Below are 72,089 nucleotides of genomic sequence, written 5' to 3'. Positions count from 1 at the left end.
AAAACCAAGAGGACAGGTGTCTAGATGATAGAGACACACCGGTTCGGTAGCAGAAGGACCTTCCAAACAGGCTCCGATTTGTCCCTCGGTGAGACGGATCTTTGCAGGAGGGAGCAGGGTCTTTTAACCAGTGGCCGAGCACAGAGTCACGTAAGCAACAGGGGGACCCCCGTGTCCGGCTAGGGGCTGCCTCGTGAGGAGCAAAGCGGTCGCGTGTGCACCGGGTTAGCTGGTCAGCACCATCTGACCGTAAGGTTAAAGCAGGTATTGGAGGTCCCATTTCCAGATTAGAACACAAAGGTTCAGGGGCACCTGGGTTACTCAGTCGGTCAGGCATCTGACTTTGGCTCAGGTCTCGATCTCACGGTCAGTGAACTCGAGTCTGGAGTCAGGCTCTGCTGTGACCATGCAGCGCCTGCTTAGGATTCCCTCCCCCTACTCACGTGTTTGTTTGTTTGTTTGTTTTTCTTTCTCTCTCTCAAAATAAATATATAAAAAATAAACTTAAAAAAGAAAGAAAGAAAGAAAGCAAAGATCCAGAGGGCTGAAGTCACTTCTCCATCATCTTATTCTGGAAGCAGGAGGCACTTGGGCTGGAGTCTTGACTGCCTGCTCCTCGCCTTGCCCTCTGCCCTCTGTGGACCTGCCCTCCACCTGCCAGCTGCCTGATGCCCAAATGCAGGCAGCACGGTCTTTGTTCAGCTGAAAGTTTGTTCTCAGCGTGGGGGTGAGGGAGAACGTGAGTGTACGTGCGGGTGTGGGCCCAGTGGATCTTTGGAGGCGGACACACTGCTTCACGATTCTAAGCTCTGTTGTTTGTGTTCTGTGTCCTTGAGCGGGTTCCTTACCAACGTGGTGGTGGGGCCCCTTTATCTCGCAGCTGTGGAGGACCGAGGAAGGTCTGGCAAGTAAGTACTGGGAACAACTCCAGGACGCGTTGTTTATCTGCACCGTGAGACTGCACGGTCTCCTTCTGGAAGGAGCGCCTCTGCGCTATGCGTCCGTGGTTGGAGGGCTCCAAATAAAGCACGAGAGGAGGGGCGGCCAGAGAAGACAACAAACATTTGGAACTTTGGCAAACGTCAAGGTGGTATGGAGAAATGGCGAGCGGCCTGGGATCCTTGTGTCGAACGTGGTCATTCCTTCATTCGGGCATTCATCCGTCAGTCAGTATTTCTGAGCGGCTGGCGTGGACCTGAACTAGGTGGAAGAGAAGAAAGACAAGGGCAAGTCGTGGCTTAGGCCCTCAAAAACTGCCTGATTTTTGTGCAGACCAAGCTCTTCACTAAAAATGCAAGTAAGGAGCATCTGGGTGGCTCAGTCAGTTAAATCTCTGATTCTCGACTTCAGCTCAGGTCACGATCTTATGGTTCACGAGATCGAGCCACATCAGGCTCTGCACTGACAGTGTGGAGTTTGCTTGGGATTCTCTCTCCCTGTCTCTCTGATCCTTCCCCGTTCATTCTCTCTCTCTTTCTCAAAATATATCAACTTAGAAAAATGCCAAATAAATCCCCACAGCAGGCCAGTCTGCTTGCGGGGGCTGTCAGAACAAAATGCCACAGATGGGCAGGTAAAACAACAGAAATGTATTATTTCTGTATGTATTGTTCTGGAAGCTAGGAGTCCAAGATCAAAGTGTCACAGGGCTGATTTCTTCGGACACCTCTTTCCTTGGCTTGCAGATGGCCTCTTCCCTTGTGTCCTCACCGGATCTGTCCTCTGTGTTCATGCCCTAATCTCTATTATAAGGACACCAGTCATATTGGATTAAGGCCCAACTTAATGATTTCATTTTAACTTCATTACTTTTTTTTTAATGTTTATTTTTGAGAGAGACAGAGAGACAGAGCACGGATGGGGGGAGGGGCAGAGAGAGAGAGAGGGAGACAGAATCCAAAGCAGGCTCCAGGCTCTGAGCTGTCAGCACAGAGCCCGATCTGGGGCTTGAACTCACAAGACATGAGATTGTGACCTGAATCAAAGTCAGATGCTTAACCAACTGAGCTACCCAGGTGCCCCAACTTCATTACTTCTTTAAAGACCCTGTCTCCAAGCACAGTCGCATTCTGATATCCTGGGGGCCAGGACTTCAATATATGAGACGGGGGGACACAACTCAGCCCATCACAGGATTTGTGATTTCTGATCTTTTTGCCTGGAACAGTCATGCCTCAGATATTTACATGCCTTGCCCCTCACTTCATTTTAAGCCTCTGCTCAAATATTCCACTTGGAGGAATTATATGATCATCATTGTTAAAATAGCAGTTCTGGTCTTTTTTCCTCTCTCTCTCTTTGCTTTATCTTGATTTTTCATCATTGATCTCATGGATACATGCACATTCGTTGTTTTATTTCTGTCTCCCACACCATAAGGTAAATTCCCAGAGGGCAAGGATTTTGTCCATCTTCTTCACTGATGCATCCTAAGGGCTTTGAGCAAAGCTTGGCCCATGCTGGGAGGTCAGCATGTATTTTGTGAATGACTGAATGACTGAAGAAATGTACCATCCTCTGTGGACTCTTCCCCTCCCTCCTCTGCACTTACTGTTCTAGAATTGGTCAGTTTCCAATCCTTCTCACTGATGAATCTCATGGAGGCCAGGAACCCCTTTTCACTTTGGATCCCTAGAAACCAGCAGCTTGTCAGGCGCTCAATACAAGTCCAGGAAATGTGTGTGCATGTAATTGTTAATATTCCAACAACGATGTCTATTATGCTATGAGTTTTCCAAAGGGCTCACATGAGAAATCTCTTTTAGAATTTAGTAGCAGGCGAAAAAACATATAATTTTGTCCCAGGAGGAATTTGTTCATTTCTATTTTTCTTATAAAGAGGACGATGTTAGATTTTCTTTCGTGTCCTGACTGCAAGGAATTGCAAAGCCAAATCTGACACATACTTAAAGCAACATTTTTGGCACTCGTGGTTCAAATGTTTCCCTTCTCCATCTTCCTTAATCTTGAGTTTGCTTTTCTATGCTCAGAATATATTTAGAATTTTCTCAAATCTTTAAAGTCACTCCCAATATGTTTCTGACAGACAGAGGTAAGAAATAAGTAAGATGAGTAAGTTTTAAGAATGAGATAATACCTGCTTAGCAGACATTGAATGGCAGTGACGATGGGGAGAAGGGAAGGTGGGTGACGGTGAGGTCTGGAGAGCTTAGGAGGAAATGGGCCAGGTCTGCCTGTCCTGTACCTCCCACAGCTGCCCCCCACCCCTGCACTATAGAAGCTGGAGCAGGGAGGGGCTGCTGGAGAGCAGACAGGACGTTACAACGAGCTACGGAGAAGGACGGGCAGACACTGGGAAGATTACTATCCATCAAGTCACTCAGAATTGATACTGGGGAACATATTTGGAAATTGAACGCAAATGAAAGCCAATCGTTCTGCTCAGAAATCAAGAGACTTTTGAAACATGGGCTTGTGTTGCAGCTTTCCCGGCATTTTGTTAATTGTTGTTATTGCTTAACTCTGCAATCTCGCCCTTCTCCTTAGGGCCAGTGAGTTTTCCTGCCAGATGGGGATGCTGTGCCAGGATCCCAGGGGTAGCCATGGGACTGATGTCTAGGTTTAGGAAATCTGTTCCCCAGTGGTACGGCACGCAAAATGGGCATTTCTTTTTACATTTATTTATTTTTGAGAGACAGAGTGAGACAAAGTGAGAGTGGGGAGGGGCAGAGAGGGAGGGAGACACAGGATCGGAAGCAGGCTCCAGGCTCTGAGGTGTCAGCACACAGCCCGACACAGGGCTTGAACCCACAGACTGATATCATGACCTGAGCCGAAGTCGGATGCTCAACCGACTGAGCCACCCGGGCACCCCGCAGAGTAGGCATTTCTTGAGTGTACGGTTTTCTCTGATGCTCAGACAAGTCTGTGATACAGTACTCGCCCGCAACCTCCCTCTAATGAAAGTGCTGGCTGGCATTGAGTATACACCTTGCCATTTAGAGGTGAGGAAGATAAAGCCCAGGGGAAGAAAGTGACTTGCCCCAGGCCGAATGGATGTCACAGCTGTGCCCTGAAGGCAGACCCATCTCCTGGCTCCGACACGATTGGAGTGCAAGACGGCTTGTAGGCTGGAGAGCTGGTGCCGTAGGTGATGAGGTGACTTTGCCACTCCACGCGTGCCCAGACACCTGAGGTGATCGGGCAGTTCCCTGAGTCTCTAGACAGCCTGGAGAATCTCTGGCATCCAGAGCTGTCTAAGTCAGCTCAGGATGCTGTAAGAAAAGTACAACAGAGATTTATTTCTCCCAGTTCTGGAGGCTGCAAGTCTGAGATCAAGGCGTCGGCCTGGGCCGGTTCTGATGAGGGCCCTTTTTGAGGTTGCAGACTGCCAACTTCAAGTCGAATCCTCACATGGGGGGAAGTAGACAGAGTTCTCTGGGGTCCCTTTATAAGGCACCAATCTTATTCATGAGGGGTCTACCCTCAGGACCTAAACTCCTCCCAAAGGCCCCACCTCCAAATACCGGGGGTTAGGATTTCAACGTACGAATTTGGGGGGGACACAAACATTTAGTCTATAGCAAGAACCTTCTCTGGCGATGCCTTGGCTGCAGGTATTTGGGGACTTTTCTGGCTTCCAAAGAAGCAAATCTCATCTGCACAGCTGCTTGAGAAGCAACATACGTTCTCTCTCTAATTTCAAAGCCCATATTACCTGTGTAAGAAAATCATCTTCCCAGGGAGGCAAGGGGAAGCTGGATTATCAGGGTAACTGCGTTGCACTGGCTGCAAAAGGGAGACCTCACACTTTTATGGTCATAATGTAGACATGTTCAACAGAGGCGAATTTTAATAGTACATTTCTGTCTAAAAGGGCGACTTTCCTTCTTAGAGCTCAGAGTTTCACAAAGAGGGAGAGAACAAGGCCTCCATCCAAAATGCATTTGGGTCGCAAATTTCCACCTCATTTCTCAGGTGAGTCCAAGCCGAAGCTCAGGAAATAGCGGTGATGTCTGGGTAAAAGGTAGACTGAGGTGTGGGGCTTCTCCAGAATCCGTACCAACTGTCAAGGGAGGCCAATTGCAAGAAGAGAGTGTTGCGTGTCCTTCTCTGTCTTTTCAACATAATTCCACGGTTGGCAAAATCCAGAGACATTAGTTGAGCTTAATTTACACGCTTACCTTGGGGAATGATGAACTACCTTGAGTTGTTCCTAAGACCTGATTTGCATTTGTGCTCCTGAGCCAAAAGATATGACAAATGAGGAAGGATTTGGGACTATTGCCAGGTTCCTTGCAAATCTTGGTGGGAAGACTGTTGAGAAGGCGTGATGGTGTCCAGCCCAGTATCCCCTGTGTTTGTGGGCCGGAGACGTGGGGTGAGGGCTGCAAACCCAGGAGCTTGGTTCAGCGTTGGCTGCTTTGGTTAAGTGATTCTCCTGAGCACTGGGACTTCAACAGTGACTCTTCCAGCTTCTGTTCTTGAGAAGCTCGTGATGTTGTCATGAAGATGGATACACAACAGGGAAATACGATCGACTCTAGTGACTAAATGATAGAGATATGAATAAGGGGTCATGGTGGCAGACAGGACCTAACCTGGTATGGGAGGGGCCAGGGAAGGCCTCCTTGAGAGATGATGCCAAACTGGGTTCAAGGCTGACAAGGAGATAAGCAGAAGCATCACGAGCAAGAGAAGCAAGGGAAGCAAGACTGGAGTTGAGCAAACCTAGGGTGGAGTAATGATGTGAGAAGTTCCTGACCGTGGGCGTGGGAGTGAGCTGTGAGGGATGGGGTGGGTCCAGGTAGGGAGGTAATAATCCTCACCTCCTCAACTACCTGGGGAAGTGAGCACTATCAGATGTGGGAATCACATGGAGAGATTTGAGTTGTAAACCAATTATTCTGATGACCCGAGGGAATGGTGGGTTGGATGGGAGGAGACTGTGGGAGAGGTCAGCTGGAAGTCACCCAGAGAGGAAGGTCTAATGAAATCAGAGGCCACAGGGTTGGAAAAGAAAGGAACATCCTGACATACGTTTCTGGAGTAGTGTCATCTCATCTTGAGCTAAGGGACACCTGGAGGAACCGTTTGCTGCTCTAAGATATGGGAAAAGGAGACTGAGCACAGCAGCAGACACATGACTCAGAAGTGACAGAGGAAAAACATAAAAAGCCTGAGTCTGGAATGCAAATATGAGACCTTCTGTGTGAGTTGTTTGAAAGGCTCCAAGGGGCTGTTCTCTAGGCGTGATGTTGCTGAGACAATTAGATGAGCTATCTGTTCCCCAGAGGACCTGATTTCCCCCCCCCCCCAGAAGGAGAGCGTAAGCACAGAAAAGGCATACCCAGTTCTACCACAGAACACTCTGGGAGATTAGCCCAGCAGGAGCTTCTGCAATGAGGCCTAGGGAGAGCAGTGGTGGAGTAGCAATTAGAGCTTGGGGCGACGTCTCAGGAAAAACTGCATAGAGGGGTATAGGGTGCCAAGGATGGAGGGGTGGAGTCCCTATTGGGAGCACCCACGGACTGGACCAGTGAGCTGTCCTGCCGAAGAGCATGGGCTTTCATCAGAGTCTTGGACCCAAAGCTAGGCAGTGATACACCCTTTGTAACCCCAGGTGCTTTCTCTGTCTGTTATGGGCTGAAATGTGTTCCCATCAAGTTCATATGTTAAAGCCTTTACCTCTAGCACCTTAGAATGTCACTGTATTTGGAGATAGGGCCCTTAAAGAGAAGATTAACTTAAAAATGAGCACTTCAGGGTGGATTTACCAGGGAAAGCATCCTCTAATAGGTGGGATTTGAGTTATATTATATCTTGATCCCTCTAGATACCTAACAGAATCCTAAGGTGAAGGGTGTTCTCCTGAGTAGATACAGCATTTCTTGTTTACTTTTATTCCTTCAACAAGCATCTGCTGAGCACCTTGTAAGTTTCAGAGACTGCTGCCCCAAAGGATGACGTGGTCGGTGGCCTGGGAAGGCTTACCGTTCAGTGAAGGGGTTGGCAATCCATATTGCCTATCACCAGAGTTGAGTATTTGCAACAGAGACTTCATGGCCATGTGGTCTGGCCCTCTGCCGAAAAAGGTTGCCAATCGTGGATCTACTGGAAGGTGGATTGTTTTGGAAGAGCTTGGAGTGCTCTCCCAAATCCTTCCTCTCCTTCCAGTAAAGTCTCGCTCGACTGGCTCTCTCCCTTCCAATGTCACCACTTTTAAATAATCTTTGATTCTCCCTCTCCTGGATTCATCCGGGTCTCATTTACCCACATGCCTTTCTTTCATAACACACATCAGTTTCTATAATTATCCATTTTCTTGGTGATTATTTGATTAATGTCTGTTTTCTCCACCAATGCAGCCCTGATTATGTGCCTAGCACTCTTCTAAGCACTTTACATATATTACCTCACCTTAATCCTCTCAACGGCCCTATGAAGTAGGTTTTGTTATTACCTCCGTTTTACCAACGAGGGCCTGAGATAACCTGCCCAGGTCCCTGGGAATTACCACTCTTCATATGCACTGTTGGTGCTCCAGGTGCTGGCTTTTGAACGTGACTCTTTGAGGCTCACATCCTGACCCCATCCCTGACTTCTGCATATGGACCCACCATGGTGGATCTTAAACATATGTTTGTTGAGTGGATTCAGCATCATAAGCCAATACTATTCTAGACAAATCCACTCAGTACTGTGCAGGCAGAAATGATGAGCGCATTTAGAGCTGATGTGGGCGGATCAAAGGAAACTACACACTTGACCTTCGTCTTTCTAAGCCAACTCGAGACCTCAGAATAAGAAACAAGGGAGCAGACACCGTTTCATTCCCACTGTCCCTTCGTGCCACCGAGGGCTTGTCCTCCTGGTACCCCCCACGTGCCATGTCTGGGCTGAGATCACGCCTCCCCAGCTGTCCTTCCTGTTTTTCTGATCTGTGCATTTGCAATCAGCCGCTCAAAGCAATTCCCTTTTTCCAACCTCTTCCTTCCTCCCCCAGACTCTATTAAGCTTCTGGAAACATAAAAGCAGCTCAGCTGTTACCCGAACTGAACTTGAACTCTAAACCTCGGGAGATTCACCCATCACTGAGCTGCAAGGCTCCCCGGGCTTCCAGCTGCAGCAATCTTGTGAAGTCAGCACAGTGTGCCCACGGGAGACACCATATTTTATTTTTCAATCAAGCATGGGGCCGTCAAGTATTGCTTAAGTGGCTCGGTATCAGCACTTTTTTTTTTTTCCTTCAAATAACTTGAGCTCGATGTGCGTGAAGCTTCCCTGTTTGAAAATGTGTTGGTTATGAAGATTTTCCGAAGTCCTGGCTTTCTCGTTCTGAGCCACTGCAGGCATTTATTTCCTCCAGCTGTATCCCTCGGGCTCTGCTCTGCTGGTAGGCCAGCCTCCCTCTTCGAGGGGGGAATACACTCTTAGGACTCAAGGTGGAAGCAGTCAGAATCAACCCCAGGGACGCAGGTCAAGGGGGGGCCCCCAGGCATCTGGTTCCTAGTATTCAGGGCTCCTTCTGTGCAGGTTGACAGTGCAATTCCGTGCTGCTTTCAGACCGAGCAGCCTGTCAGGAGCTGGCTCACAGGTGAGATTTCCCTTCCGGCTCTTCAAAAGTGGCTGTTCCCCCACTCTGGCTGGCTGTTCAAAAGATGCTGCTTCTCGCAGAAGTTTCATATTGTCACCGTGAATCCTTGATCTGTAAAGGAATTTGATTTTGCAAGTGAGAAGTTCTCACCTTCCAGGACCCCGATTTTCACAAGATAGCCGCTGCAGCACCCGGATTTTGCCAGTTCCCCTCCCTGGAGCAAAACTGGTTCTGGACTGCGTGGGGTGTAACATCCCCAAGGTCATAGCAGGTGAGGGAGAAAGAGATGCTGCATGGCTGTAGGTGTCACTGAACTCATTTTCAGAAGCATCTAAACCAGGAGGTCACTCTTTGTCATCTACTAATTCAACAACAGCAACAGGGCAACCCCCACCCCCACCCCAAACCCCAGTCATTCCGTATTTGGAGTCAGAGGCACTCAGAGCCTTGGCTCTACCCAGCTCTGGGTTGATTCTCTCTGATCTGAGCACCAAGCTTTTAGGGGAGGGCCAGAAGGAAGCACCTTGGAGACGAACATTCCACACGCGTAGTGATTAATATATGTGAGTAGGTTGTAAATTGTAAGGTACTGTACACATTTGAGGCATTATCCTTTATTACTTTTCTAATGTTTATTTATTTTGAGAGAGAGAGACAGAGAATGTGAGAAGGGCAGAGAGAGAGACAGAGAGGGAGAGAGAGAATCCCAAGCAGGCTCCACAGTGTCGGTACGTGGGGCCCGATGTGGGGCTCGATCCCATGAACTGTGAGATCACAACTTGAGCCAAAATCAAGAATTGCTTGCTTAACTGACTGAGTACCCCAGGTGCCCAAGGCATTATCATTTAGAATATGTCTAGGTTAGTATTACTTAGGTCACTGTGATATTATTTATATAAGTATTATGATCATCGAAATAGTAGGAAAGTATGGGATAAATAGGAAATTGGTCTATCTAAAGTAGAAGAATTAATTTTAAGCAATTATTTTTTCCCCTTCCCTCCAAAAGTAGGCTGATAGGAAGTTGCATCGTCATATACAATATGTATTTCATGTCCACAGTGTGTATCATGGCTGTAGCTTTGTTCCTGTTCGATATCTTTTATCTATAAGATTAAGTTCCATGAGGGCAGAAATGATACCTGATTTGCTCACCACTTTTGCAGGTCGCAGGTGCTTCATGGATGTCCGCAGAATGAGTGAGATGAAAAATGATCATGCACACTTCTCCCAGAATCTGCTTCTCTGGAGGTTTGCAAGGAAAGACTTTGGGTGTCAACCATTGGCCCAACGTGTGGCAGCTTTAGTCACCCTCAAAATGCCCTCAGATCTTAACATCGGTACATGAGTCTTTTCCAGCATTGATTGAACCACCAAATCGTGCAGGCCCATCTCGCCTAGTGCCACATGAGCAGCTTTATCTCACAAACCTTGGGAGGTAGGGGTTTTAAATACAGGCTTTGTTATTATTCAGTTAGGATGAGGCTCACGGGCCAGGAGACGATTGCCATTGGAAAGGTAGTTACTCACGTTTCCCAAGAAGAGGGGGACATCACACCACAGGGACCCACGCAGGGCAGCATTCGGGTTAGTCAGGAAGCAGAGGGACTGAGGGGAAAAGGTGTGCAGGAGCCTTTACAGTGGTTTCCTTGCGAAGGAACAGGCAAGGCAAGCTGATTTAGGATTGGTGAGTTGGAGTAATGTCAGGGCACTCTGGGACATTGGAGCTATTCCTAGCCATCTGGCACTTGGCCTTGGGGTGAATAGAGCAGGACATAGTGGCCTAGCGTGTGAGGTCTTGAGAGCAGAGGAAGTTGGGTGCACACATTCTGGATGGGTTGGCCTGCATATCAAAAGCATGCTCCCAGGAAAGCCCTTTACTGTCTCTAGGAACTGGCCGGCCCTGGGAAGGGTGGTCGTTGTAGAGTCAGCAAGGCCCTGAAATGTTAGATCATTGAAAATGCAGAAAACGAAAAGGCATGAACAATAAATACAGGGTGGTGCTTATTTATATTTTTCTGCCCAGGAAGACGCGGTTCTGAGAGGTTAAATGGCTTGATGAGGCTCCAACAGCAAGAAAGAGGAAAAGCAGTGGAATTCAGACTTCCGGATTCCTCTCTAACCCACTGTGGGCAGTCTCTGTCAGCAACAGTTATACCCTTTGCTTTGTATCGAAAACATCTCTTGTCCAAGAATCGTGCTATTCAGGACTCTCTTCAGTAGCCAGAGAGAGAACCCAAACTTAAATTAGTTGAAATGAATAGGGTCATTTATTGACCTCTGTAGTGGGAAGGACCTGGTTATGACTGAAGGTTATGATGGGGGATTTCTCCTCTACACTTACCTTTGCTTTTCTCTCATCTAGCTTCAATCTTTCCTCTTGCAAACTTTCTCTGTAAAGCTGGACCCCCAACTTCCAGAAGTTTCCGAAAATGTCTCCCGCCTTCACCACCTGAGAGGAAAGAACTCCTTTCCTACTGGGGGAGGATTGGGGTTGGCCTGACTCCACAGACTGATTCTTGTTACCTGACAAGTGAAGTACAACCATTACCCCATTTTAGACCATGAGTCCATTTGGGGGGAAGAGGGAAAAACGGAAAGAGATCTCTCACCAGAAAAAGGAGGTGGTGGTTATCTCAAATTATTGGATATCCGCCATAGGAAGATTTAGTAAAATTCAAAGTGCGATTCTCCGCTTCTCATCGATCAAAATTGGATGCTTCCTTATCAATTCGTCTGAGGCATATTTGCCAAAACAAGTTCCAGGGGTATCCCAGACGTCAGAAAATTGATGGGAAGAAAAAAAATCATAATGTCTTTCATCACACAGAAGAAAAGCAAATTTCAAGAAAATCAGCACAGTTGTGAATGGAGGCTGAATTCTGTTTCAAATAACCATGAATGGCAAGGAAAATAGAAGCAGTCAACAGTTTTAAGGAGCAAGTTTCTCTGGGCAGTGCGGCACCTGAGTTTGGCTTCTGAGAAGACCAGGCTGACCCTCACAGAGTCACATCTCGAATGAGGAGAATCAGGCTCCTGCAGCTATCTCCAGAGGTCAGTCAGTACAGGACAGGGACAAACCAGTTCCCTTTGCAAACCGGAGCCTCATCCACATCGGCGTTTCTTGGGAATCAAACCAACTTTCGACTTTTGTGGGCAATCGGGAAAAGTGCAGTCTCTGCTTGATTTAGTATCCAAGAGTGATTCCCTCCATGGGGCAAAAATTACACGGAGCGTTTTGTCTTTCTTGGTCTCTATCAATGACGAGTTCTTGCCCCATCCAGTGACCCCTCCCCACTCTCTTCCACACCTGCCTGTGATTTGCTTTAGTGGTTTAAGTCCAAGCCTTCATAAGACAAAGTTAGTATAAGGTTGGAACTCAAAGTGGGGTATGGAGGGCTTTGCACAGGAGCTCCCCATCTGGGGTCCTCAGTTCCTGGACCATCTGCAAAGGAACACCTGAAGGCTTGCTAAGCATTAAATGCATCAAAAAGTGCTACAGAAATCAGACATGAGCCAACGCCAAAGTAAAAAATGGTCATTGCACATAATGAATGGTTGCCTCAGCTTGTGGTTGAAATTGTAGCCGTTTCCAGGTGTGTGCATCCTTCGGGCAGATCAGAATTTCCAAGGAGCAGTGACATGGGCCATTGATTAATACAAATAGTAATCCAGAAATTAAGTATTATTATCTAAAATGCATATTTTTGCATTTTGTGTAGTAAGCAGAGTATTTTTCAATGTAAAGCTCACGGAAGGATCAATCTTTGCAAGGGACTCTGATAAGAATTTGGAACTATTTGTGAAAGTTGCAGGCCCAGGCTGGTGGCTGTGATGTGATACAGTTGACTGCAATGGTGATGTAATGGTGATAATATGTATTTAGGGTTTAGCACATTTCTAAATGCTGTATCTTTGTGGGAGGAGAGGAGATTTCATTGTCTCAGATCCTTGAGGTCAGATAGTGAGAACCAAATGGGAAGGCATTTCTAGAAAGATCTTTGGGTTATATGGGAAAAATATACCAGCACTGAACTCCTTCACCCACAGAAAGTCCCCCAGTGAAATTCTGGGAGACCAGTTCGAGCAGGACATAGAATAACTATCAGTGTTTATTCTGAGGGCTCAGAAAATCACTTAGAATCCAAGGTGCAGGAAGTTTTAGAAACTCATCACATACAAGTTACTCATTTTTCAGAGGGGAGCGTGAACTGTACAGTGGAGGGTTTGGGAGGTGAAATAACCCAACCTCGATCAAGTGCTCAAAGCACAAGTGAGAAGCAGAACTAAGAGTGGACGTGTGACTCCTGGTGACACTGTCACCATCTTCACTGTCACACACCAAGGGGATACATTACAGGCTTGTGTGAATTTGTTCTGCTTGACTCAAAATGACAAAGAGAACCAAAACGTGGAAGCTATAAAAGAGACAATTGATGTCCATGGAAACATTTTCTGGGAGTTAGAGCTGTACAAAGATGGAATGGGTCACCATTGTTCAAAATTTAGTAGGCAGTTTTGGAGAAGTGGTGAGTCCTCTCTCACTGCAAAGATTCCAGAAACGCATGAGCACTTGTGGGAAAAATCAGACAAGTTTCCCTCTCATTGGCTGTGTAGGTGGCAGGGAGGAGTTTAAGAATCACAGAATCTTACTGAATCTCAGTGGAAGTTTGGAAGAGTGGACAACTTTTGGTATAAGGACTAGGAAGTCAGGCGGTCTTCCATGATAAGCTCTCCATCCGCAGGGTTCATAAAACCTTGTGACAATTCTCAATGGTTACATCTACCCCATTGGGTTAGTATAGGGTACTGAGGAGGGATGTGTTCCCTAAGACCTCATGTAGTTCAAGTACCGCTTCATCCAAGACTATTCTTGACAAAATACGGCAGACATTAAGAACTCAGCAAATAGTCACTATTCAATGTGTTGTTACCAGCTGGCCTTTCTTTGGCCATGAGACAAGTCATGAGAACATAAATTTAGTATGAGAACATACTTCACGAACATGCACTGTGATACAGTGATACACGTGGGCTTTGGAATCAGCCAAAATGCATTTCAAGTCTTGGTTCAAACATGTAACCGCTCAATGGCCCAATGACAATAGTTTACCTTTCTTGAACCCCCTGCCTTTTCATTTGTGTGATGAAGTAATAAGATGTGTCTCAGAGGGTACTCAGGGTGTAGGAAGGTGGTAGGCAATGCATCCAGCCCAGAGCAGGACCTCTCGGGTTAATACCCTTTTGTCAGCTCCATTGTTGAACGGCTCCAGTGGTTCAAAACATGTTTTTCTTTGTCCTGTTGAATAGCATCTGTTTACTTACCTTCCACTGCTACCAATGGATCCTGGATGCAGCACTTATATTTTTCACACTATGCAATACTTCTGATATTTCTGCCTTACGCTCCCATATGGATCTTTGACGTCAGTGGGGCATAACAACCGATAGTTGACCGTGCCTGAGAATTCACAGTGAAGCCCTTTTACTTTGTATTTCTAGTGGTGACAGATCCTTAATAAATACAAAGGAGTGTTGCATTCTATTACAGAAATAAATACCAGCCGGTGGTATAAATGAATATCTTCTATATTGCGTTTCTCCAATTTGAGGATAGCGGTGCGATGCGTTATAAAAAGATCAATCATTTTGTCATTATGGTCTTCTTTGGCTCCAAACCAGTTTATTGGATTCTTTAGTTTCAAGTAACAATAAAATAAATTGCTTCTTATATTGAAAGGGAAAATATCATGTTTGAAACAGGATTGAGATTTTATGGCTGAGATAAAAATGAACCCATGGAAAATACAGGTTCTTATCAAGGGGCCAGTGAATTATATGTGGATAAGGTCTATTCCTCCTCTTTCTACTGAGCCCTGATGAAGAGCCATTTGGGGCTTGATCTTCGAGGATGAAGGCTCAGCATTTGATTCAGATACTTCTTGCATTTTAGAGAGAAATAGAATGAAGACTATCATCTATTCTAATGTCCTTGATTTGCACGAGAGAAACTGAGATCCAAGTCCAGGCTTTGAAACAACTTCTACATACACATCATCGAGCCCCAGAGTTTCTCCCCTAACTTGATCCAACAGTCACGAGTATGGACTCACAAAGTTTTAAAGCCAGTCTGCAGCTTGGTGATTATCCGGTCATACTTATTTTACAGCTGAACAAAATGGGAGGTAAGTGAATCTTCAAGGTCACATGGAGATTTACCTGCAGATTTGGGGACAGGAGTCTGCTGGTTCTGGACCTTTCTAGATGATCCCATTTCCTCTCACAGAGTGCTAAGTACCTTGTTATGAAACGTGGGCAAATGCAGCAGAAAAATCAAACGTCGGCCTTCCCCCAGAAGAAGTCACAATCTCAGGAGACAAGATGTCTCAGGGGACCAGCACGGAAGAACTAAGAGCGATGATGATGTTCTGCGTTCTTTCCTGCTTCCATCCCCATTCGGCGTGGCCCTGTACCCCGGGTTCTCAGAGACCCTCCTGTCATCTCAGCTTTCATCTCGACGCAATGCGCTTGTTGAGTTAACTTTTCTGTTTATCGCTTGTTTTTATATCCTTGCCACTTGGCAAGGCAATGCCTCACGCTTTTCAACCCATAAACTTCAGGACTGGAAGCTACTAAAAATACAGAAATGTCAGAAATTCAGAGCACTTGGAGGACAAGGAAATGGAGAAACTGCTTATGGAGCTTGATTCGTCCTAGCACACCTCTGTCATCCTGGCCTCTCCCTTGCCCTTTCTTTCTCTCTTAAATTTGTGGTGACATTTCAATTAAAACGTTGACAGAAATCAAACATACACAATAAGCCCAGGAACACTGAACATTTGTGGATGGAAGCTGCATTTTTACTCACATGGAAACTCCCAGCTTGTGTGATTCATTTGTGGGAGTCATATGTGAGAAGGCTGGAAAAAAAGACTCTTAGAAGAAAACGGTGGGTGAAATCACGATCTTCAGAGAATAAGAGCAGAAGATGAGGTGGGGGAGAACCTGCCCCCTCACCTCAGCAAGGGCCCCACGAGTGACCACCGAAGGGCGAGGCCATACTCAGTGATATCTGCAGCAATCAACCTTCCCTGGGGGTAACGGGGACCATTAGGTCACCAGGTTGACCTTGTTGGCATAAACCAGCAGGATTGGTCCTGAGCACTTGGTAGCAAGACCTGCTTATGTTAGCACAGCCAGACCCACAGGAGCAGAAATGGTGGGGAAAGGGCTCTGAATTGGCACCATCAGGAGGGGCTGGACCTTGGCACACAGGGCCGCAGCAGGAAACCGATTAGACCCAGCCAAAAGAGCTTTCCCGTAAACATCCAGTATCTAGTAGAAAAAGAAAATGTGTGGGGGACGGGTGGCAACATCAGTCTCTGTGATTTTGCCGCAGGGGTTGAGGAGGGACACAGGGGAACGTATGTTCGTTACCTTTGATCATCACCCACTCCCTTGACCATCTCCGTGAGTATATGTGTCCAGGAGATTCCGGACTCTTGGAAGAGGGGGAGGCAGCAAGAAAAGAAGATGAGAAGAGGAAGAAAGAGTAGATCACTGTGGGGAACGTGCTATCTACAGAACGCTGTCACTGCTTGAAACAAAACAGCAACAACAAGAGGTGTCTTCAGAGCTCACTGTTCTAGATACCGTGTTGGACACAGGGGCGCAGGCACATGGCTCCGTGCATTCCTTTGTCCTAGCTTTGTGTCTTATTTTAACTGTCTGTTTGCCTGCCTTTCAGGAGGCTGAGTTCCTCCAAGGCGAGGACCCTGCTCTTTGCATCGTGGCGTCTGCCTGGTTTAGTCTTGTTGCAGTGGAATGGCTGGGACACGAACCTGCAAGCAGAAACGACCTTGAGAGTGAAACAGGTGTTGTCACCATTTGCCCCTGGACCGTATGCCTCATCCGGGCCCGCAATTCGAGGAAGCCTTGCTCAATAAATGAGTGTTCACAAAATGAATGGAATTTAGGCCCATTCTTTGAGCTCAGGGCAGACCCTGAGACGGTCACTGAGTCCGCCCACTGGTGTTGATGGCTGAGGGCATTGTGACTCTATTCTGTGTCAGTTGGAACACCTTATTATTGTGCTATGCAGAAACCCAGCAGGAGACAGACGGGTGTGAGACTAGGCGTTCTGCAGCCTGCCAGAGAACAGCAAGCCTCCACCTCAGGAGGAGCGTGATAAGAGGGTGAGTTGGTGGGATCTTTCTTGGCATCCGGGGCCTTTCTGGGGTGGATGTATATACTGAACTCACATCAGAATAACTGCAGAGAGGAAAAATAAAAGAAGGAGAAGAAGAAAAAGAAGCCAGACAAGAAAAGTGAGAGGGAATGAATACCCCTGCTAGAGACAATGACTAATTTAAGCAGGCTAAGAGATTTTTTTTTTTTTTTTTTTTTTTGCCTGTTCCTTTTGCAAGGCTTCAGAACATTTTATGACAGCTCAGCAGGCAGCTTGGCAATGTCAGAAGAGACCTGGGGAGCAGTGAAGAAGTGGAACCAGAATATCACTGCTGAGAGCCTGGAGATGCTTTCTGGAATTTTCTACCCTAGAGATAAATAGGAGAGAAGAAAAACCTTCCAGGGAGGGTAACTTTCTTCCCTACTCCCATTCACTTTTACCAGAGGCAGAAAAGACAGGAGTAGACAGTCCCATTTGGTTGGGATTCTTCCTACATAAAAGAATCGGTTAGAAAAAACAAAAACACTTTTTCAGTCTGCTCATGGCGGGATCACTTGAGCGCAAAATGAAGGTGCCTGTTGAGAGAGAAAACCTTGCTCTTTCTAGCTCAGGTCGGCCCATTCTCTGAGCTCCTCTTTCCCACCAGCAGAACTAAGCTCCCTCAGTCTCCCCTGCCTTTTCTCTGCCATCAGCATTTCAAAGAGTCGCTCTGAGGCCCAAAGTGTGTGAGTTTCAAAGAAAGAGGCCACTCATTCATCGCCAGGCAGGGAGGAAAAAAGGGGTGGCGGTGGAGGTTCTGTCCTTCAAAGCCTCCCCGGAGGCACCTGCTCAGACTCAGGGGCTGGACGTCCGCAGCCGCGGTCAGTGGATCACAGTTTCTGCTTGCAAAGGAGCCGTGGGGTTTGCATCCGCGGAGTGGAGGAGGGCACATCTTGCGCCCCTGCCCTTTTCCCTTGGTTTCCTTTTCTTCTCCTCTCTACTTGGTTAAATATTTGATCTTGTGGCCCTTTGAGGACTGGCACACCTGCTTCCCTTCCCCCATCCCAATGCGATTCACAGGCCTGTGGTGTATACAGCCTTGGGTTGCCAGGCGACCCGACCGCGGTGCGCATGTGTGCGTTTACAGGCGTGCGCTGTCCGTGTGGCAGGTGTGAATACAGACCGTGCTGGGCGCCTAAAGCACGTGCTGTGTGCCAGTGCATGTGTATCGCACGTCTGTAGGTGCGACGAGCATTTATACGCTTTGCGTGCTGTGCAAGCGACGTGTGCGCTGTTCTTTGCGTGGCGCGTGTGATGTGCTTTTGATGCGTGTCATCTATGTGCTTATTGTGTTTTAAGCGTGGTGTGCGTGCCTGCGTGGAGGCTGTGTTAGCACACGTGTGTGCCACGCGTGTATTGTCTGCCAAGTGTGGGGGGTGTTAGGTGCAGGACCCGTGTTGTACGTTTTGTGCGTGTGATGTGCCGGGCACGTGGGCTACGTGAGTGGGTCGCGTGCTGTGTGCGCGTGTCATCCGGAATGTGGCATCTGCGCTTTCTTCCGCTGCTCACCAGGGGTGAGTGAGCTCGAGCTTCTCTGTGTATCTCTTCAGCCTCGGGGCCTGGTGGGACGACATTCCTGCAGAGATCTCTGAGCAGCGCAGAAGATGGCAGGAGCCCTGGCTGAATGAGGGAATCGCTGATCCTTCTGGTTTCGGCCAGTTTATGGGCCCTTTCGTGGCCCGAATCCCCTCCCTGAAGCTGCGGTCCGCCCTCCCCCGTCGTCACTCCTCTGCCTTTGCTTTCCCACCGAGCTGTCAGCGCTCGCTGTCTGCACCCTCCTCGCTGCCCTGTCACCCTGCCACAAGAGAGGGAGGCGTCCCCACCCCTTCCCTCCGGACACCACCGAAAATGGCCTCCCTGTGACTTACAAAGAACTGTTTGGCCAAGTTCACCGGGCCCTCTCCCGTCCTTGGGTTACAGACATTAAACAACTGTAAGCATTGCTGAGCGTTTGCTCCCAATGGCAACCCTCTCCTCTTCTGAATCCTGCAGCAGTGTGCCGTCCCTCCTGCCCGCCTCCTGGCCCCTCGGGGGTCGCCCCCACCCTGCCTTCTTTTTCAGCCCGTGTTTGAAACGCGAGCTCCCAGCTTTCCATCACGGTTCCCACATTTCAGCCTATTCATTTCTCCTGGCTGATCACAGTTCACACGTCCGACCTCCCTTCCCTCCTCGCAGATGAGCCAGGAGTCCAGACACAGCCAAGACCTGAAGTTCCACGTCTGTCACGGGCATGACTATACTAACTGCCACACCGGCCAGAAACCCAGGAGAGCGGCTTGTCATCTGTGAGGGGATGGGGATATGCTCCCCAGGGGGCTGTGGTGGGAATAAAATGGGGTAAGCGCGCACAGATTCAGCCAACGCATCGCCTGGCTTTCACTAGGCCCTGAGAAAATCGTTCTCTCTTTCATCTGTCTTTAAAAAGCAGCGTGAAGGTTCACTGAGTCAGAGATCATTTGCACATGGGAATTTTTAGGTAGGATTTTAATAACAAGTGAACTAAAATGATGATTTTGAAATAATGAGAGTGAGAACTATCTCTCCAGCTCTGCAGAGATAATCACTTTGCAACCTCTCCTTTCTCGATGTTGGGAAATCTGTGGGGTTGAAGGGCAGAGATTGTTTTCTCAACTTTGCAGATGAGCAAACTGTGGATTCTGGGAGTTCTTCAGAGTCATCCAGCTGAGCTGGGATGTCAAGTTAGCTGCACCAGTTCTGTGTTCTTTCTGCCCCTATGTCCCGCCAAGGACAAGTAGTGCCCAACTAGCCAGACTGAGGAAGGGCCAGCCATTTCTGAGCTCAGAGCAGGGGTCAGTGGCTGAGTTAGGAGAGTGTAATCCCGGAAGGGTCCTTGATGAGGTAGAAGGTTGTGACAGCTTTTAAGAAATGGACACAGGTTTGGGACGAAGAGTGACACGGGCGTGCAAAGCAGGTGCTGTGACACCCAGAAAGTCCTAGATGGAGAGACAGCCTCGGAATGTGCAGCTGCTCCAAGGGTTATGGAGAATATGTTGCCTCTTTGTCAGTGATCATGCGTGGGTGAGTGAGTAGTACCTCAGCTCAGGTGCCGGAACAACTCAACACAACCAACCAAAAACACCTTTCGTGGTTTATTAAGTGAAGTCATATACGTGATCCGCCGTGGGCCCCGCAAACCATTCTCTGACATTTGAATCATCGTTATCATTGTTACTCCTTTTTTATGTGTCAGGAGAGTGTAAAGTTCAGAGCGGAGAATCTGTTAATGACCGTGTTCCAAGGTCAGAAGGACAACAGACATAAATCTGTAGACCTGAAATCGTTTTAATTCGTTTACCATGCCATATCTGGTTGTAGACCTTGCTTTCTCATTTGGGGCAGAGCCTGAACCTAACAGCCCTTTTACAAACGTAGATAAAAATAACCGCCCTGCCTACCCATGATATTGTTTCTGAAATCCACATTGACAACGAACCCGGAAACACTTTATAAAATTCAATGTAATATACAGACCTACAGAGTATTGATGTGAGTTTCCATTTCTGCAGCCTTTCTGTCCCTTGATGTTCAGCCTTATCTCCCGGAGGCTCCATATTCCTCTGCTGGCAGCCCCAGGCCAGTCAAGTGAACGAGCTGAGTCTGCTTCAGCCGTCAGCACTGTGTGTCCTTGGTTCCTGCACAGGAGGCTCTGGCTGATTGCAGTGCTGTACTCGGATCAGAAATGTCAGAATGTCAGCGAGGGAAATCAGATCTCCCGGGCCAAGCTACTCTTTTTGCAAGGAGGGCACACAGGTTTGCGGTGGTGAAATGCAACGTGCCCAAGGTCACGCAGATGGTTAATGGAAAAGCCATTTCTAATAAGCCATCTGTGTTTTGCTTTGCTAGACCTTTAGCCTGTCTTTAGGACTCTTCCATCCACATCACTGTATTCAAACAGAGGGCGAAAAAAAAAAGGATACTCAGACCCCTTGTTTTAAACTCTCAACTTCCTGCCCTCCAGCCATTGTCCAGGCCTAGGCAAGAGGTGGCAGGGAGGGAACGATAATGCTATCACCTCTTGGGAGGAGGGTATTATCAGTTAAGGGTGTTTTCTGTGTTGCTGTTGTCAGTACTTTGGCAAAGGAAACAGCCTTCTGGCTGCTTCTCTGAAAGGAGAACACTAGAGAGAGGGAAATGGGAAAGTAGAGAGAAAGATGTCCATGGCATAAAGGATCAGGTGAAGGCAATGACAACAACAATAATCGACACTGGCTGAAGAATTGGTGTGTGCCTAGGTGTGTGCTTTACATATGTTGGTTAATCCTTGTGAAAACCTTGTGAGGCACTATTATTGTTCTCTTTACAGAAGGAGGCTTAGCTTGGCTGAGGCATGAGTAAAATGGCAACGCAGTAAAAGGAGAAGGGGAGACTTGAACCTGGGCCATCTGGTTTACCTGGGGCGGCTTTTGTTGGCCATGCATGACGCTATTCTGAGGACAAAGAAAGACACTATTCTGAGGACACTCTTCGGCTTTGGGGCTGCTTCGGATAATCAATTCATCCATGATGGTAGTACCAGTTAGCCATAGTGACAGGTGTGTAGAAGATGATCCAGTGGCCTCTGTGATTCACCCATTTTTTCATTTGACAGACATTAGCCTACAGGATTAGAAGTGTTAAGCAAGTAAGAAATGGTTCCCACTTGTAGTTGGCCTTCCTTGATCTTTGGCTCCTTGTTAGCAGGGGCGGACAGGATTGTAAGATGATCCCAGTGACCCTTGCCCTTGTGAGCCTCCTTCCCTTTGAGTGTGGGCAGAACCTATACATCTGATGAAGGTGAGGTTGGGGGGGGGGGTAGGGGGGAGCGGACACTGACCACTCTTGAGATTCTTGGTTGTGAAAAGATGGAGAGAAGAGGGGTGCCTAGGTGACTCAGTCAGTTAAGTGTCCAACTCTTGATTTTAGCTCAGGTTATGACCTCATGGTTCATGAGATCAAGCCCGATGTCGGGCTTTGTGTTGATAGCACACAGCCTACTTGGGATTCTTTCTCCCCTCTGTCCCTCCCCTCCTTATGTGCATTCTCTCTCTCTCTCTCTCTCTCTCTCTCTCTCTCACACACACACACACACACACACACACACAAATAAAAAAAACATGGAGAGAAGGAGTGAACCCGCATATGGGATGTATCTAGAGACACAGAAGGCAGAGGACACTTGATGAAACCTAGGTCCTGATGGAGGTGGGATAAGAGGCTGGGCTGAGAGGACAGAAGAGATCACCCATGAACTGAAACCTTACTGCTTTGCTTGCATTCTCGCCGCTAAGTGTGGTTGAGACTGGAGAGAATCTCATTCGATCAAAAAGAATGGGAATGTGCAGGCTACCAAGCCTTGGTATAAAATCTGCAGTTTTTTGTGTTGACGTGTCATGTCATATACTTTCCCACTCATTAGCCTCTAATATAACCGTACCTTGAGAGTATGTGTCTGATGTTCACTCAGACTGCTGTAAGCGTCGTAGCTCTCTTCCTCCTGAGCATGAGCTACGATTGCACTTCTGTCTCCCCTGGCAGTCAGGAATGGCTGTGTGGCTTGCTCCGGCCAATGAAATGTTAGTGTTTCACTTCTGGGAAAACACTTTAGAAGCAGTTCAAAATTGCCACGCCGCCTTTCCCTCTGCCACCGGTAATCCTCAACGGTTTAGAAAAGGCTCCTTTGACAGCCTGGGCTCTGGAGGGAGAACAAGCCAGAGCCATCTCCAGCTAATCCGTGGTGGGAATTTAATGTGAACAAGAGATACATTTTCGTTGTTTTCACCTGTTGGGATCTGGGGAGTGTTTGTTACTGCCGCATAATCGGGATCATCCTGACGCATGCAACCCGCGAGTAGAGAGCACTGGGCTCCCCATTATTGAGAGACTTCCAACCTGGTTGAGGGACACCACGCCAAGGGCACAGGGACACTAAAGGAACAACAACAAAAACAGCAACGCAGCAAGAAGCGTGGGAGCAACAAAAACATTGGAAGCTCTACGCCCCTGCTCTCTGGGCATCCATGGCAATTATAGCCACGGCGAGGGACGCATGAGCTTTTCCAGCTCACTGTTCTCTAAAAGCCGGGACTGTCTATCCACATTTACTGTATCATTTCTCTGCAGCTTGTCCTTAGGGTGGAAGAAGAACAAGGGCTTTTATTAACACATTCCATTGGCTGGGTTTATGATGCTCTGCCTCACTCCCTCTGCCCTGGAGTGAAGTTGAATTATAAAATAGGGCCAGCCTTATCTTGGGCAGCCATGCAACAATGGTATCTGGAGGTGAGTGTTGAAATATGTCTTGGGGCTTTGGGAAATGTTTTCAATTCGACATTCTGGGATCATTGTCCAAAGATTCTTGATAGTGTCCTTTAGGAGTCACTGAATACAAACAGGAAAAAAAAAAGAAAAAAAAATAAAATGGAACAACCTTGCCTGCAGATGCCTTGAACTAACAAGTAAGCCAGCAAAGGTTTAGAAAACAATTTTGTGGACCCGGTAAGGATAATGACTATGATTATATGTATATACCATATAAAATATTAATACTTCTTGTAATAATGCATATGCAAATAGATTTACATATTTTGGAGCTCAGAGTCATTTAGTAGAACACTACCTGGGTATTGAAAGACCTGGAGTTCCAGCTCAGCTGAGGAAGTTCAGCTTCTCAGCTCAGGAAGACTTGGGCAAATAGTTGAGCTTCCTTTCCATTCCTCTGACCCGGAGATCTTTACGTTCTAGAGAGCTGAAGTCTGAAGGTTTACTCTTTTTTTTTTTTTTTTTTCAATATATGAAATTTATTGCCAAATGGGTTTCCATGAAGGTTTACTCTTATAGTGGAAGAGCCTTCCACGGGCTTTCACCTCATTAAAGGTTGTTGTTCTTTCTGAGGATGTTTCAGAGATATTTCCACCAACTACTGCTAAAGGCAGAGAGGTAAGAGAGAGACTCCTTTGGCAGGTATTTCCGGTTACAGCCCAAAGCCATATTTTGTGCATTAGTTACTCTTTGCTGCATTACAAATTATGTCAACAACAAACTTTTATCATCTCATCGTTTCTGTGGGCCTGAAATCTAGGTTCGTCTCAGCTGGGGTCATCCGATCTCTCGTAATTAAGGGGTCAGTTAGGGTTTCAGTCACGTCCAGACTCTACTGTGCTTCCAGACTCATTCGCCTTTCCCTCTGCCCCTCATTCCTCCATCCCTTGTGGCTGGTATGACTGAGCGCTTCAGCTCCCTGCTGGCTGCTGCTTGCCAAGTGCACATCTCTGGACGGCAGCTGACCACGGCAACAGGCTTCACCGGGGTGATTACGTGAGGAGAGAGAGAAGGAAAGTCACAGTGTCTTATCCTCTAACCTCAGAAATTTTTATCCCATTGCCTCTGCTGCATTCTGTTCTTTAAAGGAAAGTCACGAGGTCTAGGAGGGGATTACACAAGATGTAAACACCAGGAGGTGGGGATCATCGAGAACCATCTCAGAAGTCTACCAATCATGCACTGCAAGCCAGATGTGCTTTGGAAGCTTTGTGTTTTATCTTTAAAATCTATGCCTATGTGCAGTTTATGGTAAATCATGTCTTGTTTATTTTAACAGAAGGGTAATGTTTTTGAATTATTTATGATCAGGAAAAAAGGCTTTTCTGGGAAGAGGCACCTTGTTTATCCAACACTTTCAGTATGCCAGGTTGCAGGCATAAGCTTCCATTGGAGGATCATGGCCTTGGGTCATTTCCTGATATCATCAATTCCAATCTCATCATTTATACAGAGAAGAAAACTAAGGCCAGAAAGAGGGAGTGATTTTCTCATGATCACACCTGTGAAGGTAATGTATCTTAACTCTTCTGAATATCCTCGTAGAGTGATTTGGGGGTTTTGGGTTTGGAGTCAGGAGAGGTTTCCTCAAGACCTTGCTTTACTATGTAAAGCACCCACACCCTCCAGCATTTATACTGTATTCCTCAACGCCCTCCAGCAGGGTCCCACACATCGTGACATTCTTCCTGTGATGCTATGAGGTCTCAGACTCCTGGCACACCCCTGGTCACATTAAGATGTGCTCAAAGGGTCCGCTCCATGTATCCTTTTTTCTTAACATGGAAAGTATTGGCCACGAGGATCCCATTATCACTATAAACACACTTTTTTTTTTTTTTTTTTTTTTTTTTTACTGCAATCTCATAGAGTGAGCTCTCTCTCTCCTTGAATGGCCTCATCCAAGCCCTCATCTGTGTTCTCCTGATTTATGGTCATAAGCTCCGAACAAATCCCTTGACTCCAAATTATTTTCCAATTCAATACATTCTCCTCCCTGTAGTTTGGGTAGGTTTATTATTATTATTATTATTATTATTATTATTAAATTTTAAAGATCTTACTGACTTTGTACAACAACTCATGCATCAGGCAGCATCCAGTCTAGCAGATAGAAAGGAGCTCCAGGAAACTATACAAAGCGAAATACTTTTCTGGGTAGAAGGGAGTGGGAACAAGGAAGTTATACTAGACAAAAAAGCAGATTGGTTATTGCAAGGTTACTTTCCTGTGGAGGATGGCAGTGGTCTACCAGGCAGTTAGCTAACTAGTGGTGATCAAGCAATTCCTGACTGGTTTAAGATTCCATTCTTGGGAGAGCTGAAACTAATTAAGTTTGGTGATGTGAGGATTAGCATAAGCCACTCCATTTTGGGTCTGCTGTCTTGTTTTCAAAAGTGGGTATAAAATAGTACTTGATATTTGATTCCTTTTCCTTTTTTTTTTTTTTTATTTCCTAGTGAAATTGAGACTCATTGCTCTACTTTTTTAAGTTTTTTTTTTTTTTTGAAGTCATCTCTATACCCGGCATAGGACTCGAACTCATGACCCTGAAATGAAGAGTTGCATGCTCCACCAACGAAGCCAGCCAGGTGCCCCTCTTTGCTCTACTATTTTTCAAAATTTTGATTCAAGTTTGTTAACATATGATGTAACATTGATTTCAGGAGACGAATTTATTTATTTATTTATTTACATTTTATTTTTTAAAATTTACATCCAAATTAGTTAGCATATAGTGAAACAATGATTTCAGGAGTAGATTCCTTAATGCCCCTGACCCATTTAGCCCATCCCTCGTCCCACAACCCCTCTAGTAACCCTCAGTTTGTTCTCCACATTTATGAATCTCTTCTGTTTTGTCCCCCTCCCTGTTTTTATATTATTTTTGTTTCCCTTCCCTTATGTTCATCTGTTTTGTCTCTTACAGTCCTCATATGAGGGAAGTCATATGATTTTTGTCTTTCTCTGACTGACTAATTTCACTTAGCATAATACCCTCCAGTTCCATCCTCGTCATTGCAAATGGCAAGATTTCATTCTTTTTGATTGCCAAGTATCACTTACATACAACACCCAGTGCTCATCACAACAAGTGCCCTCCTTAATGCCCATCACTGGGTAGGTTTTGTTTTTTTAATGTCTTTATTTATTTTGAAGGAAAGAGAGAGAGAGAGAGAGTTGCAAGTGGGGGGTGGAGAAGAGAGAAAGGTAGAGAGAGAGAACCGCAAGCAAGCTCAGTGCTGGCAGCATGGAGCTCGATGCAGGGCTCAATTCCATGAACCGTGAGGTCATGACCTGAGCCGACCGAGCCACCCAGGTGCCACGGGGTTGTGTTTTTCCAGTAGGTCTCACTCCCCTCTGAAAGCCCATCAATCTCTTCCCATTGTCTCCAAAGATGCCCATTTCTCAGGTAGGCCAAATAGGGTCTCCATGGTAGGGTCTCTGTCTTTTTTGCAGCTTTATCTCATCCCTCATTTGGGCATGAACCCTACTCCTCAGCCGAGCCGCAATTCTTGAACATTCCTGAAAAGGCAGAGCTGTCTTCAGCCTTCATCCACGCGTGCCCTCCGCTCTGAGGCCCCTTTCCTCATCCTTCTTCTCTCTCTCACTCATGTGTCGATATTGACCTCAAACATCATGTTCTTGGAAGCCTTTTTGCGGTCCTTCTTTCCCACGCTGTCTCTCTTACCCATTCTCTGTGCTCCCCCTTCACCCATTGCCATCAACACCCAGAGTAGGAACGAACCTCCACAAGATGCTCAACAAAAACCACACGGCAATGAGTTATTAGGGTATCGTTATCCGAGTTGTTAGGACACCTCAAATATGTGCTAAGTGTAGTATATTTATCCTGTTTTTCTCCCAGTAACTGTAAGAGCTTTACGAGGAGAATGCCATTCATAGTGGTTGAGATGCACCAGGCCCCACAGCTTGCCAAGGGCAGAGCTGGGATGCCAGCCTCAGTCCATCTCATATTCTCCTACTGTCGTAAATGTCTGAGCTTTGAATGTTGGAGTAAATAATCAGGTTAGCCTGAATCAGCATGAACTTTGGAACATTGTCTCTGCAATACTCTCGTGAATGCCCTTGTGGTTGATCAAATTTGTGCTACATTTGCTGAAAACCAGAAACTTCCACTCTCCTAATTCAATTTGAGGATTCATTTGAAATGGCTCCAGGAGGGTGGCTACTAGAAACATGGTGTGGGCATCATACAGAGCTCTCCTCCTGCTTATCTCTATAAAATCTTTATAATTGCCTTTGAAATGTTCAATGGTCTGGTCCCTTCATCTAGACTTGGGCTGTCAGCTGTTTACAACGGTGGTTCTCAGACATTAGTGGCCACCCGTGGTGTTTGTTAGAATACAAATTGCCCGACTCCCAGGGTGTCTAATTCAGGAGTCTGAGATGGGGGTGCGAGACTTGGCTTGTCTAACGTGTTCCCAGGTGATGCCGATGCTACTGGTCCACGGGCCATGGATCATCTATTGAAAACCACTGGTTTGCAGAAATTGGCTGGGAATGCTAGGGGAAGGGGGCCAATTGCTACACACCAGTGGCTTTCAATAGATGATCCATGGCCCGTGGACCAGTACGTCAGCATCCCTACAGGGTGCTTAGCTTAGATAATGCTTCTCCCACATCGAGAAGCTAGCAACCGCTCCTCATTTGCTCATCCCAGCCAGCCTGTGTGCCTAGCAGTTCAGAGTGAGGGTTTAGGGTTGTCTCCACACAATTCTGTTCACTGCCTCACGTTATTATTATTATTATTATCCAAATCTGGATATATTTTTAAGTTTACTTATTTATTTTGAGAGAGAGAAAGAGAGAGAGAGGGGAAGGGGCGGAGAGAGGGAGAGACAGAATCCCAAGCAGGCTCCATACTGTCAGTGCAGAGCCCGGCCCAGGGACTTGAACTCACGAACTGGGAGGTCATGACCTGAGCTGAGATCAAGAGTCAGACGCTTAATAGACTGAGCCACCTAGGCACCCCCCCACCACCACCACCCCCCCCCCCGGCCAAATCTGGGTATTTTTTTTCTTAAATCAGATTATATATATCTTCATTGTGTAACTCAGATTTACCTGGGACATCTGTTAGAAGTATCTGAAGTAACACAGGCCTGTCTATGAGCTTCTAGAAAGTCTTATTTCTCCCTCCATTCCACACTTAACATAGCCACAACTACACTTTTTTCTGTCCTCTTATTAACTGTGAGAGAGTCCCTCCATCTGTCTAATATGAGTATTTTGCATACCTTCCCTCTAGAACCTTGTTAAGGTTCTTATTCCCTCAACTAGCACTTTCTGTCTCTTTCTATGAGCCGCTCCTTCCTTACCTTGCCCTCATCAGGATATAAACGTGCTCAAGCCTTTCCCACGCTAGAAACGAAATCCTAAAGACACTCTTCTCCACTGCTTCAGCTGCAAGACTGAAGACAAATTTTGGTAACTGGGTAATCCACAGCCCAGAAATTGTTGACACTTTTGAAGGGAGGTACGGTTATCTGGGGGAGCCCTACTGGTTTTAGATACAGCAATAGTGACCTTTTTTTTCTCCCAGGAAGAAAGAATAAACGTGCCAGATTGGAAAATGGTGGAGAAATGGAAAGGAACGGGCTACTGTTTGCGTGATCTGTGGTTGTACACAGAACATGCTTGAAGGTGCTAGTGGGAATTTCAAGAGAAGGCCGATGGATGTTTCCCTCAGAACTTGTGCAAGAAAAAGTCTCCCTTGTTTCAATCTGAAGTGTCGGTGCCTGAGTGGCTCAGTTGCTTAAGAATCTGACTCTTAGGGGGACGCCCGGGTGGCTCAGTCGGTTGGGCGTCCAACTTCAGCTCAGGTCATGATCTCACGGTCCGTGAGTTCGAGCCTCACATCGGACTCTGTGCTGACAGCCCAGAGCCTGGAGCCCGCTTCAAATTCTGTGTCTCCCTCTCTCTCTGCCCCTCCTCTGCTCATGCTGTGTCTCTCTCGGTCTCAAAAATAAATAAAAACATTAAAAAAATTAAAAAAAAAATCTGATTCTTGGTTTGGCTCAGCTCATGATCTCACACTTCGTGAGATCTAGCCCAGTGTCAGGCTCTGTGTTGGCAGCACAGAGCCTGCTTGGGATCCTCTCCCTCTCTCTGACCCTCCACTGCTCATTCTCTCTCTCTCTCTCTCTCTCTCTCAAAATAACTAAATAAACAAACAAATAAAAAATGCCATTAGTTTTAAAAACAAACAAACCCAAATGGATCCTCTGGGTTTTCTTGGCCTGTACATTTTATACAAACATGGAAAAGTACAGTATTCTGGAAGGAAATGTGGAGGGGTGTGAGTTAAAACCCAGGTGCTTCCATCCATGGGCCATGTCAGTCGTTATTCCCCATCTCGCTCCCCTCTCATTGAGGCTATCAGAAAGAGTTGGCAACATTACTGACCCCGGTTCTCAGTGTCCAGTTTTAAGTTGGCTGCAATAGAGTCTCTACCCACAAAGGCAGCCCTGATGGCTTTGGAGGTAATTCAGAAATGACCCCTTAATTTTCAAATTCACTTGACTTACGTCAGCCCCCCATTTTGCCGAATTTTCCTACTCCGTCCGACCCTGTTGAGGGTTCTCTTCTTCAGGAAACTGTATTTTCTCTTTTCTTTCACGCTCCTCTTGTGCCCATAGTCATGGTCCTCCTTCTGCCCGTTCCCCGTCCTTGTGGCCTGCTTCTCATGCTTTCCTGTCATTAACTGTATTGCTCTGGGTTTTGTCCCTGGTCCCTTAATGATTGGTCTGAATTCCCTGGAAAAAATGCTTGTGGCTTTCACTCCACCAATAAACTGCCTCCCGGTCTGGTCACTCACCAGGTCAATGGTTTACCCTGTGAGGCATTTTGAAACTGTGTGAGGATATTTTTGAATTTCATGATGAGTGAGGGAAGAGAGCTACTGGTATTTAGAAGGCAAGACCCAGGAAGGCTAGGCATCCTGCAACGCACTAGATGGTTTCGCCCACATAATAAAGAATCATTCTAAGTTCTGCATGATTTGGATGTCCATTCTGCCATTCATGTAAGTAAAAAAACAAAACAAAACAAAACAAAACAAAACAAAAAAAACGTATTGTCATTGTGTGGACCCAGGATATATGCTTGTTTTCCATAAAATCCCAAGGGATTTTGTGTTCCCTTTTGGTATACTTTGGATTCCCAGGAATGCGATGAGTGTGTAAATCCATAAGTAACTGTATTTTTCTTTTTTTCTGGACTTTACTCTGAGTAGCCAGTCTGATCACAGTTTGAAAAATCACATTAATGATGACAGTGTTGTTCATATGATTTGTCTCTAGCATACCTGTATCCGCCTGCATTAAAAAGGATTCTACCTATTTATACCAATGTGCCTCATTATCCCTTTTTTCAAAATGCCACATATTAAAAAAGAAAACCCATCGGTATTCATCTGGAAATTATATTAACTTAAAAAAAAATCGCAGCCTGTTATTCTTGCCTTCCCTCAGAAGGCTAACCCCAGACAACTAGAGGAGGGGAAGGGAAGGGAAGATTCATCATGAAAAATGATCAGTATTAGAGAGCATTCATTAGGTACCGGGCACTGTTTTAAGGACCTGGCATATTTTTACTCAGTCCTTATACTAACTCTAAAGATTTTTATTATCGCTATTCCCATATCATAATTGTACACTTCGGAAAGGCTGAGGAAGTCTCCCAAGGAAGATAACTAGTAAGTGTAGGTCTGTGATTTGAACCAAGAGTCCATGTTCTTAAAGCACCGTCGATACTAATGTTGAGAGAGGCAGCATCCTCAGGAAGGAGCTCAGAGTATGGGAGATCAGGGCAAATCTGGAGGAGGGCAAATATCAGCATTCCAGAAAGTCCTAGAGAGAGAACACCTCACATCAAAGAAGGGCTTATAAAACCACTCCCGTATATTGAGACGCCAAGGTATTATTGATGATTATTACATAAAGCTAAAGTCCACATCTGAGGCTTCCTGCCACATATCCAAGGGTTCAATCTAGTATAAATTGTGCCTAGTGCTGTGTTTCACCTGCTCAAGTGATCCAAAGCCTTCCACCCATTCTTTGTGCAGAATCCTTTTGTGCTGGTGCATTATCCTCAATTCTTTCCATGACCTTGCTTCTCCTTCCTGGCTCCAAAGGGTTAATAACGTGGTGACAAGTTTATCAAAGTTGGTTTTTCCTTTGGGCTCCGCCCTCCTTCTTCCCCCAGACTTCTAGTACCATGGCCGAGGTGCTAACCTCTGGATTTTTCGTTTAGCTAGGATGAGGCAAAGAATACTGCCACAATTTCTTCTGTATCCAATGGAATGAGAACTGGTCGAGTGGGTGTCTCTTAAGATTCTTTCTTGCTTTAATGACGAACAATTTATTTTTTTTCAGCTTGCAAATGGTCCCATAATTTAACTTAATAGTGTTTATGACAATATGTAATAAATACCATAAAAAAGTAGAAGTCATTCTGGGTGTGTTAGCTCATTAAAATGAGTACTTGCTAGATTCTGTAGCAAGCTTTGGAAACATGGTGCTAACTCATGTAAATTGCCATGACAAATGTGCTTTAAGACCAATAAAGTGTGTCCTGATTCATTAATAGTCAGATCCAACATCTCCCTGTTGGTTCCCAAGAAAAGTCGAGTGGAGATCGGCAGAAGAGAAATTGCTGTCCGCATTCTGCCACCCTTCAGGCATTCTGATTAGCACGTGTGATTTGGCGACTGTCTTTTGTGACGTTAGGCACCTGCAATGCCGTCCTCCTGTTTTTGATCTTGCAAGCTCTGAAAAGGCCTCAGAGCTCAGCACGTTCATCCTGCCGATGCCTGATGTGGAGTCTTTGGATTTATGCAGACTCCCCAGTCTCCTGGCTCAGAAAAAAAAAAAAAAAAAAGATGCTTTCTGGGCTCAGAAGGGGGCTGCCAGATTAAGCACAGCACAGGTGAGGGGCAATGGAGCCCGTCCAAACAGCAAACTAGCGTATCTCCTGTCTCAGAAGCACACTGAAGCCACAGGCATAAATATGCAATAAAGCTGCACTGAGGGGAGGCAAGCTCATGTTTTATAATGTATTTATGTCTTACACAGCATCTGAGATTGCAGGCACAGTCCAGACTGTGGTTGTAGTGTTGTTGTTGTTGCTGTTGTTGTTGTTCTAGGAAAAAAAAAAAATCACCTCCCCCTTTACCTCCTGAAAATACAATTTTGGATTGTACGAATGACTTCGCAAGACGTTAGATATGTTGAAATATACCTTTGTTCTGACTTGTGCTCTCAAGCTTTGCTGCTGAATTTTACTTTATACAAACTGCTTCAAGAACAAAAGATCGGAAGATTTGTTCAGCAGGACCGTTGTCTCTAGACCTCAGCTATCTGTGGAAGGTCTCACCTCTCATCCTTTTACAGTTTACAAAGTTGACCTTCCCTACTGCATCCGATATGGATGCTGAGTCAATCTGTGGAGGATTTTAAGGTTTAACGCACAAGCATTTTTTTTTTTATTAAATCCTGATGAAAACCTTCTGAGGGGGCATGTTGCCCAGTTTCCGAGCAAGAAAGATGAGACGCAGGGTAGCTAAGGTCACAGACATCACAGCTAAGGTCACCTAACATCACAGGTGATAGACATGGACACTCAGCTCATGTCTTCTCATTTCAAATCCCATATTCGTCTTAACTCCTTTAACGTGTCTTTGGCATAAAGGGAGAACTTCCTCTTTCTTTTGGTACTTCTGTCTCCTTCTTTTCAGTTCTTCTTGGGAGTTGACCTTGATGAGCAGAAGCTGTCCACACTGACACTGGCTCCTGTCATCCTGTCTTCACAGAAGACAGATCTATGCCAGACCCTACTCAACAAGCAGCCAACTTTGCCTATTTGGTGCAGAATTGGCTATGCGTCTGGGAAGATAAAAGGACCTCTAAGACTGAGTCAGTCAAAATATTTTATGGAGTGCCTACTATGTGCTGGGCATCTGGTGATTGCCTTTAAGAGTATTTGGAGCAATCAGACTTTTATCAATACGTCTGTCCACCACCTACCCAGATCCCATCCGATCGTCCATTTAGCCATCCACTCATCCAATCATCAATCAGTTTAAGTCATTTAAGTGCTAAATCATATGCAATAAAGCCCCCCTTCAAAGAAAGAAAATAAAGGAGAAAAAAACCCAGAAACCTCAACAACAAACAAGTAAAACCTGTCTGGGCTTAATATATTCAAATAAGACTAAGAATTATCTTCTTGAGAGCTTATTTCTCCCATTTATGCTTTCTTCATCTGAGTAGAAGACAGCTACTCGTTCAACAAATTTATATCCATAATATATGTTGAGTTTGAATAGTGACCACAACTGGAATTACCTTGGCATATTGGACTGCTTTTCTTTTTGGCATTCTTATATCCTATATTTCATGCCAATGAATACAGCTGCCCTCCAATATACTCCTCAGAGTTTTTATTCCCTTTCTTCCTGAGATGCAAAATCCCAGTCAAGAAGGAAATGCTTCGACAGTCACTTTGAAAGCTTTCTTAAATGTAGATTTACTGCGATCTCTAGTCATGACACAGCTATCAGCCTATACTAGCACACCTATTCCGTGTAATTGAATACTTAAAAAATGAAATATGCTTCATAAAATGCAGGTGTAGGATCAATTGCCATAAGCCAGGTTTTTTAAAGAAGCACTCCACCAAGATTTACTGGCATTGATTTGATGTGATTTATTTTATTTTTCATTACATTTATACTTCAATTTCACCACTTCAATTTCTTATTAAGAGATCGCATAAAAATAAGTCTTTATGCAAAGGTCTCAGTTTAAACAACAAATAGACACAAATCTGTGAATGCATCATTGTAAAAATGAAATATTTACCCCAAATAGAGGCAACGAATAAGAAGAGCTAATGTTTACTGGGTCCTTATTAAGTATTTATTAAGTATCAGGCATAAGGTACATGTGCATTATTAATTCATTTATCTTCACAACTGTGTTTTTTTGTTTGTTTGTTTTGTTTTGTTTTGTTTTTAATTTCAACAATACTTTGACCCCATCTTACAGGCAGTCAGGACGTGTGGAAGTTACGTAATCCATCCAAGGATACTGAGCTCGTCAGTGCAGAGCAGGGATTCAAAGCCAGGCTGTCTGAGTTCTACTGTTGTTCTCATTAAGGAGTCTTGGGCTCATCAAAGCTCAGTCCATACCTAATATGTGAAGAAGCTTCCTTTTCCCCTTTCTTTTAGTTTCTTTCCTCAGCAAGGACAGAAATATCCAGGGATTGTTTAAAACACATTAGATATCAAAGAAAGCCAACGGTTGGCTTCCCTGTGTCTAGAAAATATTGAAAGAGGCATTTCTAGGAGGGAGTGGAATATGAGAGTTGGGACCCTGGACATGACATTTGGAAGGACGAATAGAGGGGCACCTGGGTGTCTCAGTCGGTTAAGTGTTCAACGCTTGATTTTGGCTCAAGTCCTGATCTCACAGTTTGTGAGCTCGAACCCCAAGACAGGCTCCATGCTGACCTCGCAGAGCCTGCTTGGGATTCTCTCTCTCTCTCTCTCTGCCCCTCACTCATGCTCTCATTTTCTCTCTCTCAAAATAAATAAATAAATAAGCTTTAAAAAGGTAATTTTAAAAAGGGAAGGACAAAGAGAAAAGAATAAAATGAATTTTCACTACAGCAGTAGCCCATTTGTGATCAAGTGAAAGTGACGAGGCATAGTATGAAATAGACAAAGTTTGGTTGAGAGTGCAGCTGGATTTAAAGTGATAGTTATAAAGGTAAAAAGAAAACTCTGAGAAAGAGTCAGTGAGTACAGACATCTGTGCATATTGACAAAGCCGGGATCACTGGGCTAGTGGGTGTGAGGGCTGCGTTCCTCTGGTAAGCGATGAATTATATGGAAGGATGGTGGTGGCGCAGGATCTAATATCCCCACTAAATCCTGGACTTCAGTGTACTAGGACTTGGCTTCTGTTACGTGACGTGGGTGCTCTCTGTCTGCTCATGGAATGTTAGACTCCCTAGAGAATTATTCCCCAACTTTGTCACTTGGCAGATGCGTTTCTTTCCTCGGGCTGCTGTAGCAAAACCGCAAACCTGATGGCTTACAAAACAGAAGCACCGTCTCACGCTTGTGTCACCTCGCAGCCTCCAGTCGAGACGTTGGTGAGGTTGGAGCCTTCTGGAGGCTGTGAGGGATAATCTGTTCCAGCCTCTCTCCTCGCCTTCACCTGCTGTGCTTCGTAGACGTATCGCTCCAATGACTCCCTCCATCGTCACGTGGCTGGCTTCCCTCTGTGTGTCCCATGTCTTCACGTGGTGTTTTCCCTATATGTCCCTGCCTAAATTTCCCTCCTCGTATAAGGTCACCAGTCATATTTGATTAAGGCTCACTCTAATGACCTTATCAACTTGCTTAAATCTGAAAGACCCTATTTTCTTTTTTTTAATATACAGTTTATTGTCAAGTTAGCTAACATCCAGCGTAGTGGCTTTGGGGATAGATTCCCATGATTCATCACTTACATACAACACCCAGTGCTCATCCCAACATGTGTCCTCCTCAATGCCCATCACCCATTTTCCCCGTCCCCTCACTCCCCCACCTCCATCAACCCTCAGTTTTTTCTCTGTATTTAAGAGTCTCTAATGGTTTGCCTCCCTCTCTGTTTGTAACTATTTTTTTTTCTTTCCCTTCCCCCATGGTCTTCTGTTAAGTTTCTCAAATTCCACATATGAGTGAAAATATATGATATCTGTGAAAGACCCTATTTTCCAAGAAGGTTACCTTAGAGGTACTGAGTGTTAGGCCTTCAACATATCTTTTTTTTGGAGAACACACTTCAGTTCCTAACAGCCCAGTTCATAGATGTGATGATCACTGCTTCCCCGTATGGAAGTTGTCTAGATTTTATAACTAAGAACCAAGGCTTAGGGTTTTCAATATCAGGTTTCACTGGTCGATCTGCTGCCAGACCCAGATACAAATGAATTTCTTCCCACCCTATCATTCTAACTAATACTGATGGGCTTCACTGAAAGGCCATGATAAAGGATGTGTTTCAGAGAGTGGGGCCAGTGAGAGTGAGGGTCGGGACCACAGTTATTCCTGTTTGTATCCTTAGCACCTTATACTCTCTGGTACCAAGTACACACTCAATAACTGCTCTACAATTGCATGAAATTGCACATAACCTCAAGTCTACTGAATATCAAAGATTATTCTGAGGAATCAGGGATCGTACCATTCGTTTTTCAACTCCTTTCTCAGTCCACTCTAAAGCACAATAATCTGAGCGCTGGTTTTCAAACACAATTCTTGTCAGTGATCTGCCATTTTCAGGTGTCCCACCTAAAACAGAAGTCTTCCGGATGTCCAATCCTTCTGTTCTGAAGAGTCATCTTTAGAGCATAACAAATGAAACCAAGGGATCTCGTTTCAAAGACCAACCTCCTCCCTTACTGGCTTCATGATCTTGGGAAGCTCAACCTCCCTGAACATCAGTCTCTTCATCTATTAAATGCAGATAAAAATAGAACCCCTGAGCATTAAATGAGACAATTTAAATAAACTTTTAGAGAATAGAGAGCCTGGTCAATGGTTACACAAGGAATGTGGTGGGTATCTGTGGACAAAATTATTTCAGGCTTGAGGTTCTGTACGTCGTTTCACCATTAATGCTCATAAGTAAGATTTTTTTTATCCCTGTTTTACAGCTGAGAAAATGGACACGGGGGGCCTAGAAACTTTCTCAAGTGTTCATGGCTTCAGAAGAATAGGAGAAGGGACGAGGGCCCATTTGGGCAAGGCCTGTCTCACTCCAAAGCCTCGTTGCCCATCTCCTCATCTCGTTTAACATGTTGTATTAGTTTAGATAAAAGAAGACAATCTATTTTCGCTTAATATCAGATGGAAAAAGTGAATATCACTTCAGAGTGTTTATTTCAATGTGACCCTTCAGAGAGTAGTAAAATAGAAGCTAATAAACAAGCAAAGAAACAACAAAACTGAGTTTCCATAGCAAGCAGCGAACCGAGCCTGGATCTCACGTATTTTTTCCCTCCAGCTCATTCTCTTCTCCGTGATGCGACTGTGACAATCACAGCTTCTTCTGGGTGGAAGAACGGGCCACTGACCAGCCGTGTGCATGTGGGAACAACAAAGTTCCAAATGGGGTACAGCTTGTTTCAGTCACAAGGGCATTTGAAGCAATTCGCCAAGAACAACCTACATTCAGTGACCAAAAACAGGTAGGGAGTGGAGGATGGGGAATCAGGTGACATGTGAATTACCTAACATGAACGCAGGCCAGAGATAACAGGTATCTCAACTCGAAACACAGGCCAGAGATCCGGGCTTGCAAGTGTTGATGAAGATAGGACGCTACCGAAACAAGGAGGGGCCCTTTGAGAGGCCACTTGCGAATGACGTCTGGCTTCATTGTAGCCCTTAGGGTCCCTCATAAAGGAGCCATTCTCAATGTCTTGTATACTGTGGGCCAAACTGACTTCTGGGAATTGCAGTGTCAATAATTAGTTCTTCCCTATTCAGTTATCTGATCACCCCAGAGGGATGGTCACCATGAGGCCAAGGGCATTCGTCTTGAGGATGCTACAAAACATACATAGTTACCTACTGATCTAGAATATGTGAACTCATCTTCCTCCAAGGAATCGGAGCTTTGGGGACTGAGGAATAACAAGCTAAGCCTAGTTGTTACAGGGGAATCCACGGAGAAAGAGAAGATTTGTTAAGTGAATGTGGATCCCAGACCTATTGGACTTGGTCCCTATTATACCAAACGTCAAGACAGTTAGGGCTCTAAATATTGTAAGTCTACTCCACTGCAGGTTTTAACGGAGGGAGTGATTGAGACTGGATTTTATGCATGCTTGGGACTATTCACTGGGAAAGAAGTGGAAACAATTTTGTTTGTTTCGTGTAGATGGATGACTACGTCAGGAGGAACGTTGGAAGAGGTTTATTGAACTGCTCTTTCAGATTAAAGAGTTGAGGGATTCAGATGACTTTGAAGAACCCAAGTCTTCAAACCCTCTATTGCATATTTACATTGTTATGGTAGAAATATGGATTCACCAACTTGAAGAGCTAAAAGGAGAATATATTCAACTTGGATGCTTTTCTTGAGGAAATACAGGCAATCAGGAGCAAGCTGAACATGCGGATTGAGTACAAGGAGACTTGAGGCTCTACCCGATTCCCATTGCTCACCCTGAAATCACTGGAAACCTGATTTCAGAAAGAACTCGTAGGTCTGACGGACATGAATTATGCCCGATGTTTAGACTCCAACTCTCAGGATGATTCAGTCATTTAGCATCTGCTTCATCTTTAAGGTTGAGCTTCCAGAAAATCTCATTGGACCATAAGCAAAATATGGCTGCCAAGAAGGTGACATAGCCCAGGAATTTGGGAGATGGGTACAACAGTCTCAGGGATATCCAACAATTTGTAATTATGTGAACAGATTCTGAAACATTGGGCCTGTTGGGCTTTGTGAGAATGTATCTCCTTTCATGAAGTGACTGAAGTGGGGACTTTGAGTCACCTTCAGTGACACAGTCTTGGAATGAGCACGGTATTGGTGGCTCATAGAATAGGTCATTTTCAGTAACTGTATTCTGATTGACTTGATCAAAATTGGTCAAGGACAATCAATGAGTCCTTAGGACAAGCACATTCTTCTGAGAATAAGATTGTCTAGGGTTATGTAGACTGTCTTTGTACTACTCCCACAAAATCTATGCATTTAAACAGCTAATCGCCTCCTACATTCCACTGCAGTTGATCAAAATTTCATGAGGGTTTTTGAGCAAGAGAGCTACCACTGACAAAAGAATGTACGTTTGTAGTAAATCCCTATAATTTTGTTGAATTGCCAAGGCATCTGATCATCACTATTGAGGAATTGTAAAATCGTCAATTGTAAAAATGAGCATTGTAAAATGCTGACTGCTTTGTATTTGAACGTTCTCATACTGCTACCTATTGAGAGCTTTTGGGCATCCTAGATGTTCTGCCAGAGCTGTGGCCTAGACCTCACCACTTCCTCTGGGTTCAGAATCTGTTTTTTCCTTTCTGTTGTTTGCTTTCAATCTAAGGAAGGTATCTATTCTCTGTTGAGCTTAGTTTCAGTTTCTGTAATCATAGACATGACAAAAGTTACTCGGTCTCCTAATAACCCTAGAAGGTTTACAATGAAAACATTCAGAAGCCACCATCAGCACTTTAGATAGTCATTGTGAAGTAGTCCCTGTGTTGCCATGGAAATGTAGCATTCCAGAGTGGGAGAAGAACCTGGATTTCACAGCCTGCTTCATTCTCTTATCAAGAATGTTGTTTTCAGGTGCCTGGCCAGTCAGTTAAGCCTCCGACTCTTGATTTCAGCTCAGGTCATGATCTCATGGTTTGTGAGTTCAAGCCCCGTGTCAGGCTCTGTGCCGACATTGTGGAACCTGCTTGGGATTCTCTCTCTCTTCCCCATTCTCACTCTCAAGCTCTCTTTCTCTCAAAAAAATTTTAAAAACGAATGTTGTTTTATCTACAGTGTCACCAACAGGGTGAATGATAACGTCGTATCTGATATAAACATCTTTTTTCTCCTTCCAAGTTGTGGGATCCATTGACCACATTTCATCTCTGGCCTCCAGTGAGGTTTAAATTACACCAGAAAGAAATACGTACTATGCCAAATGCTGAAGATTGTTGGGGGGTAAGGAGGGATCATTCAGAATCAAAACATTAACGACAGTCAGAAATGGGACACAGCGAGATGAAATTCTAAGCCCTTGATGTGTTCTGAAAAGTTAAATTACTGCCTTGCATCAGTTGGTAACTTTTTGAGAGGGTCCAGGATGAATAGCTGAGGAATACATAAATGGAAATCACATCTTAAATTAACACAAGACAAGAAAAGAAAAGACAGGTAGATGTGTAGAAAATGTCATGTGAAACTCGAGCATAGAGCTTGCGTATAACTATGTTCTCCCTTTCTGTGACTGCAGTTTGACTCTTTTAAACCTCAGCCTCTTAGTAGAAGAATGCAGACATGCTTGAGAGGTGTTCAGCTGTCAAGCTGTGGACGTAGTAATGGGCCCAACTGGAACAAAGCAAATTATTTTCTCCCATTTACTTTTCTGTCTTTGCTGCTGATCCAGAATCGTGGCTGCTGACAGCTCTTGAGTTTCATTCACTTTCAAGAGATTACCTGGATTCCCTGCCTCAGATAGCTAAAAATACTGGGTCAGGGCTCTCTGAATGATCTGGTCTGGATTAGATACGTCCTCCTTGTTGAACCACTGGAGCTAAAAGTCAGGGATCCTGAGAAACACAATGTCCATTTCTCTTTGTGGTTACCAAGAGGTGAATTATAATATCTCACAGCAATCTGGGGTGGGAGGCACTCCTTTGGGTAGGCAAACACTCCTGTTCATCACGTAATTGAAGATGGGTTTCCCACTTTTTTTTTTTCCTGTTAATAAGATTAGCTCCTACTGTGCTTGTTTCCTCCAGAGAAAAAAGTAAAGACGGCACGGTGTGAAATTGGTGAGCTCTGTAAAGTTCATGCAGCAGGAAGCCTGCCTTTCTTGCTCGTCATTACACACCCCCATCTAGAATAGAACCTGGCACTGGGGTGCTTGGATGGCTCAGTCGGTTAAGCTTAGGTCATGATCTCACAGTTCATGGATCTGAGCCCTGCACTGGGCTCTGTGCTGTCAGTGTGGGGCCCGTTTGGGATTTTCTGTCTCGCTCTATCTCTGCCTCTCTCTCTCTCTCTCTCAAAATAAATAAATAAACAAAAGAAAAAAATAGAACCTGGTACCCTGGAACCTCAGTAAATGTGTGTTGACTGAACAAACGGGTAAGCAGCTGCCTTGTTTTCTCTTTTTTCCTACTATTTTCTTCTCTTTCCTTACTTACTAGTATTTTATCTTGTTTTGTATATGATTTTGAAATCCACCTCAACTCAAAAGGGCAAGGACAGGAATTATTGGGATTTCAAGTGGCCATAAATAATACCTCCTTTTCCATCCTGAATTTAAGGGCCACTGAGAGTAAGGTGCAGTAGGAAGTCTGGGGTAGAATATGACTTGCTTATACTTCACCTGATAGTTTCACACACTTGTCAACCTGGCCATCGCTGCAGATGAGCAACCACAGGCATCCCCTGGGGGGTGCTGAGCACAGCCTTCTCAATTTCTTCTCACACGTTCTTCATTAAGGTAAATCACTCCTTTTCTCCTGGGAAACAGTGAGAGTCAGAAGGGAGATCAACACTCTTTGTCTACTACAAGTCTCTCCACTTGGACACCAAGGCTTACGGGGGATGGAAATCCTTCCCTAACAGGTGTAAAGAAAGAAATGGAGGGAGGGAGGAAGAAAACAACAAAAAATCTGCCAGAGAAAAATAACAAGACAAAACCAGCTCTGATCTGGTTACTCCTCTGAGTAGCATCAATAGCAAACCTCAATCTCCCCCAACCCCATTCCACTCTATGGGAAACTCCTTTCTTTCCTATTTTGCTTGGCTTTGGATTTCTGTCCCAGTGTCTTAATACCTTTGTTCTCTTTCTGGGACAAGTGACATTTAAAAATCAAAGCAGAAACTGGCAAAGATATCAAGCCTATCTATCATTGCCAGTTCAAACACCCTTTATCCCAACATAGCTATGATTACTAAATAGGTTCAAAACCATCGGGATGAGAGGAAATCTATGGTTATCACTGGCAATCCATCCTGTCAATATGGGAATCACTAAAACCTTTTTATCTTTTCTGCTGTTTGCAACCAGTAGAGCAGTTAAGAAACTAGAATTATGTCAACTCAACCAACAAATATCCATTGACTTTCTACCATATATAAAACATGATTTATCTCAGAGTAAAATTAATTTTCACTTATACATATATTTTCAAAAAGATATTTAAGAGCACAAAATAAGAACATTGCAAGAGGGCCCAAGATCAACTTCCAGATGAGTTACATGATCAATATATCAGGATAGAGGAGAGAACTACAAACAAACAAACAAAAAACAACCAACTTCCTTGTGCAAAATTTTACCTGTAGCACAATAAACACAAACAGTAACACTGGAATTTATAGGGTATTAAAGAAAATGCACAAAAGGCCTCAGTATTATGCGAACTCAAGAAATTAAGAAAAGATTATTCCTGAACCGTGAAAGAACATTTATATATGAGTCTATCAAGAACATCCACAAACATCTAACAAACACTGTTCTCTCGCAGACTTCAAAGTCCACGAAAACTATATCTTTCCTAAGTAGTAAGTGGGGGGATAAAGGTTTAGTTAGACAAGGAATGAAAACAGCTGCAAGTTAGGGATGAAAGTACCAGAAGATACAAAAATTATACTTTAAATTTTGCTTCAGGATTTTTTTCCCTGATAATATCAATGTAAATACTGCAAACTCATTAATATTTCCACAATTCTAATAACAATAATGTCTTTCTTTAAAAGCTGACGTTTAGTGCTACATTCTCTGGGGCTCAGCAATCCACATCTGGAAATTAAATATTAAAGCAGGACCCAAGGGCTCCTGTCAGAAAATGCAAGCGATAATGTCAACTGACCTCTAGAGGGCTCCCTACAAACCAGATCTTCACGAAGTGAGCTCAGACTTCGCAGAGAGGGACTTTTTCCTAAAGCTGGTTTACACAGATTAAAAAGGGTTTTTTTGTTTGTTTTTGAAATTAATTAATTAATTAATTAATTTTTATTTTGGGATACTCATGCCTGGCTTGCTTCTCCAAACGACCAATGAATCTTCACTGCTCTTCACACATAGTTTGGTATGTTCCAAACCTTGACGCAGGTCATTTGCAATCTTTGTGGCGCTGGACAAACTGGGCGTTTCCAGTGTGCTCCTTGACCTCCTTACCCAGCACCAAATGCAGTGCCCGCTTAGAGGCAGGCAACCAAGAAATGCGGGTTGATTTGAAATTAACCTCTTTTTTAGCTCAGATGGTTCTTGGAAAATGTTATTAGCACAGGATGAAGCTGAGAATAAGAAAAACATATTTGACATTTTTGTAGCTTATAATAATTAACACTTACCTCCAGGCACATTATCTTACTGAAGACTTAAAATATTAGGAAATTAATTTTTATTATCATTTACATAGATGAGACGACTGAAACTGAGGTGCTTGATGTAATAAAGTGGAAATTCAAATTTAGCTCTTTTGATTTCGATCTCAGTGACCTTTTCATTGACTCATTGCTGCTTCTGATTATCCAGATAATGAAGTGACAAATTGGTAACCTTTCAACAGGTGTCCCTTGGTGGGTAGAATGAGACACCCTAAAAAAAGGGATAAGTCACCAGTTGTGATCTCAGCTAATTAGTCATAACCTTGGAAAGCTGGTTGACTCAGGAGGGGAACGAGGTCGTGAGGCCTCGATGCATTAGTTCCCGGGGAGACTGAAGGCCTCAAGCCAAATTGGTCAACTCTGCCAGGACCAGAGACCTAAGCCAGAAAGGAGAGCCATTATCTCGGATGGCAAACCAATAGAAATAAAAAGACTGCTAGGATAGGACCCAAGCCATAAGACTGACCAGGTCAGGGCTTAGTATCAAATGGGACACCATTGTGACACAGCATGAAAGGAAGTGGTCAAGACAGGATCTAGTGGACATGACTTTGATCCCACGTGACCAGTATAACTGAAAAGTCCTAGTTTATTCCATATGTGGCGTTTCTATCTTCACAACGCAGTGCTTAGGACAGGAGGAATAAGGGGATAGAAATCATTAATCAAAAAAAAAAAAAAAAAGCTCCATTTCATTATACTCATCAGCTGATACATGGCAGGAAACCTGGGAAATCATGACCCAGAAAATTGTATGCTTTGTTTGGAATATCTCTCTGTTTGAAAATAAGCATAGGCTGGTAGGACTGTTTCTAGACAAAACCCTGAGAGTGATAAAAGATATTAAGGGTTGAAATGGACAAAAGGGAACAGGCAAAAGAGGATGAGTTCCTGAAAGTAAATGAGGCCAAACTTATAATTTTGCTCTGGACTCATCTTCCTTGGCGTTGGAAGGGAAATAAAATACAGTGGTTTAAGAGCACAGACTGCCTGGGTTTGAATCTTTTCTCTGTCACTCACCAGCTGCTTGATTTGAAAAGAAATTGTGAAACTATCTTCACTTCTCTTCTGTAAATTGAGATAATATAGTACTTACTTCATGGATTTTTGTAAAAAGAAAGTTCTAGGTTAAACTATAACTTTTTAAACTTTAAAAAAGTCCCAGTCTTTATTTAGAATAATTATGTAATATATGTGATTCATTCAGCAAAACCCCAATAATTTTTTGTAATTTTTATGGGGGAGGCACTTTAGTAGATGAGACATTCTGGGAAAAGACAATAACTTGCACTGGCATAAAAGTAGATTGGATCTCACGCTCTTAAGATACATATATCAACATCTTCAGGGTCTACAGGAAATGTCTGGACTTTTCCACATGACAATAAGTCTTTACAATACATTAGTGACGCTGCTACCCGGATTCCTGTTCACTCTCCAACTTATGGTCCCAAAGGAAGGCAGGTACCTGTTCTAATTTATCTATTTATACAACAAATAGTTACTGAGTGTCACCCCTATGCCTTGCACTGTTCCAAGCATTGAGATACAGTAGGCAGAATTCTCTGCCCTCAAGGAGCTTCCATTCTAGAATTCCATTCTAGTGGGATTCACTTGAATACTTGCTAATGTTCATTCCTGAGCTTCCTGTCCGTCGTGCAATTGCTGGAGAATGGGAAGTGGGTTTTGTTTAATCTGAGTGGTGAGGACTTTAAGCCTCTGCACACATTTGTTGCCTTTGGATATTTTCTGATATCAAAATAGATGAATCTCAGCTTCCTCCTGGGACCTGCTATCCATCCAGTTACTAGAAGAGAGACTTGAAGGGGAGTCCAGATTTCCATGTCCACCGGTGAGCTGAGCACAGGACCCTACCTTGTCCCAGCTGCTCACTCCTTACACCGGCGCTGAGTGAGTCTTGCTCTGGGTTTCTGGTGTCCTGTCCTCAAAGGGCCTAACCAGTCAGAACACAACTGTGATGGTACCTTCTCAGTCTCCCTAAAGCCTGTCTGCACCCCAACACAGCCATGCTGTCCTCAGCGACTATCTCCTTGAGGATGGAGCGACTGTCTCCTGGGATGTCAGGAGAATCTTTTGTTCTTTGACAGTCACATCTTTCTCAAAAGGTTGTTGCTTTCTCTGGCCTGGCACGCTGGCATAGACCCAATAAATATTTGTCAAATGAATCCAGGTCGTGGGCAAGATGATCATAGGGGGTATGTGGATGAACAATTGATATTTTAATATATTAATGTGTAATATTTTAGGAAAGATGTCACTTAAACGGATAGATGAATAATTTTTTTATGTTTACAGACCACCACCTTTAACAGTCGTACAAAACTGATGAAAGTTGGGGAAGTCCTGACCCAGTAGCTGATGATTCAAACTGAAGAGCTTCATTGGCTTGGTTTTCCTTTTGGTTTAGACACAAACCAGTTGAGCGAGTTTGGGAAACGGCTGTCTGGACTTCAATTTCCTTCACTAAAAATGGGACTAATAACAGAACCTACATCATGGGGCTGCTCTACGAGTAAGTGAAATATGAGACGTGATCTATGCAAAATGCTACACCCCACATCAGATACCTGTGCATGTTCTGCAAATGATCGTTATTATTAATCACATAGCTACCAGGTCATCAGCTTCCGCTTCGTAATCTAAGTACCACCGAATGGAGGGCTCACTCCGTTGGGGTAGGTGCATCAAAGCGCCAGTGGAGCTCACCCACAGACGTGCTGACAGGAGCCTGGGAGAGGGGGGTAGGGCACTGCACAGAATGAAAGAGAAACGGAGCCCTGCTCAGATAGACATTCTGTGGCTTAGCTAATGAACACATCCCCCAGGCGGTGGAATGAGAAGACTGGACCCTCTTCTGACACCCTCAAGACTACTCTGTCATGCCACTTTATTTGAACTTATATACTACATCCCTTAAAAAACTGACCCGGCTTCCCTGAATCTTCGATAGACAAGTCCTCAGTCCATATTCAATGGTAAGAAGCAGAAATTCTGCAGAGCAATAAAGAGAACACACACATAAATAAGATGAAGCTTTGTTTAACCATAAAATCTGAAGTTGGTTAGTCATTACATTGTAATCTAACCTGATCTAAACAAGGCAATGCACATATGCCATATAAGCTTTTTCTCTTCTAAAAATATCTCATTACCATCCACAGGAATAGTTAAATATAGATACTTTGTTTTTATGGCCTTTATTTCTGAAACATAAAAGGTTTTATGTTTCTAATCCCTAGACAATTTTTCATGGTATTTCTGTTTATCCTGCAATCTATTTTCAAGCCATGTTTGGGGGGGGGGAATGCAATGATTTCAGGAAAGTCTAAAGTGCTTTTCAATTATGGTGAGTGAATTCTGGGACTCAAGGAGGCATTTAGCTCCTCTGATCTTAGACAAATCGCTCTGCATGACAGGAGTTCCTCTGCTTGGGTTTTTACCCTCTTGGTTTCTTTTGCATTCTCTGTGGTGGTTTTCATTTCCTTTGTGTTTCTCTATTGTTTATTGCAGTCAGTTTCAATGGCATTTACCTAGACCGGTTTTGTAGCAATGAAGAATGGTCCGAGTGAAGGTTTTCCAACATCAGAGTTTCATTGTGAGGAAAAGTAACAACCTTGTGGTCACTTTCAGTGACCTGGAGGTGGACTGGGACAAAGGGCTCTGAGATGAAACAGGAGGGTAAATTTCGTGCACATTCCTCCATAGACAGGGTGACCTCGTGGGTGCGCAGCCTGTGTGGTCACAAGGGTCACACTCAGAAAAGCCCTGTCCTTGGTTGAATGCCCTTTGTCATTGTCTTGTAATTCTTAATTTTTTAGCAATCCTTTATAGCTTATGAAGCCACGGACTGCCCCACCTCCAGGCTCAGGTGCCACATGATGTCCCATCTGCTTGGGATGCCCCTGCCTCCTTCTTCCCTTGCTGGTGATCTCATCACAGCTCATGGGTAATTCTCGACACAACTTTTCTCTCCCTTCTTCCCGCAGAGTCACTCAGTGTCTCTGTGTTCCCATGGCAACTCATGCCCACTGCTGGGACTGCATTTTTCATTCCACACTCTATGTGCATGTGTGACTTTCTATCTGCCTCAACCGTGAACTCCAGGGCACAGATCAAAACTGACTTTACCCTTTCGTTTCTCGGGAACAGTTCCTGATACGTGGTAGTGCTCCTTCAATGCGTGATAATGAGAAAAATTTCAACAAGCGTTCCCACTGTGCTGGGGCAACGTGAAGATTTTCATTGCCACTGTGCTTTTCTCTCTGCGCAAGCTACCATGCACCCTCCTTTCTTTGTACATGCAGAACCCTCATGCATCTTGTAATGGCCAACACAAGGTCCCTTCTTCTGGGAAGCCTTCCTGGAACGAAAGACAGATGAAATCTTTCTCTTCTGTGGTTTCTCTGCACATGATAGATGAAAATTTCAATTGAACGACTTTATTTTTAAGTTTTTTTTTTTTTTTTTTTTTAATTTTTGGGAGGTAGGGGAGGGGCAGAGAGAGAGGGAGGCAGAGGATCTGAAGTGGGCTCCATGCTGACAGCAAAGAGCCCGATGTGGGGCTCGAATTCACAAACCGTGAGAAGATAGCTTGAGTCGAGGTCGGCTGAGTTAGCCACCCAGGCGCCCCAAGCAAGTTAGTTTTATTATCTGACATGCCATGAGTTTCTTACGTGTCTTTTTCTTTATGCCTCAGGGAATGGAAGAGAAATACAGGACCTCAAAGCTAACGGATTTTTCAGCACAAGCTTGAGTTGTCTGGTTATACCAGTTTTATGGGTCCAGCTAAACTAGAAACCGGATTTTTTTTTTCCCAGATGAGAAAGAGAAATCTTTCAACTTTATGACCAAGGAATAGCTCCCTTAAAGTCTCCAGGGGGGCTGGTTAATATATTTAACAAGGAAAATTATGTATTATGCATTGTACATTGTGTATTCTTGACTTTCTTGTGGAAGATCAGTAGACTATGGGTGTAAGGATTTCTTTCTGGGCTCTATTCTGTTCCATGCTGTTTGTATAACTGTAGCTTTGAAATACGTTTTGGAATCTGACATTGTGAGGCCTCCCACTTTGTTCTTTTTTGCTCAATATTCCTTTGGCTATTTGGGGTCTTTTGTGGTGCCATATGAATTTTAGAGTTGATTTTCTATTTCTCTAAAAAATGCCATTGTTTCTTTTCTTTAAGTTTAAAAATAATTTTTTAAATGTTTATTTACTTTTGAGAGAGAGAGACAGAGGTATGAGAAGGGGAGGGGCAGAGAGAGGGAGACAGAATCCGAAGCAGGCTCTAGGCTCTGAGCTGTCAGCACAGAGCCTGACACGGGGCTCGAACCCACGACTATGAGATCTTAACCTGAGCTAAAGTCAGACGCTTAACCAACCGACTGAGCCACCCATGCGCCCCGCCATTAAGTGGTTTTAAAAAGGAAAGCATCGCTTCGCTTTCTTCCCCTACTAACACTGTCTCATAGGCATGATTATCACCATTTTCTGGTTTTCTGGGTAAGGAAACTGAACTTGGGAAAGCTGAATATCTTGTTCAGGGTTATCTGGTTGGGAAACACAGAGCTAAACAGATCCCATGCTTTCCCCAATACGTAGTTATGGTTTTTTTGTTTTTTTTTTTTGTTTGTTTTTTTTTTTTTTTTGGTCAGGGGGTGGGGTGGGGTGTTACTTGTGCTAATAGGTTGAACCTATTTCATTTTAAAGATTCAGAAGGCAAAACCCCTTTCTCAGTGAAGGGGTGCCAACTAATTCCAATAATAATCCTTTATAAGTCTCTGCTTGCTAGAGAGCGTTAACTGTTTAGTAGCAGTGATTTTTAACAAGCCCATAACATTGCCATTACATGAATTATACATGGCTTATAAAATGATTATTTAGTCAGTGGAAAATTAAATCCGTCAGTGTTTTCCAAATCTGAGCTAGGACATTCATCAGAAAAAAACTGTTAAATTTTTAATCAACTGTACTGTGCTTGATGTAGCTATCAGCCTAAATTGCTCTTTCTCTGTCATTCTCCTTGTTGCGGAATATGGTGTAGAATTACCAGCTCGACGATGCTAATTGATTTTTTTCTCGCAGAGATTTAAGACAGAGTGACATGCCATCGAGCATTAAGCTAAAAAAAAAAGTTGCATGAGCTTCAAAGACACATTTCACATATACTGAGTGGTAATTTAATATTTTAGGGTTTTTTGATCTTCCTCCCTTTGACCCAACACCTCAAACCAGAGTCGCCTCAGACTGAGATCACCCTAAGGATTCAGACCCAAACGTTAAAACTAAGAGATTATGTAGTGTTAAAAGGTGGTAAGTTTATAAAAAAATAATGCAAGGAAAGAGAATGTCTGCTTGTGGATCAATAATATAGCATAGTAAAAGAGTAGATTCCCCCAATGAACGATAGCACCTAATGCTCTGTACGAACAGATAACTCATTGGACATTTCTTGTGGTCATAAAGCAATTTATACAGTTTTTCATTTTCTTTATAGATTTCTTTTTCCCACTTTTCTCCTCATCCTCCTCCTCGTCCTCCTCCTCCTCCTTCTCCTCCTTTTCTTCTTCTTCTTCTTCTTCTTCTTCTTCTTCTTCTTCTTCTTCTCCTGAGCACTTTAAGTTCTTCTGATGGCAGTCAAGGGAAAATATTCTGTTTTTCTTCAGGGAAATATATTTATTAGGAGAACCTTCCAACCTTGTCTTTGCATCCATTAAAAGAAGTATCTTCACTGGTAGACACAGGAAGCAAGGGAAGGCATGGCCCTAAAAACACATTGTCTGCCTCTAACTCTGTGTCAGAAGCATAGCTGGCAATGGGGACCGAAACATTCAGTGCCTACCCATGCCCTCGACACAGGATTTGCGGATCCCAGGCCTCAGCTAGCATCACGCGGTGGGTTTCTGCACAGTTCTGGACCCTTTCTGGCTTTCTCGGCCATGACTTATCTTTGGCAGAACATGTTTTATCTGGACTAGTGTTTCTCAGATTCAGATGTGCATGCAACTTACCTGGGAATCTTGCTCAAATGCAGAGCCTGATTCAATTACTCTAGGGTAAGCTGGAGATCCTGCATTTCTTTTTTTCTATATTGATTTTTGGGGAGAGCACAAGTGGGGGAGGGGCAGAATGAGGGGGACAGAGGATCCCAAGCAGGCTCGGGGCTGACAGGCTGACAGCAGTGAGCCCTCTGTGGGGCTCCAACTCACAAACCGTGAGATGGTGACCTGAGCCAAAGTCAGATGCTTAACCGATTGAACCACCCAGGTGCCCCCAGATTCTGCATTTCTAACATACGCCAGGAAATTCTGATACTGCTGTTCCACTTAGAGGATCAAGGGTCTATTGCAAACATCTAGCATGGAACCTTCCAGGATGAGACTCCTGGCACCAGTCCTGGGTGTGGACCACCATTTCCTATGTGGGGCACATACTGTTCCCACCAGGCAGTCCTATGCATAAGCACTAGTGAACTGAGCAAGAACCCAGAATAGACCTTGTAAGAGGGTGGCAGGAGTAGGGTGAGGGAGTAGAGAAGGGACATCAGACATTTCTGCACACTGCTCTAGATGTAGCTCAGGGTGTCATCAGGAAGGAGGAGCTGAAGTGATCGCTGTTCCCACTTTTCCTTCCCATGAGCTCTGGTGTGGGCTCTGTCCACCTAGAGGAAGGGACAATCATTCTCGTTGTGGAGAAGCCCTTATATATAGGAAGCCCTTATATATAGGAACAGGCTCAAGGCCCCTCACCGCCTGTTCCTAACAGTTTGGGTCCCACCATAGTCTGGGGACAAATATTTACTGCTTCCCTAACTTACCCTGTACTTAGAGACTTCCATATATTTGCAGTCACTGTTCCCTCTAAGTGAAATATTCTTCTCCATTCCTCTGCCTAATGAGATCTTGGTTATCTTTCTAGATAGAACTCATATGGGAAGGATGCCCTGTCCGCCTTCCCGGCCACCCCTCACACGGGTGGCAGCAACACTCCATCTACCTGCTGGGCTGGGTGTTGCTGCGGTAGTGACCTAATGGTTCCTCTTGCTTCTGTGCTCACCAACCCCACCCCTGGCCACGTACAATTCTGAGTTCTGAAAGGTGTAAACCAGATGATGAAAATCTCCCCTTAAACACTTCCAGCTCCACAAGTAGCCACTCAGACACCTCAAGAAAAGTCAATCTCCCTGCCCTGGTCTGGAAGCTTCTATAAAACATGTCCCTGTCTGCCTCTGAGACTCCTCTCTATACTTGGATCCCTGCCTGCACAGAGGATCTGGTTCCACCTATCTTCCATCTGAACTTGTAAAGGGGATGAGCTTACAGATGTTCCTTCTGCCCAGAATGTTCTGCCTCAGGAGCTTCCCTTGCCCAGCCCTGTCTCTTTCGGGTCTCAGCTCATTCCACAAAGCTAAAGTCGAAGTGACCTCGGGGCTCTCCCTGTGTATTGTCCTGCGTTGTTTCCATCATAGCTTCCTGAATACCTGCCATTTTCTCCCCTGCTGTTTGTCCGTCCTCTGCTGACAGAATTCCCAGTCCCTTGAGAGAGAGGACTCTGCCTTTTCTGTGGAGCACTGTATTCCCAAGGTCAAAGCAGGTGCTGGGAGGGGTTTCGGTAATCTTGGTCGAATCCATGTTTGAAGTATTTAACAAAATGGCGTCCCCTCTAGAGAGCTAGGTCTGTGCTTGAGGGCCAGCTCTGTCCTTTACTAGATACTTTCCTTCTGTAAGCCTCAGTCTGACCACTTGTAAGGTGGGGGTATGAGTCCCACCCTTCAGAGCTGCTGTGAGAAGCAAAATCAGGTACCTCACATACCATGTGTAGCACAGTGTGGCATGAGGTACAAGAATATACTAAGCGAAGCTACAGGTCTCATTCTTACCAACAGGCCCTTCATGCACGCAAGAGGAGCTGTGGGGGGTGGTGGAAGCCAGAGGGAGTGAAGGCGCATGCCTTGGACCCACCTGGGAACCATGGCTTTCCTCTCTGAGCTCCAGAAGATACCTCAAAACTGGGAGTGTTTATCTAGAGAATCAGCTTGGAAGTTAGTAATTATCTGATTAATGACCCTCCCACAAAGGGCTTCTGTTCCAGGATGATGGGTTTAAGTGTCTCTGGACTCAAGGGGAAGATTCTAACCTGCTGCTCTGCGGATGGTAAAATATTTAAAATTAGATGTATGGAGTGCTGAGGTAATTATGTGTGCGGCAAACATATGGCAGAAGCTATATTTCTCCCGCTGAAAGAAACAAGTCCAAATATGTAACGTACACACATTCTCCTTCCCTATAAATACACAGATTGGATGATGCCGTAGCAACATTTTGTTAAGTACCAGCATCCCGGAGAAATCACTGGAAGCGCCTTATCAGAGGAACAGATGGCCGGTGTCCCTCCTGGTCTGAAGGTATTTCTGGCTGTCATGTGATTATTCTATAAATAAACCCCACCGAGAGGCAATGGAAGGTAAGCAATCGGTTGAACTCTCTGACTTTACAAAAGAAGGTACTGGAAAAAAAAAATTAAAGGCTGGTTATTTTAAAGATGATTCTGTCACAGAACCTGAGGGCTAGAAGGGGCCTTGAAAAACCATCCAGACCATATGCTCTTTTTAGGTGGAGCCTCACTGGATTGGATTCAGCTTGACTTTTGAAGACCTTCGGAGGACGACTCCAACATTCCATGGTGACGTCTGTGGTGCTGTTCAAAAACCCTGACTGTGTGGCCTCTGCCCACCCAGCTCCTACCCCCCTCGCCTTCTTCCCTCCACAGCTCCCTCAGCCAGCAGACATGTTTCATGCCCCGCAACCCACAACCAAGTCTGTTTCTGCTGGTCCCATCCTGGTCTCAGGTGGGCGCTTGTGAAAGAAGGTTCTGTCAACCAGGAGCCAAGAACCTTCCACGCAATTGCACGCAATGTGCTTGTTTTGTTTCCTTCTCACAACTGGACAGTGAGACACGTTGCATTGTTTTTATTTTATGGGATGAGGTTTTGAAGTCCTAGGTGTTAGCTGTTATTCAACCAAGCTGATGAAGGTACTAACTGGAAAGAAGAAGGGGGCAGTGACCCAGGTTCTTTGCCTTCTTGCCACCTCATCAGAGCTGGGCCACAGTCCTGTCCTTTCTTTCTAATTCCTTCTATGCTCAGTGCCTCCCGAGAATGCCCTTCCCAGAAATTAAGGGGCCACCATTTACTCTCTAAATTAGAACATGGGGGCACCTGGGTGGCTCAGTCAGTTAAGCAACCAACTCTTGATTTCAGCTTAGGTCACGATCTCATGGTTTGTGGGATCGAGGCCCATGTTGGGCTCTGTGCTGAAAGAACAGAGCCTGCTTGGGATTCTCTCTCTCTCTTCTCTCTGCCCCTCCCCCCCCCCATAAATCAATAAACTTAAAAAAAATAAAGTAGAACATGAAACTTAACCCATGCGTAGGTAAGGAATAGCTGTGGAATGAGAATCCCTATGTCCTTCTCTTCATTCATTCATTCATTCACTCCCTACCTTAACAAAAATTCTTCAACATGATAATGGGAGTAAAGGATGTATTCCATACCTGCTCAAGCTTGTCCTTCTTTAAATGTCTCTATCGCTACCTCTGTCTTACCCCCATTTAGTTACTTAAGCTCCTGAATCATAGTTCCCAGGGCTGGAACATAGAGAAATGACTTACCATAGTGGGTGGTCGTGATTATGGCAAAGTGCTGTCTGGGAAATGCTCGAATCTTTAGCCACTGCTGGTACCCTCTCCCTTGTGTGCAGAATGAAGCAGGGTGATGCCTCTTCTCACGTCCATCACAATCCTTTCTCACGATGGGAAAAACATGTGGCTATTTTCCAAATTCCTAGGGCTGGAGCCGTACGAATTTCTTACAGTTTAAGCTCTACTGATCTCATTCACTGATGTATGTTCAGAACCCAAATGGGAGTGGGGCCAGTCTAAAGCAGGTGCTTAATGGATTTTTGTTGAAACACGTATTGATAAATGGAATCTGAAAGCAAAACAACTTTTTCAGAAAATTCCCTACTCGCTAGTTTTTATAAAATAGGCATTTTCTTTACACAGTAAAAATAAGCTATTTTCCAATCACACTTTTATGTGTGTTTTATCCTAAAATGGTAATAATCTTAGTCATTTCTAAAGAAAACTGGGGTTTTCAAACTGCCTAAAAATCTTTCTTTATTTCCAAAATTCTTTGTTCCTGCATTCAAGGAATGACCCAGATCTTTTACTTAAAGAATTTCAAAGAAAGAGTGGCCTTTTATTTTTTAAATTTAATTTTAGGAATTGATATTTAAGATAATTTTAGTTTTAAGGGGAAAAAAAAGTCTTACATAAATGAAACTATGCCAGAGACTTTTAAAAGACTTTGGTGGTTCTGTGTTTTTACAATTACTGTTTGCCTTATGTGAAAAGGATGTTCATCAGTAGAGAATTTTAAACAAGTCTGCTGGAATTTTATTGGCACAGAAAGCCTGTTTGCATACCTCTGGTTGACAACTTCGCTTTTTCATCAACAATCAAATTGCTTTCTGCAGTACTAATTATATGTCTATTATTCGCTTTGTGAAATTTCTTTGGCCCTGCTGTTGACATTTCCTATAGAAACTTGGACTCTGGGAGAAGAAAAGGGTCGATTCCTCCCGAGAGAAGGATGTCACAGGCTCCGTGGATGAAGCCTTGGACAGATAGATGGCAGTGGCCTTCACCTTGCCATGGGGTCCCTGGGGGAGCTTGGCCCTGACATGCGATCCCTCTGGGCCTCGGTTTCCCTATAGATGAATTGTTTAAGTTGGACAAGTAATTCCATTTTTTTTCTCTAACATTATTATAAATGCCTCTCTTTTCTTCCATTAAAGATAATATATGTTCATGGTAGAAAAATAAGAAACATCAGGAAAAAAAAATCTCTTCTAAAGTCATCACCTTTCTATTTATACATACTTATGCCTATGTAAAAGTGTGTGTGCACATGCGCACACATGCACACGCTCACACACATTCCCTTATGAGAGCATATGCAGATTTACAAATGCCTTGGAGCCCCGTGGACTGACCAGACTAGACATCTCGACCCGGTCCTTCCAGCTACCTGCTGCCCTTGCCCTTCTTTTTCATTTTTATTTTTTGGAAATAATTATAGATTCATAGGAAACTGCAAAGATAATTCAGAGAGGTGCCATGTACCCACCCTCACCCCCATTCTGTGGCTGCAAGAAATCCTGCTCGCATCATGCACAGTATATAATCCTCACATAATCCTATTACACACGTCAAATAGTTTTAGAACTGCTAACCCGTATCTCTATGAGAAACGATTTTACTGAATGACAGCATTTGCACGCAGTTCTTATTGTCTTGTGCTTTACCAGATATTTTATCCAAATGCCAGTTTTTCAAGGTGGTTTAGGCCAGTTCTTTGCTTCCCCAACCCCTTCGGTGCGCTTTCGATATTCGCGGCGATGTGATGAAGTTCATTTTGTGTCTTTTATTCTCCACCTTGGATTCCCCTGCATTCTGGTTGATTTTAATGATTTATTTGGGGGTGTTTGTGAAATATTCCTGTGACGTTAAGAGTGAGGGCTATCTAAAGAAGTCCACTCGGAGAAGCGGCCCTCTCTCCTTATAAGACCACTTGGCCCTCCTCTCTGCTCCTGTCCAGCCTTTTCCTAGCTATCCTTTGCATATAATCAATCTCTTTAGTTTTTGGTTTATCCTCCCTGTTCAACTTTTGCAAAAATTATGTGTGGTGCATTTTCTTATATCCTTTTCTTTCTTACATGAAGGGTAGCATACCGTAGACACGACTTTGCACTTTGCTTTTTTCATGGGATAGTATATTCTGAAAATCACATCATACTAATCAAAGGAGATCTTCCTTGATTTTTGCTATAGGTACATACTATTACTTTGTGTGGACGTGCCACATTTATTTTCAATAATTCTGCTTTGAGTATTTAAGTAGTTTCTGATATTTTGAAATAACAAGCAATGCTGCCACGAATAACCTTGTGGATATCTGTTATGTCATGCCGTAGATTCCTAGGAATTGAATTGTGGAGTCAAAAGGTAAGCATGTGGGTAGTTTTGTTGGGTCTGGAGTTCCCCTCCAGAAGGGTTGTATTGGTTCGCATGTCTACCAGTAATGTTTGAAGAGAATGTGTTGTCTCACAGTTTTGCCAACAGGATATGTTCTATTTTTGTAAGACATTTTGTATATTAGAGTAGTTTTAGGTTCACCGAAAAATTGAGTGGAGAGTAGAGAGTTCCTGTATATTCACCGCCCCGCACATGGGTGTCCTTCGCCACCATCAGTATCCCTGGTCAGGGTGCTACATTTGCTGCAATTGATGAACCCACTCTGATACATCATAACCAAAGTTCATACTTTCCATTAGGGCTCACCCTTGGTGTTATACACTGTATGGGTTTTGACAAATAATGACATATATAATGACATATATCTGCCATTCTAATATTATATAGAACAGTTTCACTGCCCTATAAATTCTCCATGCTGTCCCTGTTCATCAGTCACTCTTCCCTAGGCCCTGCTGACCACTGAACTTTTTGCTGTCTCCATAGTTTTGTCTTTTCCTGGATGTCATATAGTTGGAATCATATAGTACGTAGCCTTTCAGATTGACTTCTTTCCCTTCATAATATGCATTCAAAGTTCCTCCATGTCTTTTCATGGCTTCATAGCTCACTTTTTTGAGTACTGAATAATATTCCATTGTCTGGATGTAGTTTTCTTTCTTTCTTTCTTTCTTTCTTTCTTTCTTTCTTTCTTTCTCTTTCTTTCAATCCATTTACCTACCAAAGAATATCTTGGTTGCTTCTGAGTTTCAGCAAATGAGAACAAAGCTACTATAAACATCGTGCTTAGGTTGTTGTATGGGTGCAAGCTTTCAGTTCCTTTGGTAAATATTGAGAAACATGACTCCTGTGTCATAAGGGTAAGAGTATATTTAGTTTTGTAAAAAAAAAAAATACCCAACTGTCTTCCAAGTGGTGGTACCATTTTGTATTCTCATCAGCAATGAAGGGGAGCTCCTGCTGTTCCACATCCTCAATTGCCAGCATTTGGTGTTATCAGTGTTTTAGATTTTGGCCATTTTAATAGGTGAGTAGTAGCATCTTGTTTTAATTTGCAATTCCCTAATAACATATGATGCTGAGCATCCATTCATATGCTATGTGCCATCTGTATATTTTCTATCTTCTCTGGTGGGGTGTCTGTTCAGGTCTTGCACCCAGTTTTGAAAATTATGCCATTCATTTTCTCACTTAAGACTATATTTTTGAATAACAGTCCCTTATCAGACATGTCTTTTGCAAATGTGTTCTCCAAGTCGGTGGCTTGTCTTTTCATTCTGTTTATAGCGTCTTCCCCAGACCAGAAAATTTTAATTTTCATGAAGTCTAGCTCATCAATGATTTCTTCCATGGGTCATGCCTTTGTGTTGTATCTACAAAGTCATTACTTTGTCCAAGATTGGGTGGGTTTCCTCCTATGTTATCGTCTAGGAACTTTACAGTTTTGTACTTTTTTAAAAAAAAAAATTAATATTTTATTTTTAAGACAGAGCATGAGCGGGGTAGGGGCAGAGAGAGAGAGAGAGGGAGACACAGAATCTGAAGCAGGCACCAGGCTCTGAGCTGTCAGCACAGAGCCTGACGCGGGGCTCGAACTCATGAACTGTGAGATCATGACCTGAGCCGAAGTCGGACATTCAACCGACTGAGCCACCCAGGCACCCCAACAGTTTTGTACTTTAAATTATGTTTAGAATCCACTTTCAGTCCATTTTTTGTGAAGGGTGTGAGGCTTGTGTCTAGATTCTGTCTCTGCGTGTGGCTATCCAGTCGTTTCAGTACCATTTGTTTTCTTACTTTTAAATCATTTGTCAATCTGAGAGGTGAAAAATAACTCAAGCATTATTATAACTTGCATTTATTTAACTAATTTGAACTTTTTAATATATTTAGAGTGATGTTTATATGCTCTTCCGAATTGTATGTCCATATATATTTTTTTTCTATTTTTCTATTATTTTTGTCCTTTGTCCTTAAAATTTTAAGAATTCCTTGCTTATTAGGCATTTTAAACCTTTGGCTATGGTACATGTTGCTTTTTTCCCCAGCTGTCTTTTGATTTTGATTATGATGTTTTGTGTGATGCATTTTTACATATTTTTCTGTAGTCAATTTTATCAACTTTTCTTTACTGCCTCTGGATTTTGGGTCATATTTAGGAAGCCTGTCTCTACTCTGTAGTTAAAAAGGAATTCACCCATATAGTATATATATGGTCCCATTTTTTGTATTTAGGTTTCTAATCCATTTAGAATTTATTCTTGTATATGGTGTGATATAAATCTAATTTTTATCTTTTTTTTCCAAAATGATTTGCCCAGTTCTCCTAACACCATGTATTTAAAACTCCATCTTTGTCTAAAGTTTGTCCTGATCACTGTGTTCTCAGATCTGGTTTCTGCTGCAGAGTATTATCAATAGAAGTGAGATCTTATACTTTCCTTTGATTTTTGTTTGAAGAACACTTGTTTAAGTGCGGAATTCTTATAAGTTGATTGCCAATGAACTCTTGCTTCTCCTTAACATAAGAGTTTACCTGTGTGCTCCTCAGAAGGGAAGGCTGTTTCTCTGTATCTCAGCCTGGTACCCTGTGACTGCAAGCTGGAATAATGAGTTGGGTGTCTTAAACACCCTTTTGAGAACCTCTTTTGCTGTGCACGGTTGACATTGAAACCATCAGTCTCACATTAGGGAGCCAAGGCCCTTCCTGTATAACGACATTTACCACCTGCCATTCCCCATCAATAGTAGGCTATAGGTTGTAGTCTATGGGGAATAGATATGTTGTCTGCCTTGGGTCTGGTATGGTGCCACACACACAGTAGATAATAAATTAACTTTTTTTTAAAATGATGATGCAGTGAAAGAATACACGAATGAGTGATGCATTAGTCTTTAATCATCTCAAGTTCACTGTAGGAGCAGGCATGACTATCAGCTTAGTAGACAGGCAACACCAGTTTTGCAGCCATATTTAAATCAGGAAAATTATATTTCTGAGTGTATGTTCCCCCTACAGATCACTGATCTGTGGGTGTTAATATTATGGATCAGGTATTGCACAAGGACATTTCACTCCTATTAGCTCACTTAATTCTCAGCACAACCCTACAAAGTAGATATTTTTAGCGTGCTTAACAACAGGAGAGAGGAAGCTCAGAAATTTTCGGTGACTCGAGGAAGACAATGCAGCTACAGAATGAAGCCAGGTCTCTGGGCTTCAAGTCCACTCATTTCTCAACAGCGTGTTGAGAAGTGTTAAGATTTTTTTCGGCCAAGATGTAGAACCGAGGAGAGTATAATGATGGCCACAACTGCCCATGACCCACTCCTTACATGGACTGATACCTGGTAATTTATTGACAATTCACAAACTATTTACAAAATACTTACAAACTATTTCTTGAGAAGGTGTCATAACTTTACTGCTTCTTACAATATTATTCACATACCCTGTTCTGTAGCAGGTGATAAATAATTCAGACTGAATTTGGCAAAAGCAAATGTTTGTCCTTTCCCACTTTCAGTTGGCTTGGGAGGAAATTATTTTCCCTCTTCAATTGTTTACTGAACAAAAAGGCATTTACATTGTTTTCTAAGCCAGCTGTGTGGTCTGGCCTGTTTTCCCCCATTGCTTCGATGAATAAATTGTGCAAAATCTCCTTGTTCCAGTAACAGGAGATCCTGCTAAGAAAACATTCAGTTAGACTCCTACAATAAAGCACACCAATCTGACGTCTGGGTCAGATTTAAGAAATCAATTCTCCCCTGCTTCCAAAGAAGTCATTTTATTCTGGAAGACAAACTATCATGGTATAACCTGGAAAATGAAAATCTTTATTTAGAGCCACTCTGGGTTTTCTGGTGGGTCAATAGTTGTATTTAATATATGTAAAGATAGGTCAAAGGCAGTTTCATATAATAATATTTTCTTAGGGCTAACTGAGTACTCCTGATAACAACATGGTAAAAATATCATGAATTTGTGCAGAGCATTTTATTATCAGTACAAGGTGGTCCTGCATTTGAAGGCAGCCATAATGCAGGGAAAGGAAGACTAAAATTAGTTGGATTTGGAGTCAGGTGTTGTAAGATCAGTTTCCAGCTGAATGATTTGTTAGTCACTTGAGTGAACCGAGGGTCTTACCTTCTCTGAACATGTAAAATGTGAAGGCTTAAATGAGATTTGCATACGAGAACATTCTATATGATCTAAAACATCATGCAAATGTAACATCTTTTATTCCAATAATTTTTCTTATAGTTTTTTCTTCCCATTGACTTATGTAGGTAGGTAAGGATAGTAAGGGCCTACAGAAATTTACCTGAGGGGTGCCTGGGCAGCTAAGTCAGTTAGGCATGCGACTCTTGGTTTCAATTCAGGTCATGCACAACTTGGTGAGTTCGAGCCCCACATCGGGTTCTGTACTGACAGCGTGGAGTCTGTTTGGGATTCTCTTTCTCTCCCTTCCTCTCTACCCCCTCCCCCCACTCGTGCTGTCTCTGTCACTCTCAAACAAATAAACTTCAAAAAAAAGTTACTTGAGACACAAGCAGTGTGAACCTTCTGGTTATGTCCATTTTGGAAGGAGGGAGCTGCAAGCAGAAAGGAAAGGAGCTCAGGTTTCTCTGGTCAGTCTTTCAACGACTTTTTAATGCATATGACTCCATGGCGAGTCCTATTCTAGGTGCTGGGAAGAGGTTGAAGAAGACCACGCTTATCCAGTTTACCACAACTGTGGTGCCACAGAAATTTCAGCAACTATTATAAAAGGGAATATCCTAATTCCGCCCCTCAAGGCCCTTGTGCCATATTGGCGTGGGGTGGGAAGGCTGATGCACAACTAAATAATTGTTACTGGTCTGACCCATGTCACAGACTTCCAAAACAGAGGACATTATATTTCTATTTTTAGACTCTTGGCTGAAGTCTCCTTTGCTTCAACTTGACATAAGACCAAATTCTCTCTTGGGTTCTTCTCCTTACACCAACTGGCCAGGAATTTTGGGATTGACTCTTTTTCCAAACAATAGGGAGTGGGTAAAGCAAAATGCTCAGTCCACTTGTGGCCCACAGTGTGGGGTTGTGGTTATATTGCTGCCCCCCGGTGTCATCCTCACTACCCTCTGTGTCCTGAGATATAGCTCATCACACCTTATGGTTACAGCTGTAGCTCACACTCTTGCTCAGAATTCTTGGGAGAGTGACTGCTAAGAGGGCATTTCTTGTCTTTCTCCCATGAACATCAAGCCTCGCACCATCCAACATGGAAGCTACTTAAAAGCAAGAGCGCTTGAAAGTGAAATAAGTCAGGCAGAGAAAGACAGATCCTATCTGTTTTCACTCCTATGTGGATCCTGAGAAACTTAACAGAAGACCATGGGGGAGGGTAAGGGGGAAAAAAAGTTACAGAGGGGGAAGGAGGCAAACCATAAGAGACTCTTAAATACTGAGAACAATCTGAGGGTCGATGGGGGGGTGGGAGGGTGGGAGGGTGGGTGACGGGCATTGAGGAGGACACCTGTTGGGATGAGCACTGGGTGTTGTATGGAAACCAATTTGACAATAAATTATGTTTAATATAAAAAAATAAAAGCAAGAGCACTTGAAATGTGACTTGTCCCAATTGAGGTGCGCCATAAGTAGAAAATATACCCTTGATTTCAAGATTTAATACATGAAAAAAGGGTATAAAGTATCTCATTATTTTTATATTAATTATTTCTTAAGACGATAATATTTTGGATATATTAGGTTAAATAAATAAAAAAATGGGTTAAAATTATGTAGGTTTCTTTTTACTTTTTTAAATGTTTGTTTGAGAGAAAGAGAGCAAGAAGGGAGGGGCAGAGAAGGGAGACACAGAATCTGAAGCAGCTCCAGGCTCTGAGTTGTTAGCACAGAGCCCGACACGGGACTGGAACTCATGAACCACGAGATCATGACCTGAGCCAAAGTCAGATGCTATCATGACCTGGCCTGAAGTTTTTTGCTTAACTGACTGAGACACCCAGGTGCCTGTCCTTTAATTTTTTTAAAGGTAGTAACTAGAACATTAAAACTATGTACATGATTTGCATTTTTTCCTAGTGGATTTTGTGAGTTAAGTTTTTGGGTGTTTTCAGATTTGTTGGTGAACCCCTTCTTCCGCCATAACGTTTTCCTCTTTGGTGTTCTTCGTGCCTCACGACCTTCAGTTCCCACCATCCTGATTCACCAGGCACGCTCTCAAATACTGGCCCCTGAAAGAGAAAGCATTCAGAATCTAGATCCTTTTCCTCTCAGGTTTCTTCATTCGTGTGCAGATTTACTGACTCTCCCCCATCCTTCAGTGCTAGCTGGGTACATTTAGGGGGATTTGGAGGGGCTACCTTGCCAAGCCCCTCCCCTACAGTAAGTATCCACTTGTCTTTCATTTACAAAAAATTACAATTACTTCAGGGATTTCTCTCAGAACAGAGACGAGGTTTTGCTTCCACCCAGACTGGGGTGGGCAGTTAGGTTTATTGGGGCCACAGCCAGGGGACCAATGGTTGGACCTGAGTACACTTGCCAGCTCGTGCTTCTTGATAGCATAGGAATTGGAAGAACCCTGGGCTTGACTGATGAGCTCATCTGCTGGATACTCAGCAATGGTCTTGATGTTCCAGAGGGCGGCCCCACGGGCCCCTGTGCACAGCAGTCAGACGGCCTGATTCCCACGGCGTAGTGGGGACACCTGATGCTTCACTGTTCTGGTTCGCCCAGTTCGGGTTGAGTCCTCCCAGAACCTGTGAATAATCACATGCACCAGGACCTGTGCGGTCAGAGGGGGGTGATGTGTGGTTTCTCACCGGTGAGCAGATAGGTCATCTCCAAGGTACACTTGGCAATGGGCATGGTCATGAGCTGCTCGCCGTTGTTATGGCCGTGCAACGTCATCGAGTTGGTGAGGCTCTCCACAGCAGGGCGCCAGGCTTTTCAGAAGCATTTGGCCGCATAGTGCCCTGTGCTGCGGGACAAGTACTTGGCACATTCTGCTTCACCGCAATGTAATCCTTCAAGGAAACGGCACTCATCTGAACGTCACTGGTGCTCCACTTCCCCAGGGGTTTGATGTCGGGGGTCTCTGTGATGCAGGTTGCACCATCTCCCACTCGGTCACCTTGAAGGCGTGGCTGGGGATCACAATGGTTCCAGGCACACCATACACATGCCCCTACGGGCAAAAGCCACTTAACCTGCTCCATTCTTACCATCTGTAAAATGGGCATGGTATTTAATGCCTATTTGGCTAACAGAGTCCAAAAGAAAGCGGTTGGGAAATCATATAACCTTGAGAAGAAACCGCCCCTCCCCCCTAAAAATCAGGAGTTGGAAGCACTCGTGTTTAAATGGTGTCCCCTGCACATCAGCTCATCTCCAAAAGAAAAAACAAAGAATCAGTTGACGGGATTAAATCACCTAGAGATGTGTCACCTCTTAGAAGCATTGGAAATGTGTGAGAGCTTCAGGCATAACCTGTGTGTGCCAGAATCAAAGCACGGATAACAGGCTCACTACCCCGTGGGCTAAAGCAAACGCTCCAGGGATCCCACAGCCAGACCACCGTTTTCTAATAAAGCATTCTCCGCTGTAACACAGTCCTTAAAGTGTTAGAAAGGTCTTAGCATGGATTATAGCAAACATCTCAGTACATCTTTCTCAGAAAGGATGTTGAAGCACCACTGGGGTGAATTTTAAATATGGTCTTATTAACATATCCTTTCCTATAGCTCAGAAAACGTAGGAGGCACTAAAAGTCCTCCTAGAAAGTGCATTGTTCATGAAAAGATGTTCAACGTCACTCCTCATCAGGGAAATAAAAATCAAGACCACACTGAGATACCACCTCACGCTGGTCAGAGTGGCTAAAATGAACAAATCAGGAGACTATAGGTGCTGGCGAGGATGTGGAGAAACGGGAACCCTCTTGCACTGTAGGTGGGAACGCAAACTGGTGCAGCCACTCTGGAAAACAGTGTGGAGGTGCCTCAAAAAATTAAAAATAGATCTACCCTATGACCCAGGAATAGCACTGCTAGGAATTTACCCAAGGGATACAGGAGTGCTGATGCATAGGGGCACTTGTACCCCAATGTTTATAGCAGTGCTTTCAACAATAGCCAAATTATGGAAAGAGCCTCAATGTCCATCAGCTGATGAATGGGTAAAGAAATTGTGGTTTATATACACAATGGAATACTACTTGGCAATGAGAGAGTGAAATCTGGCCATTTGTAGCAACGTGGATAGAACTGGAGAGTGTGATGCTAAGTGAAATAAGTCAGGCAAAGAAAGACAGATATCATTTGTTTTCACTCATATGTGGATTCTGAGAAACTTAACAGAAGACCAGGGAGGAGGGGAAGGGAAATAAAAGTTAAAGTTACAGACAGGGAAAGAGGCAAACCATAAGAGACTCTTAAATACGGAGAACAAACTGAGGGCTGATGGGGGTGGAGAAGACGGGAAAGTGGATGATGGGCATTGAGGAAGGCACTTGTTGGGATGAGCACTGGGTGTTGTATGGAAATCAATTTGACAACACATTATATTTAATATATTAAAAAAGAAAGTGCATTGTGAAACCTGACTTATTTTTCACTATGCATGCAAAATTCATGCAAAGTGGTAACGCATGCATTCAAAGTCACTACCCGAGGGGGCTTGTGGGTTGGTCAGGTGAGTTTCTGAAGCAATTACTCTGAAAATGTTAGACTGCTGGGTTTTTTAATGTTTATTTACTTATTTTGAGAGTGAGAGGAACAGAGAGAGAACCCCAAGCGAGCCAGATGGGGGCTCGCTCTCAGGAACAATGAGACGATGACCTGAACTGAAACCAAGAGTCAGACACTTAACCGACTGAGTCACCCACGCACCCCAGGCTGCTTTTCAATCTAAACAGAGGCATAGCTACTGTGCGTCTCCTCTCGAGCTACAAGGTGTTGACATGTTAGAAGGAAATCCCAATTATTTAAGTGAGAATGGGAATGTGGAAGGGGTCTTGACTTTATTAGACTGTTTGGCTGTGATATTCAAGACATACGGAATTTGAGAATATTTTCAATGGGTATTGAAGGTTGGGGATGGGTGATGGTGGTAGACAGTGGGTCCACAACCCTGGGCTGAGATGACCAAAGAGCTAAAACTGCATAAAAGGCCCTTCTATTCAGAACAATCTACTCCCACGGTGGCTTCTTCTATATAGAGTTAGTAAGTCAAATCTGTGACTAGCAACACTAAAGTTGGAATGAAAATACCTGCCCACAGACAGATATCTAAAAGAACACTCATAACAGCTTTATTCATTCAGTGGAATACAACTCAGCCATAAAAAGGAAAGGACTATTGGTAAATAGAATACCATGGATTAATCTTATAAACCTTACATTTGGGCAATAGAGGCAGAAAATAAGATTAAGTATAATGTTATTCCATTCATATGAAGTTCCAGGATAGGAGACACTAAATTATGGTGACTGGTACCAGCATAGTTGTGTCCAGGGAGAAGAAATGCCTGGAATGTGGTATAAGGCGGGTACTTTGTGGAAAGATGAAAATGTTCTGTATCATTTGGGGGGTGGCCTTTGAACAAAGGTATACGTTGGTCAAAACTCATCAAAATGTACATAAAATCTGCATTTTATTGTATGCAATTTGTACTCCTATTTATAAAAAAGGTAGAAGAAAAAAAGTCGTTTCCCAAGTTTAAATACAATTTCCTTATAGCACAGCTATCATGAGTCTGGGTTCAATCTGATTTCAACATTCATCCATATATGAGTCTTCTCTTCTCCAAGGATTTAATACAATTTCTTTCACTCTTTTCCCAGGAAGTGAGTGAAAAGGAAAAGTAGTCTGTCCGTGAACGGGCTTTACTAATGGGAGAAAGGGTTTGCCCAACCATTGCACTTAAAAGACCAGAGAACAATCCCCTCCTTCAGGTATCTAGTTTCAGACTGTTTTAATGATAATTGCCCTGTAATGGTTCCCTTAGCAACTAGCATCTAACATCTGAAATAGAATTTGGAGTTTGAGGAAGAAATATGTTGTATTTTTCAGGCCACTTTTCCAAAGGGGCGAGCATCTAGAAGAAGCATCTTTCATTTCAAACAGAATGAAGGTAAAGACGACATAATTACAAGAGAGATATAAGCTGGTTTCACCACATACTTCTCCATTGCCTTGACAGTCAGTCAGCAATCTAATCTAGCCTCTAGCCTCTGTCTGTTGATTCATTATATTCAAATAAGGTACAGCATGAGTACAAAAATCTGGATATGGACCAACAAAAGTGAATTCTCTGCCATATGCTTTATAATTCTTCCAGTCCTGAGAAACTAAGCAATCTTGTTTCAGTTAGTGTAAAAATGTAAAGTAGCTTCAGATAAACACTAAAAGAACCTGAGTATTCTAACAGTAATGATTAACAATAATATTTATATTAATATTTATATTCTGGCTTCCAGACTTTGATGAATTTCTTTCTTTGACCTGTAGTCATAAGAGAGGATGACAATGATGATGATGATGGTGATGGTGATGATGGTGATGGTGATGATGATGGTGATGATGGTGGTGATGGTGATGATGATGATGGTGATGATGGTGATGACGGTGGTGATGATGATGGTGGTGACGGTGATGGTGATGATGGTGATGGTGATGATGATGGTGATGATGGTGGTGATGGTGATGATGATGATGGTGATGGTGGTGATGATGATGGTGGTAGTAGTGACGTTGATGCAGCTTCTTATGAGCATGTTGGTTACCAAGTGGAATGCAGGTAGCAAATGTATTGCCTCCTAGAACTTATTCATTCTAGAGCTTTCATCTTGTGGTTGGAATCCCTCCACTCTTTGGCTCATACTGTCCACACTATTATGCCCACCCGACATGAAGCCTATGTTCTCTGCCTAATTGACACACCCATTCAATTTTATTTTCTTTAGCTCCTGGACATGCACCTTTCCCACCAGTAAGCCTTTTCTCCACATCATCATATGATCAATATACACTTATTCTTCTAATAGGAGGGCTCTATCTCACATGAAAAATAAGCCTTAATTAAATGGAATCATTTATTATCTTTGTATATTTTTTTTTGTTTCCAATGTTAGCTGAGTACACAGTAGGCACAAGGCACCATCCTTGACAAATGTAAAAGCACATGTCATTAATAATGCCAGTGCATTAAATACATATGCTATAGACGGAGATAATAAAGTTATGGAAAACTATGGTCATGAACAACTGAATTGGCTAAAATGGCTGTGTTATTGGGCATTGGTTTTCAAAAGTCCAAAAGATGGCAGTGAGAGTTTTTATTTTAAGAGCAATCATTGAAAGAATCAACTGACCTTGCTCTTCTCCGTCTCAAGTTAGAAAATAAACAGTGAAAGTATATCTTAGTGGTTTGCAAGTGATTCAGAGCGGGACGCTCAGCTATTAGAAAGCCATCGATTTGGCTGGAGGAAATGAGTTGCCTGCAGGATTGTGAGGTCAGGGAAAGGTGCCAAGGTGCACCACATTTCTTGGCAAGAACTCAAGCTCATTGCTAAACGCCTGCTATTACTCTGAATCCACGTTTTCGAGCCTTTGCAAAACTCTTCCTTTGATAGTCAATATCTTTCATTCAATTTCTCCATCTTTCCAGATTCTTGACATTGGTATAGGATCTTCCTCTTTGATTACAGTCCCCAAACCCACATTTTTAACAAATTAATTTGCTGCTTTGAGACTGACTATTCTTTTTAGAATGACAATCAACTTTGCCCAGAGGCTCTATTTTCAGAAATATCTCTCACTCTAGAAATAAACAAGTTTGCCAAGAGTATTACTCAGGAAAAAAAAAAAAAAAAGGTGCTGGTGGTTTAAGAATAGAAAAGCCATTAGCCACTCTCACCAGACTGCTTCAAGTAAGGTGTATTGGGAAGGGTCCTGGCTGAACGGGAAACCAGCAGATGCAGTTCTATTCTGGGCTTCTCTTCTGTGTGACCTTGAGCAAATCACTCAATTTTTCTGCAGTTCAGTTTACTCAGGTTGAAAAAAAAAATTGGAATGATAATACCAGGATGTTGTGGAGAGTCATCAGATTAGCAAGACGCTTTGGACCCTTGAGGCACAAACTAATGTAGAAAAATAGAAGATATTCAAGACTTGGCTCACGGCAATGCATCTTGTATTCTATGTACTGTATTCTTCACCCCCCCCCCCCCAGCTTTCCTCACTGTTTGCAAGCTCCATGAATTATTCCTTTCAAACATTCTATTCTATTTGAATTGTTGCTCGGTAACAAACGATGGGATACACGTGCATCTTACTGAAATCAGTTCACTTCAATTCAACACAATAAAGATCGGAGGAGTTACTTATAGAAAGTAGGTTATTAATTTGATGATAATCCATAATCCCCCTAATATTCAGAAACACCCGGCTTCTCTTTTTTTCCTACCCATAAAGAATCTAATGTTGTTTTACTGACACCGCCTATTTGCTAAGTGGTTACTAGCTGCGGGGCGTTTTTCTCAACACTGTGGTTGCATCATCGGATAGTTGTCACAACTCCATGAGGGGTGTCTCACTTATGTCCTCATTTTACAGACTAGAAAACGGAAGATTAGCAAAGACTCAACACTCAAGTTATCATGAGCATAACTGTCCTCTGACCTTGGGTCTCTGAGCTTCTAGCCACTAACTTACACTTTCCCCGAACTCGTGATTGTCAAGTGTAAGTTTTTGAATATGTGATGTGCCTGTGAGCGATGCAGGTTGCTGAGACTCACACACAGATCATCCTGATGCTATGGCTTGTTTATTGCGTGTTAGAGATACATCCAAGGATTGAAAGTGAGGGGCTCTGCTGTGTATTCAGTGGCGACTGAGGGTCAGAACAAAGACCTTGTGGAAAGCCAGGAGGGGGCCATCCTGTTGCCAGGTTCGGATAAGCAGATGGGTGCAGCAACCCTTATGACACTCAGTTATTGGGTGGTTAAGCAAGTGTGACCAGACCCACAACCCAACTCTTACCCCCATTAGCTGGTGAACAGCATTAGGATGGTCACACTATAAGTCAGGGGTTCTCAACCTCAGCACTATTGAAATTTTGGGTCTGATGATTCCTTTTTGTGGGAATCGTACTATGCACTATAGAACATTTAGCTGGATGCATGTTGTCTAACCACCTGTAGCGAGTAGCATGCCCTCACTGCTGTGAAAATGAAAAAAACAAAAACAAAAACAAAAAAACCCTCCAGACTTTACCAAATGTGTAAGGGACCAATCACCCTTGCTTGAGAACAACTGTCCTTCCTGTGTTTATATCAGATAACTTAGGACATTGGGGAGGTCCAGCTATGGAAGTCCATTTTCTGCCTAACACTTCTCACCTAAAAAGCATCTGTAAAGAATCCAGGTAATCAATAAGGCCCCCTCTTGGCTCTTAAGGCCTGTCTATTCTACTAGAGGAAATGCCATATTTACATATGTAACAACACAATAAAATAGCGATGGCTGTAAAAAGGGTTCCAAGCCCTGTGTGGACCCAATGGCTTGTACCCACCTCAGACTCCTCAAAAGCCCTGCCTGTAGGAGGAGAACAATCCCACCAAGAAGAGACAGAAGATTAGTCAGAGATGAAGCCTGAGTCCCATGATCTGGAGTAGCTGTGGCAGCCGAGGGAGGCGTTTTAGGGACACGGCTCTGCTGACAGGGGCACATGCTCAGAGGGAGAGAGAAGGGGTGTGTAGCAGCCAGGAGCCTACATTGCTGACCGGCACTGGAGCTCTTGAGCTGAGGGCACAGCAGGCGGGTGGCGGGCAGTGAAAAGTGATGGAACATGAGAAAGTGGAGGCAGGGGAGCAAACCACTGCAGGAAGGATTTGTTTGGAAGGGAATGAAAGTTACCGCCTGAGGGTGAAGCAGAAGAAAAGGAAAATCTAAGCTGACATATTTACAGGATGGTCCCAGAACTAGACAGGCTGGCTTATATAACACAATACAGGTGTAAAAACTGCGTGGCCTGAGCAATGGAAGGACTTTCAAGTCATGCACAACACAAGGGGAGGGCAGGAAGTCACTGGCCGGAGCTCCGGGGTGGGTTATTTAAAAAAGAATATTTCTAATGTTTATTTATTTTTGAGAGAGGCAGAGATAGAATGCAAATGGGTTAGGGGCAGGGAGAGAGGGAGACACAGAATCCAAAGCAGGCTCCAGGCTCTGAGCTGTCCGCACAGAGCCCGATGCGGAGGTCGAACCCACGAGCTGTGAGATCATGACCTGAGCTGAACTAGGACGCTCAACCGACTGAGCCACTCGGGTGCCCCTGGTGTGGGTTATTTTAAAGCACTGAAAGAAAAAGTCACAGAGACAGATTTTCATTTCTTGCTGGCACTTCCTTGAGAAATCGCAGAAATGAGAGGCCTTCCTCTTAAGGCATTTCAGATCCAGACGGGCTCTTTGAAACATTGACCTTTCACAGGCCTGCAGTTAGTGCTGTGCTAGAAAAAAGTTTATTAACTGCCTCTCTGGGACAAAACGAAACAGAAAAACATTGCCCTCAGATTTGTAGCGTTTGCTGATTTCAGGGATGTAAATACTCCCCCGCGGCAAATTTTAAGCTGCGATCCAGGATCCACGGCAGAGGAGAATCGGAAGAGGTGCGTTCAACGGACTCTCACTACCAAGTGTGACTGGTTTCCAGCCTGAGTTCGCTGACTTCAGCACACAGTGCAGCCTGTCTCCTCCAAGTCATGCTTTCTAGAAGGCCATCTTCTCAGCACTTTGTCCTTGACTGAACATTTGGGCGGAATGAAAACTTTCAAGTTAAGGACTTCCCAAGGGCTAGCTTGGCTCAAGGTAATAGTTTCCATTTTGTTGTGACTTTGTATCCATCGGCCCTCGTGGAATGCACAGGAATGCGACATTCAGGCAGCAGAAGGCCAACTTGAAATTCCCAGGACAAATGTGATCCCCCACAGATGTCTAGAACAACAAAATAAACACATGGGGGAAAAGTGGACGAAATAAACGGCTCCTGTAGGTAGAATTTAAATCGGTAGCTTTCGCTGTTTGCTTATTTGGAGGACTTTGATTTCTCGAATTTGGACTGACAGAGTAGTAGCTATGGTATCTCTCTTGTGCTCAAAGGGTAGCAGGGGGATAGACAGAGACAGCCTTCAGGAAGCTGCAATCATGACAAGGGCTTAAGAAAAAAATAGTTTCTATCTCCAGAGAAAGGAACAGGGGAGGGAGAAAGGACAGGGCATGTGGCTGAATTCACTGTGTCTTCTGGCTCTCCCGTTTAGTTCCGCTGAAGTTACAACATGAGACTGAGACCCTGTGAAAACTTCCAATGAGCTTGGATAAAACCTTCCTACGTCCTTGTCTTTTTTGGTTCTTGTTCATTACAAGACGCCAGGAATAAACCTTCACACATCAGTGTCCTCAATTTAGAATCCAAGTGGCCACACATGTATGGTCCAATTCCCCACTGAAAACTCTTTTGGAGAGTATTTTTTATGGTAACACATTTTCATGTAGCAAGCAATGTAAAAAAAAAAAAAAATTGATAGCAAATGACAGAGGGGAAAACATTTGTACCGCGAGAGGTACATGGGATGAAACTTCGTGTTTTTTTTCTCCAGCCTTTTTTTCCCTCCTACTATATTTCTACTAAGTCATCTTACTCT

The 72,089-nt window shown here is 43.9% G+C and overlaps 1 pseudogene; it reads right to left on the bottom strand.

Moving 5' to 3' along the window:
* Window positions 1-18,920: 18,920 nt before the first annotated feature.
* Window positions 18,921-66,578, bottom strand: LOC109269555 (40S ribosomal protein S5-like; annotated as a pseudogene).
* Between the last annotated feature and the right edge of the window lie 5,511 nt (window positions 66,579-72,089).

Source organism: Panthera pardus, unplaced genomic scaffold (genome assembly GCF_024362965.1).
Source record: "Panthera pardus isolate Hobbes unplaced genomic scaffold, ASM2436296v1 HiC_scaffold_13, whole genome shotgun sequence".
NCBI classification, from domain to species: Eukaryota; Metazoa; Chordata; class Mammalia; order Carnivora; family Felidae; genus Panthera; species Panthera pardus.
Note: the sequence above shows the minus strand (reverse complement) of the source record. Positions and strands in the feature narration are given on the sequence as shown.